The sequence below is a fragment of the Blennius ocellaris genome (assembly GCF_963422515.1).
Source record: "Blennius ocellaris genome assembly, chromosome: 16".
NCBI classification, from domain to species: Eukaryota; Metazoa; Chordata; class Actinopteri; order Blenniiformes; family Blenniidae; genus Blennius; species Blennius ocellaris.
The window spans coordinates 12,114,387-12,183,067 of NC_137665.1; the positions used below are offsets into that span (position 1 = coordinate 12,114,387).

Below are 68,681 nucleotides of genomic sequence, written 5' to 3' on the forward strand. Positions count from 1 at the left end.
ACCAAAGAGGCCATCACAGGTATTTTACAGCTCTCTTTATAGCTCCTTTGTTGTGTGTATTAATTACACTGGATAATTAGAAACTCAGTTGTCATAAACGAAGGAATTACTGGAAGTATGAGTAGGTTGTTTCGTGTGTGTGTGTGTGTGTGTGTGTGTGTGTGTGTGTGTGTGTGAAGGACATTTGGGGCCACCTTTTGTAAAGCCCCTTAATGAAGGGATGGTGTTGATTTCCTTTGCTGCTTATATGGCATGAGCATGTTTCCTTGTCACCGTATATTCCCCTCAGGACAACACAAAAGTGGTGTGAAATCCAAGCAGCCCTTGCATAGGATGAGTGGAGGATGAAGGCGCATCAAAAGCTTAAAGGCAGACCTTGCTCTGGGCCAACATTCCTTACCAAGCTTCAGTTTCTTCCCACATGGTGCAAAGACTGGGTGGGGGGGACGCTTGGCAACCTGCTATTTGTTCCTTGTGACATCCCAAATAGTGCATTACATGGATTCAGAACAGGCCTCCTGTCATTTCTGTATGCTAAGCAAAATTTGATTCCCTGAATAAAGCCTTGTGAGAATATCAGGAGCCTGTTTTCCCATTATGATTTTTGTTTTAAGATTCAGACATATCGGTATATACATTTCCTCTATAATCCTGTCAATGTTTTATGCCATCTTTCTTAAAAAATATGTTGATATTAGGAGGATTGCTCTCACATCATGGTCATAATTCATGTATGACTCAAAGTCATACTTTGAGTCATACATGACTTTGTACTTTGTATCTCTTGCTCAAAACTTGAAACAATGAAACTTTATATTTTTTCTTTGCCATACAAAACTAATTATATCTTTAAACCTATCCATGGATAATATGAATGAAAGACAGATATATCCTTTTTTCCCCCTATAATTTCCAACCATTCTAGAGGGACATTTTCTTAATACTCGATATTGGAACATTGTTCCATGATATAAAACACAGACAAACTGCTCTACTCTGTTGGGGATCCGTTTTTTTTTTTGTCCTGAAAAATAAATATGTAAGCAATAATAAAATAACACAAATCAGAAAAATGATATAAATTATTGACTTTATTGTTTCATGAAAATGCCCACAAACACAAGCTCATATTTTATAAACTCTGTTCAAAGGCTTGAACTGAAAGACGAGTCTTATTCAGCATCAGACTGCAAGAAAGAGGAAGAACTCAATTAGCAATAACAAATAAACAAAACAAACACAACAACATATATATTTTTTCATTAAAGTGTATATTCTGATTACAGTTAGTGATCACAGACTTACTTTTCCAACATCACGGCTCTTGGCTCTCAGCTTGTTGACCTGGGACTCAGCGATGTCAGCACGCTCTTGAGCTTCTTCCAGCTCATGCTGGACTTTTCTGTGCCTGGACAAGTAAGTGTTGGCCTGCTCCTCCTGTATAAGTGACAACAATGTTGGTGACCAAGCCACTGGGCAGTTTGCATAATTCGTTGCATAAAAACTAAGTGATTCATTTAAAAAAAAAAATAAAATGTCACATCAAGAACTTTACTCACAGCGTCCTCAGCCTGTCTCTTGTAGGCCTTGACTTTGAGCTGCAGTTTGTCCACCAGATCCTGAAGTCTGGTCACATTTTTCTTGTCCTCCTCAGTCTACACAGAGGAATTATTACATATTAAGTGAAAAAACAGAAATAAAATGCAACTTGTGTCATCTTTTTTGGGATAAATGTATTACCTGGTAGGTGAGCTCCTTCACTCTCCTCTCATATTTGCGAACTCCTTTAATAGCGTCAGCTCCACGTCTCTGCTCAGTATCAACTTCAGACTCCAGTTCACGAACCTGTGAAAACCAACAGATGTGAAGACTAAACAGTTTCAAAAGATTCACAACATTCATACAATAATTAGATATACGTTCGTACCCTGGACTCCAGTTTCTGGAGCTGCTTCTTGCCACCCTTCATGGCGAGGTTCTCAGCCTCATCCAGACGATGCTGCAGATCTTTGACTGTGACCTCCAGGTTCTTCTTCATCCTCTCCAGATGAGCGCTGGTGTCCTGCTCCTTCTTCAGCTCCTCAGCCATCATGGCAGCCTGAAATGTTCCAGAAGTAATTTACCATTTATTTGGATCCAAAAATCATTCCTTATAAAACAAAACAACAGTGAAAAAGTGGTAATCTCACATCAGTGATAGCCTTTTTAGCTTTCTCTTCAGCGTTTCTTGCTTCCTGAACAGCATCATCCACCTCACCCTGAACCTGGAGAAAGTCTGATTCCAGCTTCTTCTTGGTGTTGATAAGACTGGTGTTCTGGATGTAGAGGAAAAAGTATAAATACAATGCCCAATATACTATTCAAATTCATGTTACTTTACCAGACTATGTCCTAATTTTCATATCAAACCTGAGAGTGCAGCAGTCCCACACGCTCACTGGCATCAATCAACTCCTGCTCAGCCACTTTGCGTCCTCTCTCTGTCTGCTCCAGTGCAACTCTCAGCTCCTCAATCTCAGCCATCATCAGACCATTTCTGCGCTCCACCATTGCGACCTGCTCCTTCATGTCCTCTTGTCCTCTGATAGCATCATCAAGGTGCAGTTGGGCATCCTGATGTAACACGAGAAATTATTAACATTCTGCATCGCTTTTGTTTGTTATTCTAATTGAACTACTGCAGAAAACTCACCTTGAGCTGTCCCTGGACATTCCTGAGTTGTTTCTGAGCCTCAGCAGCCTGCCTGTTGGAATGGCTCAGCTGAATCTCCATCTCATTCAGGTCTCCCTCCATCTTCTTCTTGACTCTCAGGGCATCATTCCTGCTCCTGATCTCAGCATCAAGACTGCTCTGCATGGAGTCGATCACCCTCTGGCTGTTTCTCTTGATCTGCTCCATCTCCTCATCCTTCTCTGCCAGCTTCCTGTCAACCTCACCTTTCACCTGGTTGAGCTCAAGCTGAATACGGAGAATCTTGGCTTCCTCGTGTTCCAGAGTACCCTTTAGAAAATTCCGACAATGATGTTATAATCCAATTAAAAATCCGATGAAAATACTAAACAATAATCTAACAAGAACTTAATAATTTCTTTTGAGCAACAGTAATTTCTAAAATGTTAAAAGACATTACCTCAGCTTCTTCCAGTGCTGCCTGAATTTCAGACTTTTCAGTCTCCACAGTCTTCTTGGCCTTCTCCAACTCATGGATTGTCTTTCCAGTCTCACCAAGCTGTTCAGTCAAGTCGGAGATCTCCTCTATTTAATAAGACCAAAACAACAACAAGGAAAATATACAAAATGTAAACTTCTATATGAACAGCCCTGGACCTACTATTGCTTTTTATGTAAAAACCAAACAAGTTTCCATACGCTGCAGGTTCTTGTTCTCTCTCTTCAAGGTCTCCAGCTGATCCAGAGCCTCCTCATAGGAGTTCTTCATCTTGAAGAGTTCAGTGCTGAGAGAACGAGCCTCCTTTTGGGCTCCTTCCAGCTCTGCTTGTCCCTCCTCATATTTTTGTTTCCATTCGGCCAGGACCTAGATTTATTCAGATGAAGGGAATCATTTGCAACTACTACATGGAGGTATCATTATCTAGTAAAAGTCATTGGGCTTGTTTGACAATTTACCTTGTCAAAGTTCCTCTGTTTCTTGTCAAGGTTGGCAGCCAGACCATTCGCTCTCTCCACATCAATCATGAGGTCCTCCACTTCACCCTGCAGCCTCTGCTTGGTCTTCTCCAAAGAGGCACACTTGGAGTTCACGGCCTCAATGGATTCTTCTGCATCCTGCAGACGCTGGGCCAGCTTTTTCCTGTAAATTAGAGTAATCACTGGAATTAAAGCAAGAAGCTAAAGTGAAAACCATTTCAAACAAAGAAATGACCAATATTTACTTGGCCTCCTCCAGCTCCTCAGTGCGCTGGATGGCATCAGTCTCATATTTGGTTCTCCACTGAGCCACCTCACTGTTGGCCTTGGACATTCCTCTCTGCAGCTCAGCCTTGGCCTCCTGCTCCTCCTCAAACTGCTCTCTGAGCAGATCACAGTCATGACGAGATGACTGAACAGCATGAGCCAGGGCGTTCTTGGCCTGTTCAATACAAAGTCAATGTCAGAATGATATTTTTACTAACCAGAAGAGCAACTGGGGACTATAAGTACTTTTATGTACTCCTTTGTGTACTTAATGATGTAAAAGGAGAGGGAAACTTCATACCTTGACTTCCTCTTCAACGTGCCTCTTGAGCTCCTCAATCTGCTGAGTGAAGGCCTGTTTGCCTCTCGTCAGCTGAGAAACAAGAGCTTCCTTCTCCTCAATCTGGCGAGAATACTCACCTGATAGACATTTTATGAAGTTAGGATACAAGTGTTTGTATTAGTTTTAAATTAATCCTTTTTTTGATTATGTTTTTTACTAATTTACCATTTTCCGTTTGAAGTCGTGCCCTCTGAGCATTGACATCATTCAGCTGGCGGACATTCTCATCATTTTTGGATTTGAGCTCACTCAACTGGTCCTCAAGGGTTCTGCACATTTTCTCCAAGTTGCCCTACAACAGGAAAGCATGGTGTGTCTTCTAAATCTCCAAAGTTAAAGCTACTGGTATAGATTCAGTTAATTTATTTGGACACACGTGAAAACATATAAATTTTTTACCTTCGATTTGGCGACAGCCTCCATATTGCTGGAGAGGTCGTCGATCTCCATCTTGAACTCGCTCTTCTCCTTCTCCAGCTTCTGCTTGACACGCTGGAGGTTGTCGATTTGTTCTCCCAGCTCTGCAACACTGTCAGCCTGCTTCTTGCGGAGAGCTGCTGCAGTAGCTTCATGCTGCAGGGTGGATTCTTCAAGGTCACGACGCATCTTCTGGAACTCAGCCTCACGCTTCTTGTTCATCTCAATCTGAGCTGCTGTTGCTCCACCAGCTTCCTCAAGCCTCTCACTGATCTCCTCGAGCTCCCTGGAGAGATCAGCTCTCTGCTTCTCTACCTTCGCCCGAGCAGCCCTCTCAGCTTCAATCTCCTCCTCCAGCTCCTCAATACGAGCCTAGAGATGATGACAATAACACAAAGAATTCATCACCAATCCATAAGCATCTTGTAATTAGTAACAATTTATGATATATAATGTGAATATTCTTCACACCTGGAGTTCCTTGATCTTCTTCTGAAGCTGAGCACCAAGAGATTGTTCATCCTCAATCTTGCTGAGGAGTTGACTGATCTCAAAGTCCTTCCTGAATATTAGAAAATAAAACAACTTTCAATGGGTGTGGGCCAACTGGATAACTATTGCATCTTCATAGCAAAAGTAAGTCTACAGAAAGAGTTATTCCCCAGTGATTCCATTCAAGTCATCGGCTGACTCCACAGCTGTTTATTTCCCAAAATGCATGCTGTGAATTGATGAAAGCGAAACACAGATTAGCTAAAAAAAAAACTCACAAATTACAGTTACTGTACAGCTGATTGAGACTATTTGGCAGAACTACTCATTGGACTAAAAGTTATGAACTGCATTAGATTCATAAAGTGTTATGAAAATGAACAGTTATATACACAAATATTGCTGATTTTAGAGCCATATCACTGGGATTGAAAAAAAAACCCAAACAAACTGAAAAACTGAAAACATACTTCTTGATTTTCTCATCAGATTGCTGCTTGTCATTCTCCAGATCCATTACAGATTCTTGGGACAGTTTCAGATCTCCTTCAAGCTTCCTCTTGGCTCTCTCAAGGTCCATGCGGAGTTTCTTCTCTTGCTCCAGTGAACCTTCAAGCTAAAACGCACAATTTAATTTTGTTTTTTTTTGTTATACTTGAAAAGGAACAGATTAAAAAAGAATAAAAGGATAAAACACTGGTTTCTTACATCATCCACTTGCTGTTCCAGCTTTGTCTTGGCCTTGGTCAGAGTGTTGACTTTGTCTTCCTCTGCCTGGAGATCATCCAGCGTTTGCTGATGAGCCTCTTGGAGAGCTTTCTTCTCCTTGGTCAATTTAGCAATGGCCTCATCTTGAGATGCCATCTCCTCTGTTAGGTTTTTCACCTGAAATGTTATGTATAGTTGAAAGCCTTGACAGTTGTCATATTAATTATGTCGTGGTATAACAAAGCTAAACAATGCATTTCAGTATTTTTGTAAAATGCTGTCAAATTGAAGTGCACCTTGTTTTCAGTGGCATGTTTCTCTTTCTCCACTTTAGCCAAGGTCAGCTCCAAGTCATCAATGTCCTTCTTCAGCTCAGAGCACTCGTCCTCCAGCTTCCTCTTCTTGGCCGTCAGCTCAGCATTGATTTCTTCTTCATCCTCCAGTCTCTCAGAGGTCTCTTTGAGTTTGGCCTCAAGCTGGATCTTGCTCTTGATCAAACCTTCACACCTTTCCTCAGCATCAGCGACACCCTCAACTTCCTGTAGTGTATTATATTTGATATATATAGATATCTGATTCTCTGCAATCACTGATTTGATGAAATCAAAAAACCAAACTTAATGTTGTTTTCTCCTTACCGCAGCCACTTGAAGTTGCAGGTCATTTTTCTCCTGCAGTATGCCAATCATCTTCTCTTCCAGTTCCTTCTTCTTGGCCAGAGCAGTAGCAAGGTCTGATTTCATCTTATCATAGTTTTCCTTCATCTGCTGCAGCTCCTTCTCAGTCTCAGCACTCTTCAAAAGTGGCTTGATCTTAAAGTAGAGTTTCAGCCATGGCCAGTTTTTCACATTCATGAATGAACGAATGTTGTACTGGATGCTGAAGATAGATTCTCTATAACCCAAAACAAAATATGTCACTTAAGCTGCTATGAAATCCCAGATGTGTACAGGAATACTGCATGTATGCTATGACTTCCTTACCTCCTCTCCATCATCTTGACAAATTCCTTCCTCATAACATATCCTCTGCAGAGAGCCTGAGTCATGGTCACCAGTGCAGCCAGTTTCTCATCTCTCATCTCCTCAAGAGTACCCAGCAGGCCAGCTTTGAAGAACACCTATGTTGGCAAGTCAAGAGAAATATTTTTACAGTTCAAGTATGTATAACAGCCATTTTTTTCCACATTTAAGTTTTATTGATGATATACAGTACCTTAGTGTGCCCAAACTTGTACTGAGTGTGGTCCACGTCAATGGAGCCGAGCAGCTTCTCTGAAGCCTTCTTGTTGTCAATGAACTGTCCCTCAGGGATGACACTGGCATTCAGTACTTTGTATCTGTAGGAAGAAATTGTGAAAATGCCTATCCAGCTGCTCTGACACAATTTTAACTTATTTATATTGAACAGAATTTTCACCTCTGCTTGAAGTCACCATAGAGGATTCTGCTGGGGAAGCCCTTTCTGCAGATTCTGATACCCTCCAGCACACCATTACACCTCAGCTGGTGGATGACCAAGAAGTTCTCCATGAGACCTATACAATGAAAAATGTTCTTTTAATAATCTGTTCCAGCATCAGTTCCAGGGCAAAAAAAATACAAAAACAGGAAGTGTTTTACCTGGGGTCTTTGATTCATTGGGAATCAAGCAGCGCACAAAATGAGGATGAGTGCTCCTCAAGTTGGTCATCAACTTGCCCAAGTTCTCCTGTGGATCAGAATCATTGATAGTGCAATACGATTTCAAAATGTGATTCTGTATTTTATACGAAATTACATTGTACTATACATACCCTGAAAAGGGCAGAGACCGTCTGGAAGGAGCCACCCTTCTTCTTGCCACCCTTCTTGCTGGCAGCCTCTGCCAAACGTTTTCAATAATAATGCAAAATCAGGTAATTTTTCTCTGTGTGCAAGTGCTCCTTCACTGATTTTTCTCCAATATGTGTAAACAGACGGCATAATTCAACTGATCCTTACCCTCAGCTCCTGCGTGGGCTACATACAGGTAGCACAGCAGTTTGTTGGAAGACTTCTGATACAGCTGAACAACTGAGTCATTCAGGGGGTCCTTGTTCTTGTCCAGCCAGCCAGTGATATTGTAGTCCACAGTACCAGCATAGTGAACCAGAGCAAAGTGAGCCTCAGCCTTGCCCTTTCCAGGCTTTGGCTTCTCAAAGGCCTTTGTCTTTCCAAGGTGCTGATCATGCAGCTTGTTCTTGAAGGTAGTGTCAGAGGCCTTGGGGAACATGCACTCCTCTTCAAGGATGGAGAAGATGCCCATTGGCTGAGGAGATTTTAGATTCATTGGTTAAAATCATCACTGACCAGAAGTAACTGTAACCTGTGAGCAATTACACTTTGTGAATACATACCTTCTCAATAAGCTCAATGCAGGCAGCCAAGTCCATACCGAAGTCAATGAATTCCCATTCAATGCCTTCCTTCTTGTACTCCTCTTGCTCCAGGACAAACATGTGGTGGTTGAAGAACTGTTGCAGTTTCTCATTGGTGAAGTTGATGCAGAGTTGCTCCAAGCTGTTGTACTGAAGTCACAGAAAAGTGTTTAATTTTGTTGGTAAAATGAGTGTTCAACCAAAATGCCGAGCAAATAATCAATAAGGTCTCACATCAAAGATCTCAAATCCAGCAATATCCAACACTCCAATGAACTGACTTCTGGCCTGCTTTGTGTCCAACATCTCATTGATGCGAACGACCATCCACAAGAACATTTTCTCATAGACAGACTTGCACAGAGCTGAGACAGAATTGTTGACCTGGAAAAAAAATACCATAGCATTACACTTACTCAAGTGTGTGCAAAAATGTACATTAATCTAATTGTATATATATATATATGTTATCCAAAGCTTTTGTTCATTACCTGTGGGACGGTCTGACCTTTGGTCACCATCTCATTTCCGACCTTGACTCTGGGGTAGCACAGAGCTTTCAGCATATCAGCAGAGTTCAGGCCCAAGAGGTAAGCGATTTTATCAGCCACTGAAGGAGAAACAGACCATATCAAATCAAACTTTATTTGCATAGCACTTTTTATACAATCTGTAGCACAATGTGCTTTACATGATTTAAAAGGCATTAAAAAAACCCACAAAGAAACCTTAAGCAGTTAAGAGTGATATCACAGCACTTATTCATTGACTATCTTTAAGAATTATGCTGTGGATCTTAAAACATACATTTCAGACTTACCCTCATTGCCATCAGGCTCAGCCTGCTCCTCACGCTGCTTCTGCTTGAATTTCATGTTTCCATGATGCATCACAGCACCAGTCAGCTTGTAGATTCCACCTTTTTCCTCAGCAGTGAAGCCCAAGATGTCAATGGCAGTCTGTTTTGTACATAAAAATATATTTTTAACATGATATATTTAACCTAGGTTTGGCATTTTTGGCATTTTAAAAATATGAATTGAATATTTACATCAGTTGCTATGAACTCCTCCACGTCATCAATGCTTTTGACAGTGACTTCACCCTGACTGATCATATGGTAGTCATAGGGGTTGGTGGTGATCAGGAGAGCCTCTGAAAGGAGTAAAAGAACAAATTCTTGAAAATGAAACATTATGTTCAAGACAGAGCAAGAGCAAGAGCAAGAGCAAGAGAGAGAGAGAGAGAGAGAGAGAGAGAGAGAGAGAGAGAGAAAGAGAGAGAGATGTGCATACCTAGGAGCTCGGGCTTGTGGCCAGTCATTAGCTGATAGAAGATATGGTAGCTTCTCTCAGCAGACAGCTGGAAGGTGACACGGGACTTCTCCAGCAGATCTGCATGTGATTGATTGTGGGTTATTACACGTATGACAACAACCAGGGACGGCAAAAGTCTCTAAATGTTTTACAGATTACCATCTTATTCAATACTAAATTACAGGAATGGTGACCAAATAAAAAATATACAATAGATAATAAGAAGATCACTTACATGTTTCAATATCAGCAGAGGCCAGTTTGCCAGTGGCTCCAAAGTGAATTCTGATGAATTTACCCTGAACATAAGTTACATTTCAGTTAGTGAGATACTTATTTAGCAACTCCAGAGCAGTGTGAAGACTCATCTCTTATACATGCTTGGACTTACAAAACGAGAGGAGTTGTCGTTCCTCACAGTCTTGGCATTACCGTAGGCCTCCAGCAGAGGGTTGGCTGCAATGATTTGATCCTCCAGTGAACCCTGTATATAAATAATCATGATTTTTGTTACTATCCATTATCCTGTACAAAGGTAATTTGCATTGCTTTCTCTCACACAGACATAAAGAGAATGTTACCTGAATCTTTCCAGCTGTTGGGGCCTCAGCCTTCTTCGCTCCAGCCACTGCAATTGTTGCGAAGTACTGGATGACACGCTTGGTGTTGACAGTCTTTCCAGCACCAGATTCTCCGCTGGGGTAGAAGAAAGATAACTTGAGTCTATGTTTCTGTTTCATGCCAACATATTTTCCATAAACAAGTTAATGTAATTTTTCACAGCACTCACGTGATGAGGATAGACTGATTCTCACGATCTGAAATTTCAAAAAAATACATGTTGAAGATCCACTAAGTGTCAAACGTCCTTCATGCTTTCACCTTTTCAGGGTTTGTTTGTGTTTTTGTGTGTGTGTGCATGTCTTGAGTCACAACTATTCACATTTATTTATCCTTAAATCATGATAGAAACATCTTACCAGTGAGCATGAACTGATAGGCATTATCAGAGATGGAGAAGATGTGGGGTGGAGCCTCAATCCTCTTCTTGCCTCTGTATCCATTGACAACCTGAGCATCGTACACTGGGAGCCACTTGTAGGGGTTCACCACGACGCAGAAGAGACCGGAGTAGGTCTGCAGAAAAAAAGAGGTAAATGCTTAATGTCACACATATCCACATTTTGGCATGTTTACATTTCGCTTTGCAGTAGACCTGGAGTGAATTTGTTCAATTTGATATGATAGTCACTAAAAACAAACTCACATAGATCATCCATGATGCAAAACGCTCTTTGAGGTTATACAACACACAGGGTTCATTGAGGTGGGTCATCATGGCCATGTCCTCAATCTTGTCGAACTTTGGAGGGTTCATGGGATGGATGTCATCCTCTTTCACGGTGAGACTCTACAAAGGAACCAGTTCAAAAAGTTGAGTTGAACAGGGAAATATGTGACAATACTTTTTAGAATACTCAGACATGTATAGAATGTGTGGCATTGTGTTTCATCATCATTTACAAGAATGATAAATCAGTCATTCACTAACTTTGCCTGTCGTGGTCTCGACAGTGGCTTTGCCACCCTCTTTCTTGACGAGTTTCCCCTTAAGGTACATCTCTTGAGGCTCAGCCACAAAGTAGGCAGTTTTTGCATCAAATGGAGTGTTCTGGGCCTCAATTCTTTCCCTCTCAGGCTTGCGGAGGTAAATGGACGCAGGCCCATACGCCTCCATCTCTGCGTCGGTGCTCATTTTGGCACTGTTGTGATCGCTAAGGGAAAAAAGTTCAAATTATTATTAATTGTTGTATAATTTGAATATGCAGCATTGAAATCATTTGTGAATATGTTAAGGTGGATGGGTCATTGCTGCCACATCTTACCCCGATGTATCCCAACTGAGTGTCCCAGATCGGTGGTGGCTGAAGGTGCTTTTTCAAAAGATTCAGATTATTAGTGAAGTGGACACAAACTTTTAATGAAATAATTTAATTGATCAAAGCCTCTCTCCCAGTCATCAAAAATAATTCAAGACTTTAAAAGAAAATTATTCAGAAATAAATTGTTATATTGGAAGCCTCTCTGGGTAATAATATGATCCAAACACACAAACATAACAACAAAGGCCTATATTTGAAATTAATAATGTTAAGTAAAAGGAAATCAAGTTGGGAAAAAAAACACATGGAGCACTAACCTGTGTGGGATGCCTCTCAGCTGTGTGGGGGAGACTGAAGCTGCTGCTTATATAGAGGTTGGAACTGCCGGCTCAGCAGCACTCCACCACTCGATTTGGTCAAGTATCCCTGACATCTTAAGACCCAACTTGGCACTTAACACATTTGCTCAGCTTTGAGCAAATGTGCAAGATTACGTGATGGAGAGTCGACAAACTAAAAATCTCAAAACACTATTAACCTTTTTTTTTTTTTTTATTAAACTCTGCAAGGTTCAGAATCTTAGCAATTTCAAGTAATATATATATATATATATATATATATATATATATATATATATATATATATATATATATATATATATATATATATATATAAAACAATACAGAAATATTGTATGTCTTCATTTCATGCAATATTGTGCATTTGGTATAGCTTATATTTTAAATGATTAAAAAAAAGATACTTTTGAACTCACTGCGAAACTCGTCATTAAATAATCTTTTAAGAGTGTCCTGTTTTACTTTTTAATACATCAACCCTTTGCCCTTTGTAAAAAACACTCAAATGTCATTGGTATTGAGTGTCAACACTTGTACATATTTAAAATCTTTGGAGTCCACTAAAACTGAGTACGGTAGCCATTTTATCAGTATTTTCATTACTAGTGTAATAATAATAATAAATAATTCCTTCCACAGATGGTTTCATATCAGTGCCATCCCACAACATGTTTTATAGAGCCCCTTTGGACTAAGCTTCATTTTGTCTCATTAAACCTGAGCGTAATGTTAATGTTTAAAGTATGTCCCAAAATAGATGCTATATAAATGCTTAATAGATGCGAAGGAATAATTTGCCCCGATATATAATTCACAGAAATATATTTGGAATTGTTCTTATACGATAGAGAGTTTTTAATTTTGTAAGAACAACTTGCCTGTACTTATCCATGCAATTACACAAGCTGTGAGCCAGGAATGGAAATTAATATTGGAGAAGCCCCCAAGTGCCGCTGGTATATGGTTGCAGAACGCTGGCACCTCTTGTATTCCTCTAATAAAACTGTATGTAAGGCCCTTTCCATAAAGTTCAAGTGGTATTATACCTTGCCTTAAAAGGACAAGAACATTTGCCAAGAAGGCTGAGATAAGACCTATAATAAGGCCCACTCGGATATCAAAGATCTTTATCCCTGTGCCACATTTAATTCTAAGGATGTTGTTGCTGTTATGGAAACCCAGTGTCCTTGAAAAACTATGCGTCTCTGGTTTTGAAACATTGCTGGCATAGGCCCCAAAATAAAGTGACCTACATGATCCGAAAAACAGCTGACAAGAGCTCTAATGCTTCTCAAGAGAATAAACAATTACCTCAACAATAATAGATTCATTGTCGCTGTAGCTTTGTATCCAGCTGTATTATTTTACAGCAAGCTTTCTGGCTATCTGAGGCATCAGATAATGGCCGTATTATTTACTGTACACCTCAAAGTTCTTGGCGGGCAAAACACTTGCCAATGTTCTTTGTAAGCATTTGGTACGTTTCACAAAGTGTTATTGGACGTATTTTTAATGCTGGTATGTAAATTAGATGAATTATGATCCACCCTTGCACATTGTTGAGAGGAACACTGTGCTGAAAGACAGCTTCATCGAGGCCTTTCCTAAAGGACTCAATGACATAATACATTTTGCAGTTTAATTGGTGTGTTCGAGGTTTTACAAGCAAGCATCATTTAAAATGGTGACGAATCAAATGAAAAAACAAAAATCTGCATATGTGTTTTACATTCATATGGGATTATTAAAAAAAATGAATAGAAGGTGGCAATCTGCCATTCCTGTTTTGCATTTACAGTTTGCTGGTTAGTTTTGTGTGTAAATGTTGCAGCCATACTACAATTCACTTGTGCTTTTGAAGGAGTAGCATACAGTTGTGCAATGGACTATTAGATGAGTGTATACTTAAAAGCAATTCTACTTGCCTGATAAATCTTTCAGTCCTGAGGCAAAAGTATTATATTCAGTATTGCAAAAACTCTCGAAAATAGCTGTGTTTTATTGCTTTTCCTGGCAAGTTCAGTTATTACATTTTCTGAATTAAATAGTGTTTAACTAAAGACGATCAAACCAGTAGAAATCTGTCCTTTACTGAATGTATTCAGATAAACTCAAACCCCCTAGCAAGAGATGTAACATTGTCTTTATTTCTGCTTTTTCTCTTTATTTCATCCTTGTACCGCAGTCACTCAAACAGCAGGCCAGACATTTTGATAGAGGGTTTGGATAAAGGTTTCATGGGCACCAACACACATTGGGTTAAAAGGGAATGAGGCAGCAGATAAGGCAGCAATGGAGGCAACAGACAACAGGGCAATTGATATGGCAGTCGACACTAGTAAATCGGAAATCAAACAAAGATTGAGGATTAAGTGGCAAAAGCAATGGGAGGAAGAGAAGCCATGGCAGTGATATTACACAATACAAAGGAAAGTGGGGGAAATGTGAAGCACAGGACGGAACAAAAGAGAAGAAACAATTATATCAAGACTCCGGTTCGGACACACTGCACTGAACTATACCCTAACCAGAAAAAGGAAACATAACACTGGAGAATGTGAGCAGTGTGGGCAACTGGAAACAGTGGGAAAAATGTTATCCATGACATTTTATTGTCAGGGACACGAAACAGCAAGACACAGGTGGATTAGGAAGTTGCGAAATAAGAAGGAACCTCTTGATATCACAAGTATACTACAGCAGCATTTAGGGAGTGAGAGATATCAGTTTATGTTTGAGTTTTTTTGTTTGTTTAAGGGGGAGGGTTAAGTCATTTTGATCCACACTCATTTTGATCTACACAGAAGAAGAAGAAGAAGAAGAAGAAGAAGAAGAAGAAGAAGAAGAAGAAGAAGAAGAAGAAGAAGAAGAAAAAGAAGAAAAAGAAGAAAAAGAAGAAAAAGAAGAAGAAGAAGAAGAAGAAGAAGAAGAAGCATTATTGGAAAAGAAGGGGAGAACGAAAAAGTATGTAATGTTAGGAAGGCATTGTTCAACTTTCTGAGAGAGACACATTTAATAGGCAGACTATAAAGGTGGGCATGTGACGCTACAGTACACACGCATGTACAGTCGGTGGCGGTATGCAATGAAAGGTGTTTGCAACCCGCCGATAAATAAAAGAAGAAGAAGAAGAAGGCGTCTCGCGCTTGCGTTTATGTGACGCAACCCCGTAAACCCGGAAGTCTGACTGCACGCGTTGGCTCCGCGGCGAATAGCTAACTTGCTAATATTAGCATCGCTGATTTTGGACAATCTTTAGACAAAAGATGATTTCGTCAAATAAAAAAGCGGATGTTATGTTTGTGAGTTGCCCCATTCAATACATTGTTGGCATTATGTGTTTGTAGCTAATATGTGTTTTTAACTTTTCTTTATAGTGGCTTGAGCTTGGCTGTGCTAAGTTGAGTTAAGTTTTGGATGCTAAGCTAAAAGGGCTCCAAAACTATATGTAGTACAAACCTAAAATTATTGTGCACTTGAAATAATTACTGTCTATATTCTGTTTGCACTAATTTTAGACGTTTAAAACTCATGCTATACATCCGTTCGCTTTTCTTTTCGGCTTCAACGTTAGCTTGAGACGTCGTAACCCGATTCCTTTGCTGTGTTTGTGATTGTTGTATTAGGAAGAAGATGATCTGCCTTATGAAGAGGAAATCATCAGGAATCCATACTCGGTCAAGTGCTGGATGCGATACATTGAATTCAAACAGAATGGACTCAAGTCAACTCTCAACATGATTTATGAGCGGGCTCTGAAAGAACTGCCTGGCAGGTAAAAGAGGGAAACATTGCAAATACCGCTAAAACTTTTCTGTATTCCGATTTAAAGTACCCTTTTATCCACAATTTAAATCATTACAAGCGTACAACATCAACCTTACATATTTTGTCATGGCTGTGGCTGTTGTGTAGCACAGCTTTTGTCTATAAGTGAAAAGCACCGTTGATGAATTCAGTGTGGACCTAATTATATCTCCATGACATATGGTGTACTGTATTGTGTTGTCTCACTAATAATGGTTCTCCTTGTTTGTTTGGTTTTACAGCTACAAGCTCTGGTACAATTATCTTAGAGAGAGACGGAAACAAGTTAAAGGCAAATGTATCTCTGAACCAGTCTACGAAGACATCAATAACTGCCACGAAAGAGCACTCGTGTTCATGCATAAGGTAATTCTTATTTGCAAAGCTTCTTACCTGATTTTTTTAAATTTATGTATTTAATTCAGAGGGATACTGGTCAATGTTAAACTTAAAGCTAACCTCCCATCTTACTTTCCACTAGATGCCGAGAATATGGGTTGATTACTGCCAATTCCTCGTGTCTCAATGCAAGATCACAAGAAGTCGGCGAACATTTGACCGAGCACTCAGAGCTCTGCCGGTAACTCAGCACCCACGGGTCTGGCCACTGTATCTCCGCTTCGTCCGTAACCTTCCCCTGCCTGAAACAGCCATCCGAGTGTACCGCAGGTACCTAAAGGTAAGAACTATATGAACAATATAAAAAATTTGAATTTAAAATGGAGTCTATATTGAGTTAACTTTCAGTTATTGAGTTATGTTACCCTGTGTTGTAGTGACTGAATTTCAAGTCAACAGCTTGATGAAGTTCTTTTTAATTGTCTCTGTGTTTCAACTATTACCCCAAAAGCTGCAATTTAATCTAGAGCTCTAATATTGAACTGAAATTCAGAGGTTATTTACACATTTTAACTGTCTTTCCCAAACCACAACAATTGATGACATAAAACCAATAATTGAAACACAAGGTCATCAACATGTTGGCTGTTAGACTGTAGACAGTGTATGGTTATCTTATGGAATAATATGTTTGGGTTTTTTTCTTTGTCTTGTAGCTTTCTCCAGAGAATGCAGAGGAGTACATTGACTACTTGCGATCTGTCGGGCGCTTGGATGAAGCAGCCGTGCGACTCGCCGCTGTTGTCAACGATGAAAGCTTTGTTTCCAAAGAGGGCAAGTCAAACTATCAAGTAAGATATTCTCATTCCAAGTAATTTGCATTGTATTTGTCTCTGGGCAAGAGCTTGGAAATGTTTTAATATTTTTTTTCTTAATCCATTTCTTGTACAGCTGTGGCATGAGCTATGCGACCTAATCTCCCAAAATCCAGACAAAGTGACATCTCTGAATGTAGGGGCTATCATCCGAGGAGGCCTCACTCGCTTTACCGACCAACTTGGAAAACTTTGGTGCTCTTTATCGGATTACTACATCAGGAGTGGGCACTTTGAAAAAGTATGTTTCCTCCGAGTATGGTACATGTTTGTGCATAAAATATAATACAGATTGAAAGATTATATTCAAACAAGGGAGAAGAGTCAATGACAAACGTTGCCTTTTTTTTTTTTTTAATTTCTTTTTTTGTATTTTGTTTTTTCTTCCTCAGGCACGTGACGTGTATGAAGAGGCCATCCTTACGGTGGTAACCGTAAGGGATTTCACACAAGTGTTTGATAGTTATGCCCAGTTTGAGGAGAGCATGATCGCTGCCAAGATGGAAACCACAGCTGAGATGGGGCAGGATGAAGAAGGTGTGTAGATTATTCCAGAATATTAGGGATGTGAGGTTCACCACTCTCATTTTTCACTTCATTGCTTTTCTATCTCTCTGTACCCAGATGACGTGGACCTGGAACTGAGACTAGCTCGATTTGAGCAGCTGATAGCTCGGCGCCCTCTCCTGTTGAACAGTGTACTGCTCCGGCAAAATCCACACAATGTCCATGAGTGGCACAAGCGGGTTAAACTGTACGAGGGAAATCCCCGGCAGGTGAGTTTCAGATCATTTCCTGCACGCAGTTTGGATAGGGACACAACACAAGTATGTATAAAATTCTACAAGAACTCAATTACCTTTGATTGAACATGAACAAACCAATGTGCTTTATCTTTCATGCAGATCATCAACACATACACTGAGGCAGTACAGACTGTGGATCCGATGAAAGCCACGGGGAAGCCTCACTCGCTCTGGGTGTCCTTTGCTAAATTCTATGAAGAGAACGAGCAGCTCGAGGATGTAAGTCCCTGAATTCTTTCCACCTAAGTTTCCAGAATCTCAGGCCTTACTTGTTCACTTTTATATTTAATATCTACTGTAACTTAGGCCCGGACCATCTTTGAGAAGGCCACAAAGGTGAACTACAAGCAAGTGGATGACCTTGCAACAGTGTGGTGTGAATATGGCGAGATGGAGCTTCGCCATGAGAATTATGAACAGGCACTGCGCATACTGAGGGTAACGTATTTGTCATTTCAGTTTACCCTAGAGTTATAGGAACATCTAGTGGCAGGATTGAGTGAAGACAAAGGAACTGGGGTCATTTATATTCTTTCTGTTGTCTGTGCATACTCTCATTTGTCCAGGAGGAAATATGATGCAAATATCAGCGTAGAGATTACATTTCATCATAGATATTTGCAACTTAATTATGACAGTGGTAATGAAAAAAGAAAAAAAGTCCTGTTGCATCTTTTTGGCTATATGAAACTTTCTATTCATCTGTTGTGAATATGATGATAAACCACATTTCTTTGGGTGATTGAATATAGAAAGCGACAGCCATCCCATCGAAGAAAGCCGAGTACTTCGACGCATCCGAGCCGGTCCAGAACAGAGTCTACAAGTCCTTGAAGGTCTGGTCGATGCTGGCTGACTTAGAGGAAAGTCTTGGCACTTTCCAGGTACGTTTACTTCATGTCAGATTTGTCCTATTCCATTAGCCAAAGAAAAATGGTGTACAAAATCATAAAGCAAATGAAACGATTTGTCTGACAATAAATTTTTTCCCTCCTCAGTCAACAAAAGCTGTGTATGATCGCATTATTGATCTCCGAATAGCCACACCACAGATTGTCATCAATTATGCCATGTTCCTCGGAGAGCACAACTACTTTGAAGAAAGCTTTAAAGTAAAGACACCACTCATATTCCGACTGACAATTCAATTTTTCGATTCTATACATTCTTGTCCATTGCAGATTGCTTTTGACTGATTATTCGATGTCTTTGCTTCAGGCATATGAGCGTGGCATCGCTCTGTTCAAGTGGCCAAACGTTTATGACATTTGGAACACTTACCTCACCAAATTCATTGATCGTTATGGGGGGAAGAAGCTGGAGCGAGCCAGAGATCTGTTTGAACAAGCCTTGGATGGCTGCCCTGCCAAGTTTGCAAAGAGTAAGTAACTGTTTAATATACGTTGACTCCTTGTCGTGTACTGGGTGGCAGTTTAATATTTGTTTATTCATGGAGTGATTGGAGCGTTTCTTATCTCTCCCTAGCCATTTATTTGTTGTATGCCAAATTGGAGGAAGAGTACGGTTTGGCGCGGCATGCCATGGCCGTCTATGAACGAGCAACACAGGCAGTGGAAACTGAGGAGAGACATCACATGTTCAATATCTACATCAAGAGAGCAGCGGAAATCTATGGCGTTACATACACCCGGGCAATCTACCAGAAGGCTATCGAGGTAAAAAAAAATAAAAAAAAATGAAACATGACAGGATTTGGCAAGACATGGTGAAAGATTTCATTTTGATTTCTGTAAGGCCCTTGCCTTCAAATAAAATGAGTCCAGTTTGCATACTTGATTACTAGTTACCTAAAGTGACTATATACTGTAGTTGTACTTGAACGTAGAACCTATTCACTGTGAATAATATGGCAGCGACCAATTGTGACCTTTGAATTGTCTAAAATCTGAGCCATGCTGCCTCGACTTGTCCAGGTCCTTCCTGATGAACATTCAAGGGACATGTGTCTGCGATTTGCTGACATGGAGAGCAAACTGGGTGAGATTGATCGGGCCAGAGCAATCTACTCCTACTGCTCCCAGATCTGTGACCCCAGGGTGAGACAAACGACATTCTCCTCTACTTTTTACTGCACAGATTGTCACATTTCTATAAAAAGCTGCCGGCAAATTTCAGGTTGATGCATTGTTGCATGTGGATCTTTTAGGTGACTGCTACTTTCTGGCAAACCTGGAAGGAATTTGAAATACGCCATGGAAACGAGGACACCATTAGAGAGATGCTGAGAATCAAACGCAGTGTTCAGGCTACTTACAATACCCAAGTCAACTTCATGTCCTCTCAGATGATGAAGGCAATAACAAGCTCTACGGGCACTGGTGAGAAAATCTAGAGCAACTGAAAGTGTAAAGTGTCTTTGTTTTGGAGGAATGCCTTGAGCTGTCTGCTTTTCAAGATGTTTGACATTATAAACATATGGCAGCTACATCTTTCACTCAGGATCTTCTCAACACTCTCTCAATGTAATGCAATTTGCTGTTCAGTTTTACACATTCTCTTTGTTTTTTTGTGTGTGTGTTTAGTGTCTGATCTTGCTCCAGGCCAAATGGGAATAGATGATATGAAGATGTTGGAGCAGAAAGCACAGCAGCTTGCTGCAGAAGCTGAGCAGGACAAACCTAAACCCAAAGAGAAGATCCTCTTTGTCAGGTTTGTTGTTTGTATTTTTTTTTTCTCCAAAACTGTATGTTAAAAAACGCTTATTTTGCTGGACTTGTCTGCATCTTTCATCCCTCTGTCTTCTATCCCACTTTTCTCCTGTTCAGTGTAAATGCAGTGTTGGCGCTACCCTGCACATAATGTGTCTTTCACTCAAGTATAATTGAGACCCTGGGTCTGTTTTCTCTCTCTACGTGTGCAGGAGTGATACTTCCCGCACTGAGTTGGCTGAGCTCGCCAAACAAGCTAATCCTGATGAAATTAACATTGATGACGAGGATGAAGACGATGACCAAGGGCCAGATGGTGAGTGACAACAAAAAAGAAAAGAACAAAGGATGTTTGAACATTTGTACCAGTAGGTAATGCATGTAAAACTGAATTCTTCTTGTTTTTATGTTTACAGAGGTGCAACTTGAACAGAAGACCATTCCCACTGCTGTCTTCGGAGGACTAAAAGATGATTAAAAGACAACTCAATCTCTCTCATCGTTTAATTTTTTTTTTTTTATGCCAAGATATTTACGTCTTTTTTTGTGATTATTTAGTAGAGTGGTTGTTCAGTTTGTGAAATGTACTACAGTTTTTTTGTTTTTTGTTTTTAGTATCTTGACAGCTGAGGGGTACTTAGTGTCAATGTTTGTGTTCTCTGCTCTTTTCACATTCGTGTCACTTTTGATGCAAAGACTTGTTTTGGCCACATGGTGTCACTCCATGATGCTGAAGACGTTGCTCCTGAGCAGTTATGGCTTATAAATGCTTCTATCTAGCTACCTGTGAACTGTCAAGAAAAAAAATGTGGTTTAAATTTGTAAAGTCATGAATTAGGGGAAAAAAAGCTCTTAAATACTTTGGAATTACAAATTCAGTTCAGCCCTGAAAGGTAGGGGAGGAGTCTTCATTTGAAAGTGGAGCTTAGTATTCAAGCCTTGCATTGTTACCTTGAGGATCACAAGTAGGTGGGTGTCTTACAGAGCTCAAGGCAACTTTTATAGCATGTACAAATGTCAAATTCCTCTTCTAGTTTCACATGTGCAAGTACGATTGTAAAAACTTAATGACAGAAGGGATATAAAACATTTTGATACCATATCACAAAGAGCAGTCCTTTTTGCCCAACCTGTAGTTGGAGGTAGTTTAAAACTCAAATGTCGACTTTCTGCCTGCAATGTGGTGAATCTTTCATTAAAATGTGATTTATTACTATTACTAATAAATGCAATGGTGTTTTGTTTTCACTTTAAAGTGGATTTTTTTTTTTTTTTTTAAACGTATAGAGTTTCAAAGCTGTTGCATATTCTTCAATTATTTGCATGATGTGGGTGAGGTAAACCTGCATAAATGTTTGATGGAAAAATATGCTTTAAATTGTTGCCACTCCTTCGTTACAAGCATGTTTGGCATTCAAATAAGAATAGAAGTAACTTGGATTTTAGTTTCTCTCATAATTAGATCAAAATGGCTGGAAAGTAATCCTCTTACAAAGTTACTGCAGTGGGGCACTTGGAACAACTTGGGACTGAACATCATGTGATGAGGCACCCCGGAGATTTTTCTTTTCCAATGCTCTTATTGCTACGAGAAAAAAACAACCTCAAAGACTGAAAGTAAAAAAAAAAAAAAAACAATTCAGGAGCTCTGACCTCGAGTGTAACTTGTTTTCTCATTTAAATATTTTTTCACAGAATACTCATATCTTTCTTATGGCTGCAGCTTACTTTGAAGTCAGCAAAGCACAGTATATAAAATGACCTTTACTTACTAAATACTAAATGTCTAGCATGCTGCTGATCTTTAACAGACAAAACCCCAACAGTTTGACATGAAACGGGTTTGATTTACATTGCAACCTCACAATCTATCACAGCCACACTTGAAGGTTTCACTAATGAATGGTATCTGTGTGTCATGGTTAATTTATTTTCTAAAAAAAATACACCTTAACCATACTGTGACAATTCTTAAACAATCTAGAAATGTGTGTTAAACTGTCAATATGGGTTCAAAAAGTAATTGTATAAAGATCAGTAGTCGGGGTCACTAAAAGAAAGACAGTTTACCCACCTTGATTTTGTTTTGTGTGCATAGGCATATGTAAAAAAAAAAAACATAAAACAATGGCCAATTACAGGCTATCTGGAAAAACTGGCAAGGTCATCATTGGTACTCAAACTACTTCTTTTCTTTTAACTACTATTTTGATACCTTCACAGTTAGCCTTGTTGTATTGAGAGAAAAAAATCCCATTCCACTAGTACTGTTCTCCAAGGAGCTCATCAAAAATAAATTTACTGCTATAACCTTGCAAACTGTCTATAAGGAGTAAAAATCTCAAGTGAAAACGCAATCTAAAACCCTTGAACATTGAATTTTACAACGTTGTTAAATCAACGAGTATTTCAACCTCGTTGAATGTTTGAAATCCCTGTAATTTTACTGTTAACAAAACATCGGTACACCATTGACGCTCCTTTCTAAAGGGATTTGTGTGAAATGCTCAATGCTTCGTCTTGTCAGTCTCTGCTGAGCTCCGGCGGCCCTCCAGGCGTTTACCTGTGCCAGCAGATGCACCTGTAGCAGGAGCCGCGTCACACCTCTACCTGCTGTCCGCTTCACAGGGAAGTCCCGCCCCCTTCGAGAAGAGCTGCGATCTCATTGGCTGGCGGAGCGAGCGAGCGCAGCCAGTGTGGAGCACCTGGCCGTCAGTCATCGGCGGGTCTGTAGTGGAGCTGCGTACAGTCAACTGACAACACAGCAATGCGGACGAAGAAGGACATAAACGAGGGGAATTGTGCGTTTTTTTGTAACAGCCCGGCGGGTCGGGGCTTCATTTGGTCGTGAAGCCACACGCGACTTGGGATCTTTGTCCACAAAACCGCGCAGAAAAGGACATTTCTCAGGCTTTTGGAAGCGGCTCCGGGGCGGATATTTTCCCGACAAAACCCTGAACCACATCCGTATTCCCAACCTCGTCCGTGACTCACTCAGAGAATGATTCCTTAACTCTCCTTTTTTTTAAATATTATCTTTGATCCCGTTGTTTTTTTTTTGTTTTTGTTTTTGTTTTGTTTTTTCCCATAGCGCCGCTTCTACTTATTAGAGACTCGCTATGGTCGACTCCCCTACGATGAAGAAGACTTTTGTGGTCCCAGACATAAAGCCATTGGATTTGTATGACTGCACTAAATCAAAAATATGCGCAAGTGTCGGATGGCTGCTGGCAAAGTCGTACGGCAGTGCAGGTAGGTGTTAGCAGGCCCGGCGGGGTGCAGTGTTATTCACACAGGACCCATAAAGACCATCATCCTTTTGTTGTTCGCATAATATGGAGCGAGAAGCACATGCACGTAGAACTGCAGTGTGTGTGTGTGTGTGTGTGTGTGTGTGTGTGTGTGTGTGTGTGTGTGTGTGTGTGTGTGTGTGTGTGTGTGTGTGTGTGTGTGTGTGTGTGTGTGTGTGTGTATGAGTGTGTAGTTCAGCGATTTTCACCACAAAGAGCCGCATGTGAAAAGACCACCCGCATTTTTCAGTCTGACACATGTCATTTGTTCTCGCTCAAAAGCTCGTCACATTTCAGAGAGTGTCAGTGAAACGGGCCTGGTCCCGCAGGCCTGATCATGATAACCCAGTTTCTTTTTTTTCTTTTTTTTTTTTTCATATTCAAAGCCACCAGGTTTTGATGGGAAATTGCAGGCTGCTGGGTATGTTTTTAATCCGGTTACACAGACAAGGCACATGGGGCGTAGATGTATTTCAGTCGTCCTCTCCGTCAGGATGGTACCTCCTACGAGCCAAAGTCAAAATGCACTTTGGATTAAATGCTGCAGCTCCGTGGATACACAGCATTGTCATCTATCATGAAAAACTACCTTCAGCACTCCATGCGGTTGTGACAAAACCACCCTGCGAAGCACAGCCACTTCCAAATGTGCACAGTTCCCAGCTTCTGTATTTTGAGACTTTGTTGTGACTTAGGGTTTTTTTTGAGATAGGCCTTCCCACTCTAAGCTTTGACCCTGAGATGATAACACGTCTTCTTGTTTTCCACTACTATCTGGTAGATTTCACATAGGAGGCAAAATAACCCTGTTAAGGAGAAAAAGAGGAATGTCCTCTTTTGTTGTCCCACCTGAAAAATAAGCCTGCAGTGCAATTATTATTCACATTTTCCAAAGAATTTTGGTGTGTATTTACTATAACAAATAAAAACAACTCCTTAAGATTTACGAGATATGCAGAGGTTGAGGGTTTGAAATTCAACCAAGTTGGTCTGAAAACAGTTAAATTGTATTGTACTTCAACAACATGACTTGGGTGTTTGACAGTCCACACACAGTCTGTGTGTACTCTGTTAAGCACGTCAGCCACTCCCTGTGGTCAAAGTCACCTCATGTCAAGTTTGAAGGAATATGTAGATAAATACTGTGATGATGATAACTTTTCCTTAATCAACCTCGTGTCCTTGCTGATAGTTTCCTGCCATCTCAAACTGCCATCATCTTGTCGCTTCCCAGCAACCTGAATGGGCAGATTGAATTCAGAGACAGGCAGACAGGGTCATCTGCTGCTCTCTCCGTTGAGTTTATTTTTTTAATACATTTTTATTTTATGTCCTCGCAGGACAGAATGAAGCTCCACTTGGACTTTATCAAATTCAAATCTGTTGGTTGTTATAGGATTAGAGTACCATTGGGTTTGATAGTAACTGATAGAAGTCTTGTCATTTTACACCTTCAAAAAAACCCATCTAATTTTAATTCCATATTCAGTTGTGAGTTGTTTAGAGTGAAAAATGATCACGTTGGTGTGAATGAAAACACGTCGAGGTTGTGAAGAAGAAAATAACGCGTTAAAATGGAATATGGCAATGAAAATGGAATACATTTACCTCCAAGTCCCGACCACAAACAGACCTGTGCTCTGGTACTGGCAAACATGATGTTTGGCATGTGATATTTCTTACTTCTATCAGTAGTGTTTTATGTATAAGATATTCAGGGGAAAGGTTTTTCATCTGCCAGTGAAATTGTTTTAGCAGATGACGTGATAGGTAATTTTTCTGGATGACTCAAGCGAGTGTGTGCACCTTTTAGATTGGAATGAAATCACTCTTGATTGACCTGTTTTGCTTTTGGGAAAGGCTTCCTCTTCAGCTTGGCAGTTTGCTTGTGGTTGGGATTTGAACCCGTCCTTCAGAAATCAGACTTCTAACACTTGTCCGTTATCTATCTATGAATTTAACGGCCATTTCCCAAAGGTATCCCATAATTAAGAAAAGGAAATGCACCCATTTAATCCTCAGTCAGCATTTTGTAGGCATTGCATGAAAACTCTCATTTGAATTGTATCATTGTTAAAATACTATAAGCCTGTTTGAACACCACCTCGGCTTAATGTTTCGGTTGGGTCACACTGACGTCCCATTGGAGTGATTACTCATCCTCTTCCAATCATTGTTGCAGCCATGGTGAGTCAACAAGGGACAAGGACTTGAGGAGGATGTTGGCTTGTGTTATTGTGTACTTAATAGGCAGAAAATGCTTTTGGTTACTATGTAAAACTCTTAAAGGCGAATTCACACACATAATTATTTCGGAAATATCGTGTGTATGAACTTAATTTCTGACTTGACTTGAAGAAAGTTTCATTGCAAAGCGACCCGACGGTGACAGAGTTGAAGAGCATTGCTTCCAGATCTGACTGTGATGTTGTTATTATGTCCACACGAAAGAGGCGTCTGGAGGAGAATACTATCACCCGGTGTTCTAGTTGATGTCTTGTCAACCTCTAAAGCAGCCATAATGTAATCATACCCCGTCTATATGATGTATTTTTGTATACACTGGCCCTTTAATGCAATTTAAGGCTGCTGTGCAGTAGCAGATCTCTGCCTGTGTTGATGTGTCACAGGATAAACGTGGTTCCTAGAAGAGACACGTTAATGTTAAGTGGACATGTGAATGTATATGAAGATGAGTTGCACTTCACATGTTCTGTTTGAAGTGTGTTTCTTCTTTTGAGCGGATGGTGCCAGACGCTGGCTTCAGTACACGAGTGTTGTGCGTACATACATGCATGCATATTTATCTGGATCAGCTATTGACTGGATGAATGGAGATAAATCATTTTGTGCAGATGCAGTTTATTCATGATGTGAGCTATTTGTTGATAGTTATTACCTGTTCTACAAACGGCACAAGATATTAGATAACTGCATTATTGTGGGGGGGGGTGGGGGGGGGTTTCTCTCTCAAAATATGTAGTTTAGCTAAATATAAAGCAATCACTTCCCATTTTGTGTGATTATATCTAAGGTGTTTTTGTATTTGCTGTGAACTCGGAACCAGCGGTCACGTGTCAGGTCGGCTTTTACCACAGAAGCTCTCACCACTGCTGGGTTTTGGGGCAACAGTACCTGCTTTGTTCTAAATATGCCTCTCTTTTTGATCCTTTTCACCACATGATGAGGACGTTTACTGCACAATTATCTAAGGACATTTTAAAAGCTATAGCCAATAGTTCTCTCAAATCACATGTGCTCCCAAGGCCCTTGTGTGTTTTCCAAAATGTTGTAATTTAAATTGATTAATCAGCATGTATGTATTGATGCCTAAACAGGACATAGACATGGAAACCTTTTGGTCTAGATACTTCTGCATGTCTGAGCTGTAATGCATAATTTAGTGTTCCAGGGATTATTGAACATTCCAGTAATAGCCTGACAATGTGGATGGTCAAATCAGTTTTGTTTTTGCAAATTGTTAGCGTATATATCTTATTTTGGAGTTTAATCATCCTTTGCTTAAGTTTCTGTTGTTTTTCTTGTGTCGAGTCACTTCTCTTGTGCACAAATGGTAATGTCTGTGACATGACCAGCACGCTCGCTCAATCAGTCAATGAAGCAGACGAACACATGCTTCTTCTTATCAGCAGGCTGTCCAAGTATGCAGATCAGTACAGTAATGCAGATAGAAGTTAACGGCACGGAGCTGCTTGTGCTTATGGCGACTTTGTTTTTGCTTGGTCAGTATTATGAGTACATTTCTTGATTGCTCACACATCACACTGATAATCTTTTACCGTTTGCCAGCTGTTAACTTCTTTATCTACTTGGCGAGGTAAAAGGTCAGTGACAACTCCAACACTTGCTCCCTTTAGGTACATTAGATTAAGTCTCTTAGTTAAGCTCTCCTGAGTAAATGGTTAGGTATTTGGACTTCTCTCCATAAAGAGTGATTCTCCAGCGAACATTATGTTAATGTGCTAATAAACTTTGCACACCTCTGACTTTTGCCTTCTTACTCAAAACCAGGAGATAAGCACTGACCTTATGATCTTTGAAAATGACAGAGAGGCTGTTGCTCCAGTTCATTCAAACTCACATGCTTGTTGTATTCAGTCTTCATGTTTTCCTCGAGCTGCAGCCACGTAAACATTATTGTAGCCTCACATTTGTTTTTGCTTGAGAGGAATGACTTATTAAATGATTAACTGAAAAACGAACTAGTATTGCAGTTAATGAATCAATTGATCCTTTATTGATTGGTTTATAGTATTTGATGTGTTTTGTCAAACTCTACTTTTTGCCTTTTTTGATTTGCATTAACAGCATCGATTTTGTACCAAATAAAATAAATACACACTAAACTGTCATACATGATCCGGGTGTCTCAAAGGGAAATCCTACTCGTGTCAATAACTCTCAACTCTATGAGTATTTGCATCTTGCTTTTCCTTCAGGAGAATGTCTCTTCTTCTTTTTTTTAAAACATATAATTGTGAAGCCTCTTCTGCATATGCTGTGCCACTAAGTGGATGCGGGGCGGTGTTACATAATTGTAGTTTCAGCACACATCAGAAGATTTCTCACAAAGCGAACCATGTGGCGTGACTGACGATATTGTCTATCAGCTTCGGTCAAATTAAAGTAAAGGACTTGGGGCTTTGTCTGAGGCAAGCCTTCTGTTGTCTGGTGTCAATGGATCCATTTACCTGCCTACATGATGATACAACACTGTAGTGACACCTCCCTTACATTACTTTAAGAATTCTACTTTCTCTTGTCTGTTGCATTTCAGCCTGGGCCCTTTAAAGCACCAACACACTAACTGGAGGAGTATGTTTGCGTACAGACAGGGGCTATTAAGTTTGCTGCTGGTTAGTTCAGTTTTGAAGAGGGTGTGGCCGCTGTGTGTGTGTTCTTAGGATAATCTTTGCTGTGCCTGTCGTCTTCACAGAAAAATCCTCAGCCTGAACAGATTATTTGATAATCATCAGCATTACTAGAATCATTGAACTTGTCGACTGAAATCGGCGTGTGCACGATGTCTGACGATCTTTGCACCCAAGATCATGTGGTCTGAAAAGAGAGAGACGAACAAGTGGTAAAGCACCTTGTAATCTGCAGACGCCAATATTTGAGCTTGCCATGCCCCACTAACCTTGATGCTTGCCCTGCTCTCCTCACATATGATTATAGCTCAATTGTATACGCCAGCTGTCTTAATCTGCAGAGTGATCCTGACAGAAGGCAAGGTTTGCTGCCAACGTTGACGGAACTGACGTTTTACGTAAAAATATAACAGGTTTAACAGTAATGACACGCATTTGATTCCTATGCATTGTTTTTAGTATTGGAGTAACCCGTCTAACCAAGTCTGTTTCTTTCTTTCTGTTTTATTCCTCCCGGTAGAAAATGTCCCTGCTGAGCTGCGTGACCCATTCTACTGTGACCAGTATGAGCAGGAGCACCTTAAACCTCCAGTCACACGCCTCCTTCAGTCCTCGGAGCTCTACTGTCGCACCTACAGCCTCTTACTGGGCAGTGCCGGACCGGAAGCGCAGCCCAAAGACAATGTCGCCCTGTTGCAGCTTCTCACTCAGAGAGGGACAGTTGCCAAAGACAAGGACTCAGCAGTGACTGATGCAGACCTCCGACATAAACCCATCAAAATGGTAACATCATTAATGTTTGATAGAGTTTCTCCATTATTTGTTTCCACCCTGTGCAGTGAATGCCTCCTCTTGTGAAACCGGGTTTTCTGCTATCCAGGAATGTGTGGAGAAGCAGAAGGGGTCAAGTTCACTTGGTTGCTGATATACGGGCATGTTTATGCTTTGATTCTTGGGATTAAAGGACATCAAAAAGACCCCCATTTATTCAGCCCTACCCCCAACAACCCCCTCCATGCTGCCCCCAGCTGATCCCAGAGGATAAGTGGATCCAGCTGCTTGGGCTAGGCCAGTCACAAGGGATGACTGCTTTACTTTCAGGGCGTGAGTGGGAGAGAGTCTAGATACAATAGGCAGTCTAGAGCAGGACAATGGGGAAACAGTTCTGTTGAAACTCTAGATGCCGTGTATTGGGAAAGTACTCTGGAGTGGCTCAGCAAGTTAAATCTAGAGGAACAGGTTTTGCTTCTTTGGCCTTTCAGCCAGTGGCAGTAGCTTTCTTTCTTTCATTCTTTTTTTTTTTTTTCTCCAAAGCTTTTTCCTGCTTTTCTATAATTGAACTTTATAATTGTTTATCACACAGTGTTTCTGCTACAGTTTCGTATATGTGTTCCGCTCAGTTCCTCTTTCAGATTATTATCCTCCTCACAAAATGACAGTTTTGCATGCCTCAGCCATCTCGGTTCATACACAGACAGGCTGTTTTGGAAAGCTTAGTAGCATCTCTCTGGGGAATTGAAGCGAGAATTGCGTTGGGTAAATGTTGTTTGCTGTTTCCAGCCTGCTTTATCATCGCAATACTGTGGTGAAAGTGCTGTGATGATGTGTTTGCTTGGGAAATGTATAGTAAACAGCATGCAGGGATGGGGTTTGAGTGCAAGCTACTGTGTGATCCCTTTTTTAAATTTAATTATTAATTTTTTTGTTTGTTTTATCCATTATCACTTGATAATTGCCGGCTTTTATTTTGTTTGAAATTTCACTGGTCAGTCTATTGTTCTATTTGAGATCTGTGCAGGTCTTTAGCCCATTATTACCTGCACAGTCACACCATCCATTGCAAAGTAATGCTTCAAAAAGCATTCACTGGATAAAATGTTCAGATCTGCAGCTGCAGCACCAGGGAAAATGACCCAATGACCCAAGTCATTTCCGGGCAGGATGCTGCTGTACGGTCTGATTTAATTCCTCTGCTTGCATGCATGTGTCTTCGCACCAAATTGTGTTTTCAGGTCAGACCACGGTTCATCTCTGCTGTAAATCCTAATCGTTAAACTCCTATTTTGGCTGTGACGGCCAATGCAGTATTTGGCGTTTGCTGTTTTGGTGTACGAGCCTTCCAGTCACTGCTTGGCTGCTCTTTGAGCTTGTCTGCCACAAACTGGCACTGCAGCTACAGTGTAGCAAGCAAGGAAAGTGGGTCATGCTGCAGCATTAGAAGGATGGAGCATCAATGTGGGTCTTGGCCAGTAAACGGCTTTGCAGCATCAATCTGGTGCAGAATGGCTGTATATTAAAGCTTCACATATCTGTGTCAGACCAGAGAGGGTAGCATTAGAGCATGCCTGTGAAAGCATGTCTCGTCATGATGCTCAGTGACAGGCGACAACAGTCATGCTCTGTTTGACTTTGATGTGCAACACATATTGACTCGATGTGTCTGCGTGATTTGGGAATCAGGTGGAAATTTTCATCGTGACCCATAAAGATCCTGATCCTAGTGTCGCATGAGGCATGTCATGTGCTAGTGAGGTGCAAGTTGTTAACAAAAAAGTACAAATAGTATTCCAATCACTGCTAATCTCATCAATGTACAACCGATGGTCTGAAATTTGTCAAAGGCTTTGGAAATTGAGATTATATTTAGCATGTTACAATGAAGTTGATTCGTTTCTTGACTAAGGCACAATTGATGTAAAGGTCTGACTTTTTAATGTTTGGGAATATTTTGGTTACTGAAAGTCTGAAATCACAAGAAAATGTCTTAGTTTGAAGTCAATGTACTATTAACTTTCATTGTTTTCGCTCTTGTTTTGGGATGCAGAGAGGTTGCCCAGCATGTGTAGGAAGGCAATACCACTTTTCATCACTTTAGATGAGCAGTTATGTCTGTGCAGGCCAGGGTCATCCTAAAAGAAACATTCTCTGGGTGACACATTTGTAGCTCCAATCCTCCAGCGTTCTCCACCAATTACATTTTATATTGATGTGTGCTTTCTTCTGGGAACTGTCCTTCTTGTCCCTTCAGTAGCTGCCCAGCCCCCCATCACTCCTCAGATGTAGGATAAAGATCTTTGAAGATTAGAGATAATCTGCCATGCAGACTGAACGTCATCATTCGTGATTGGATGACACACCAGAGATGACCACTGGCTCATTATGAGTGTTTCACAGCATCAAACTAATTGTTTACGTTCATTGTTGTTTAGAATATTTTGCATGCATTGTAGATGCTCTCATATCTATAACTACACAAGTGCTCGGGTCCAATTTTGGTTCCCACCATGTCAAAGGAAGTCATGTAGCTATAATTCAGATAACCCTCTTCCTGGTCCCCTGTTGGTTTTGGATGGGCGATGACACTTTGTCTTAAATCATCACACTGCTGTGTTGGCAGGTTTCTGGTCAAGTGAGCATCATTCAGGAGCTTAGCAGAAAATAATAGTGGCAGACGATCAGAAACACTAACCATCATCACAGATCATTTTTTTTAACTACTTTGGTGCCATGCTTCATTGAACACTAAAGTGATTTAACTTTCCCACTGTACACTGAATAAGTAAAGCTGTAGTACACTATCTTTTCCTAATCAAGCATACGCTTTATTTACATATCACTGTTCCCATAACCTCCTTTCCAAAATACCCAGCTGGGCCCCAGACTTGCATGATCCGGTTTGTCTCCCCGTCAGTTGGCACCGGGCGTCGGACAGGGGGGGAGGGTTAAGTCATATTTCAGACATAATCAGATTTTACCTTCTATCATAATCTCACTTAATGATCAACAAGATGCCTTTGCACTCTTTGTTTAGTACAGATGTTGACATGTTTACTCAAGCCGATTTACCGAATAAGACCACGGAGGCTTTGTTATGTTAATTGATTTGGGCTATTATATATGTTTTTATATATTTCCTGTTCTTCACATCATTTTTAGTAATGGTGGATGTTTCGGCGCAAGGGCGCAGAGTGCAGAGCAGTGCAGCAGTCAGGCATGTACTGAGATGCATTGTGGGTCAGCTGGTTGGTTGTTATGGTGATCTGGCAGGCTCTGTTCGGTTGCTCCTCTCTCTCCTCTCATTAGGGTTGCTTGTGATTTAGCTTAGCGAGCTCTCCTGGGGCTGTGCTGGGAAATCCACTAGCAATGCCCCCCCCCCCCCCCCTCCTCCTTTCATTCTACTCTTTTTACTCACTTCTTACTCTTTTCTGTCTTTCTTGTCTTAATAATTATCATGAAGTTTGACCACAAGGTTAGCTATTTTCAGAAACTTTGTCATTCATTTGTTGTTTTTCTTGTGGCTGTCCAGTCACTCTTAAGGAAATTATAGCTTCAGCCTGTGATGTTGGTAAATGCACAAATGTCTCACCATCTTAAAAGTTTTTACTGAAGAGCAAATCTACTGAAAAGATTTTGCTGCTTTTTTGTAGTAACTAAAATACTGGAGAGCAGAATTCTATAAGTGGAAAATGTGCTTAGTGATCATTTTCTCCACTCCATTAATTTGTTGTATTACTCATGATTGCCCTTTTGAAATATGTAGTGATAACAGCGGTATTAAGTAATGTTTACTTTTGTTTGATGCTATCAAGTGGACATGAATCTTTCTATGCATTTCATAGAATTAAAGGGGTAATGTGTTGCTGTGTTGAACTGCACCATTTTTTTTGTATGGTGTCTAATCTTCTCTTGGCCCCATTTACAGCCATGTGACGACGGCAAAAGAAACAAAATTAGTAACATAGCTCAGAACGGTTTGGAGTCATGGTACCGCGTCACATTGACTGCACTGATGAACACAGTTAAAATCTTACATATGATATGAGGCAATGTTGCTGCACTGCACACGAAACATTACAGAACTCTTTCATGTCAAACAAAGCAATAGTTTTGTTTTCCTGTTGTAGTGTCACGGTTTACATGTACAGTATATGATTTATTTTATGTAGAACCTTCTGTTTTCTCAGGTATCCGTGCTAAATAACTGCTCTGAATCAGTCAGGTGGTGGTTAGCTCTTACAATATTGCTTTCTTGAAGTTCAATGCTCTCTTTCTCACTCTCTTATAATTGCCAAAGAAAAGAAAAAAAAGCGTGTCTCTCGCAGGCATAAACAGCTGGCTTCGTGTTGACAACAGTATTTTGAGGGCAGTGCGGGGAAGTCGGAGCCACACAGAACATCCACAGAGTTTGGCCCAACACTATCTGACAAGCCTTTCCTGGCATACCCTGCTGTGCCTGCCCCAGCTCCAGGCCTGCCCAGGTCAGCACTTTACATCAAGGTTGAGTAGGCAGACATGCAGCCAGGGCTCATGCATGCGGCATGAGTGCTACCAGCCCTCATCTGGGGCTGCATAAGAGGTTGGAAAAAGAATGTTTGTCCTCCATGGTGGAATTTGCAAGTAGGAAAACGGGGAAGGCGCTGGTTTGCACAGATTAGACTCCGAATTTTGACTTGAGTTTGAAGGAATGGCACCCGTGACAGGAATGTGTTGTTTGTGACTGGCCTGCACTCACTGTTGGCCCAAATTCATTCTTATAACACGTTTCTGTTGCACCTAGCCAGGAGTAATCACAATGGGGCCTCTATGCCGATGTTGCATGGAGCGTCAACAGTTTCTACAAGTCCTGTATTACATGTATAATTCTGGAAATTGTTAACAGCGATGGTGTCCAAAGTTTTGTCACTCGGAGCCATGTACAGGAAATCACATGAAGGACCAGGAAATTCTTAAGAAGCGAAATCAATTTTACCTCACCTCTTTTCCATATAATGCATTTCCTCATTCTTTTTTTTACTGATCTTATTGAGAATGTACAATCAAGATTATGAAATTTGGAATAACCATCTTTTATTTGCTGATACTGCTCATGTGATCAGACTTTACACTTGATTTGGCTTTTGTTTGTAAATGAAGCGACTTTAAAGTGATTAACATATTTGAAATGTTTTAGGTTGAGCATAAAGCACTGTTTGTTACAGGGCCATTGCACAAACGGAGCTCAACATCTAATAAGCTAACAGGTTTATAGAGTTAAGGCGCTCACACCGACTGAGCTGATAATGTTGGTGGTTCGTTTTAATGGGCTCTCGCTATTACAAACAGCTCTGTAATGGTTTTCCCGAGGATGCGGAAATGTATTTTTGTATGTTTGTTTGTGGCTTGATAGTTGTATTTGTGCAGAAAAGACTATCTGAAGATTTTGTATCTGTTGTGTTGTTCTTATGGAGGATCAATTTCTATAATCCTGGTGAATTAGCTACATAGGTTCCTGTCATTCTGCAGTCTTCTACGTGAGTCACACAGAAATTTTCAATGCACATCGGGGAAGGGAAGTACAATGAACAGAACGCAAATAAATGGAAAGCAGCTGAGGAATGAAAGTGCTGTGACACATGTGTTATCATATTACTGGGCCATTGCCTATTTAATAAGTGGACAAACATGGGTCTAAAGTACAAGCATGTTGACTAATGTTTTCTGGCTGAAAGCTCTTGTCGGAGTATCTGCTGACTCACAGTTGGGTTGGGGTGACCTCTAGAGGATGCAGATGGTAAATAATGCGAGTGATGCAGCTGGTTACTGTAGTGTAATATGCTAGAGCAGTACAAATGCATGTGTCTAACATTATTATGTTAAATATGATTGATTATTGCTGTTGGGGAAACTCTGGTCTTTATTTCGTCTCCGGTCTCCCATGTGATTGGTGCAGAGTGCTCACCTGGCAGTGATGGATGCCTTGATGGCCATGGGAGCCATGGAAACGCTGACTGTGGTGAAGACGTGCGACTCTGCTGTGCAACTGGGTGGAGCGTCCAGCTGGGAGGATGCACTGCTTTATTGGGTTAATGAGGTAAGAGGCAGGCCAAACAATCTCACCTCTTGTCTGCATTCTGCTCAGTATTACTGAGGCTTCAGACTTGTTCTGAAACCTGCCATGTAGATATCGGAGTGTATTTTTATTTTTGGAAAACATGCCGCCCTAATTATCTGATGCATTCCTGCTCAATCTTGGAATGTGTATAAACAGTTTTCTTTTGTTGTTGTGCTTTCAGTTAAACCAGAAGTTGAGAGAACGCACTGACGCAACCCAGAATGAGTCTTCTCAGGCCATCACGGAGCCCCAACCTGTTCAGCCCTCTGTAAGTTTTACTTGGTATTTAGACCTATAATGCATTTAAACTTGGAAATCCTCCCTTTTGTTTGGAAAAAAAAGATGAAGGTCCACGTCCACTAAGAGAATTTGAAAATCACTCTTCATGTATTCTGTCTGAAATGCAGTCTCTTATCCACTGAGACAAGTTTCAAAAGGCTTATGTGAACAGTTATGAAATATTGGTGCCTGGAGTGAAAGATTTAACAGCCAGTTGAACGAAATTATCCACAATATAACAGGGAAGCAAAAATGCATATAAGCAAAAATGCATATAATAACCATTGATTTGTATCTGTTCTTAAAAACAAGCTATTGTGAATATGAAAAGTGTCTGTATTCTTTAATTTGCCATTTTTAGATTTTGTCATTGTGGGCACAAACAGAATCCTGCTCCTCAAGCCTTTGTTCCCCAGCAGCAGCTTGAGGTTTAATAAAGGGTCAAGCCAAGTCTAGCAGCGTTTGGTTGACATATTAGAACCAAGGCCAATACAACTGTTTTGTCAACAAGGTTGTCTTTGTCATTTTAAGACAGTATTGTCATCCAACCCTTTCTCGTGTGTCTAGTTCTTCCACTGCAGGCTTAATAGCTCTCCTTGTGCTTCTGTTTTCCATTCCCTTGCTTGTCTATATTTCCTGTCCCTTCTTCTCTGACAGTGTCCCACTCGCTGGTACTGGAAACTTGTTCCTGTAAGTTCCTTCCTTTCCTCTGCCTCCTTCCCCTGTCCTTCCATCCATCCAGTGCCTTCATCAAATGTATCACCAAATATCTGATAGTCAGGTTTGTTTTGTTTTATACACTTTTGGAGGCGTGAGATTGCACTGTGCATCACAGACGTTGGGTTTTTAATGCATTTAATGGCATGAATGTGTGGAGTGGGGCAGTGTGTCGCTGTGGACAACAAGTGGTGCATGAATCATGGACTGTATCATCCAGACCTTGTGAAGCTGCCATGTGCAACCGGTTTGTCTGGTGTTTGACAGAGGTGTGTGTTTGTGTGGCAATGGTTACAGGGTTAACCCACACAGGCTTCGAGTCAGCTGTTCCCTGCTGACAGTGGGCTGTTTGTTTGCATACTGTTGTTGTACCTGAAACATGTTCGTTCTTTCTCTTTGTTCCTCCTCTGACCTTCACTTGAACCTGTTTCTTCAGCCAAAATCTTCCTTCATATTGCCTGATTAGCTTGCAACCTTTTACATCTTCGGTTCTCACTTGCTTGTCCTGTACTCTCTACCTCTGAGCCAACCTTACCATAACATTTGTTTGTTGTGTTCTTGCTTTTGTTCCTTTTTAACATTTTGTGTTTTGTGCCATTTTTTTTCCACAATCTTACCCACCAGGTTTTCAGAATTGAATTGGACCATGCTTGATGCTGCTGACAAATATGCATCGTATAAACATACCACTATGGTTTACAGGAAGTTGTTGTTTCTTTTTCTCGTAGCTCCGTTACAGGAAGGATAAAATTGAGTCCAAAATAAAGCCCACCTTTCCAGTCGTAAATGAAGTTAAAGACCTCTACAGTGGTTGTGCTGTTGCTGCTGTCATCCATTACTATTGCCCTGCATTACTCCGACTTGAAGGTATCAGAAAATATTGTCAACCTCCATGTTATCGATAGTATTTCAATACTTGATTTTAAGTCAACCTAACTCCAATGTCCTTTCTCTTTAAGATGTTTGTATGAAGGAAACCATGTCTGCTGCAGACAGTCTGTACAATTTGCAGATCATACATGAATTTTGTGACAGCTGTCTGAAGAACTGCTGCCACTTGGCACTCGAGGATATGCTATACACACCTCAGGAACTTCAGGTAATACTGAACCTCCCGATCATCAGATTAATAAACAGGACAGTAACGGGAGTGCTGTGCAGTCTTGTTCAAGTCTGACTTATTGTGTGTGTTTTGTTTAAGATTAATTTGCTGAGCTTCCTATCAGAACTGCTTTCCTGGTTTGAAGTGCAAAAGCCAGAATTTGTTCATCCAATTGACTCATTAGGTAAGAGTGAGACCTTTGTTTTCACTTTATTTTTGACATTATTGTTGAGATCACAACATTTAAATTGTCTGGGGTTTTTTTCTCCTTTGTCAGATCCATCTACACCAGTAACACCAAGTAGCTTGAGTGGAAACAGGTACAGAAGTTTCTGATGATAACTTTGCTTTTATTGTAGTTTATCATATTGCTTAATTAAAAAAACTAAACTATTTCCTTACTTCACAGTTCATCTCCCTCAATTTTCAAGAAGCCTTTCCTTCCGATTTCATCCCCAGCATCAGGTAAGTTTCAGACCACACTTGGTCATCATCCCGTTGAATCCACTGAATCATTCCATATTGTGGTTCATCATTCCATATTGTGGTTCACTTATTTTCCTCAATCCTTGTTTGTCTTTTAGTTATGTTTTGTGATGTACCCTTTTTCATTTTATGGAATTCATAACTTGTTTTTGCTCTTTGTGTACATTCCCTTTAATTGGTGTTTTGTTTGGTTTATTTGTCCATCCCTGTGTGGTTTGCATGCCTTTACATGTTTGTGTGTGTCCCATTGTGCTCAGGATCTTTGACTCAGTCTACCTCAATGTCTCATATAGAAGGAGTTGGAAAGACATGGAGCAAGAAACCTCTCAGGTGTGACCCATATGCTGAGTTACATCTAAACCTTGTCATTTTTTTTTTTCATTTTATGTATTGATCTTTTTTCTTCCTCATCTCCTCCATAGCCGACCCTTGTCAGCAGTGTCCTTCAGCATTCCTTTTGGCCTGGACAGTGATGTGGACATTGTGATGGGCAATCCTGTGATAACTCGCTCTGTGAGTTCAGATCAGCTCAATCCAGCTGGCCAAAATATGACCCGTGTGCCCTTCACCCCACCTGAGGACCTCAGCCATTTGCTTACGAAACCTGGACCCAACGGTCCACAGAGAGCATCGTGGTCCACCCAGACTCCCAGTGTTGCGAGACTGCCAGAGGAGAATGGTCTTGGACCCAGTGAAACGGGAGAGCTGCCTACCATCGAAGAGGCCCTCCAAATTATTCACAATGAGAGCAAAATGGAGCCTCGGTTACACCCTGATGGTGCCCCAGATGGCTTCTACCTCCACTCACCCGATGACCCTGCTAGCTCCAGATATAACAGCAGCATGGCACCCATCAGCAGCTCTGCTCCAACACGCTCAGGAATGATGTACCGACCCGCTGGAGACCCGAGAGGTCCCGCTCGAACTAGGAATGCTTCTGAATGTTCACGAGATGATGACTCAGTCCTGAGAGACGGCAGTGTGGATTCAGATGCATCAGAAGATCTGCCTAAGGCTCAGTCCACTCCAGCCACACCGGCCACTGGTGCCCATTCAGCTCGAGACCGCAGTAAAGAGGGGCTTGATAGCGGAGTGAAGATGACCAGCTTTGCCGAACGCAAAAAGAAGCAGGTTACTGATTCTCCGAAAGCAAGTGACTCATCATCTACATGGGCACAGAAATCTGAAGAAAGCCCCCAGCCCCAGAGTCCACAGCTGGGCAATGAGATGACTGAGCTGGGCGTTCGTCTTGAAGAAAAAAGGAAAGCTATTGAAGCCCAGAAGAAACGAATTGAGGCAATTTTTGCAAAGCATCGGCAACGACTAGGAAAGAGTGCCTTTCTGCAGTTAAAAAAGGAGCAGCATGAGGATGAAGGTGAGGTGAAAGGAGGAAATGGTCAAATCAGTACGTCGTCCACAGAGGAAGAGCTCTCTCGCTTGACACTAGAAGAAAAGCTCGCTCGAATAGAAGCAGAGGAACAGCAAGAACAAGATGAACGGCGCCCCTCAGTGGAGGATAACACTAATGTGAAAAAAGCCAGTCAGGCCAGTAAACCTCAAGAAAAGCCTGGCACACCAGGAGAAATGGGTCCTGGAGCACCTGGTGAGAAAATGGTAGCTCCTTTAGGTGACTATAACAATGCTGTGTCCAAGCTAACTGCAGCTCTTAGCTCTCTACAAAGTGACATGCAGCGGCTTACTGAGCAGCAAAATCAGCTCATCCAAAAGAAAGCTGCACCTTCGACCAACAAGACCTGGGTAATTCCGGCCAGTCCGAAAACCTCCACCCCAAATGTTCCTCCTGCACGCCTGTCACGAGAGTCGACCAGGGATTTAAATTCAGCCTCCTCTTCTCCGTCTCCATCTCGCAGAATCACAAATCACACCACTCCTCCTAAATCGCCTCGTGTTCACCGACGAGCCCAGTCTGTACCTCCTAAAAGTCCGAAACACAGTCGTCCCGTGGACGTTAAAGTTCCAACCCTGTCGAGGGTTCTCAATCCCCCTCAGAATGTGGACCGCATTCCTCATCTTCGCCGAGTGAATCCCTGGCAATCACAAGTCCAGACCTCATCTTCATTCTCCATAGGTGACGCTGAAAGCTTTGATGAGCTGCGCTCATCTGGACCAAGCCCTGTCCACACGCCCACACTGACTCCCATTCCCACCCCGACTCCATACCATGTTGCAGATGACACCCTGTCAGAAGTGGGCTCCACCGATGGACAAAGTATATTCAGCTTGGACCTGGAAGCTGCTTCCTCACATAGTACTTTGGTTAGGAAGGATGGGCTCACAGGGGCAGGCTGCAGCTCTGGTGCCCCATCAGAGTGCTCTTTTGAGAGTGATGCTCCGTCTGCGATGGCTAACGGCAAACGTGGCAGCCTGATCGAGATCTCACTCTCTGCTCTGCGAGGAGATGGGGAGGAGGAAGACCAATTGCCAGACGCTTTCTCTGACTCGAGCGATCGGGCAGAGCCAGATTCAAAAACGGGAGTTGGTTTCTTTTTCAAGGTAGGTTGCTGATTCTTCCTTAATACGTTTTTATCTTTTTATTAAAAAAAAAAAAAAAAAAAAAGCTTTGTAATGGGAGTGCTTTATTGTTGTCTTTTTTGCTAGGATGAGAAAGATCGACCAGAAGATGAGATGGCTCAGCGAAGAGCAGCTTTGCTAGAGAAACAACAGAAGAGAGCCGAAGAGATGAAACGGCGCAAACTGGAGCAGGAAAAGGAAAAAGAATCAAAGTGAGAATAGTTTTGCTCAGATATCTGCATTAAAACGGCAGTTATACAAAGTCTCTATTTAATTCTGTCACGTTTGTAAAGATGGAACACTACTGCCGTCACTCTCGTAAGATTTTTGGAACATATAGTAGGTGATTATTATTGTTAGGATTAAGGTGAAGTGAATCATCATTTACTGTCCATTGTTCAGCTCACTAGAAAACGCCGTTGCCCTTACACATCTGATGCATACGCTTTATTGCGTTTTTGCCAGCTATTGAGCATTTCTTCCCTTACTTTTAGCAAGCCCCAGTGGATGATCATTGAAGGCTGGGCAAATAAGAGTGAGGACAGACCCCAGACCCCAGTCACCCCTCCTGCATCCCACACCCCACCATCAGAGGGGACCCCTCAACGCAGAGGAGACTTTACTCGACAGGAATATGAGAGGAGGCATCAGCTTAAAATAATGGAAGACCTGGACAAGGTGCTGAGGCAGAAGCCAACCACAGTTCGCGGAGTGAAAAAGCAGAGACCCAAGACTGTGTTCAGAGACGACTCTGTCCTCAGCCCCGCTAAAGGCTTCATTGGTAAATGCTTTTTTTGAATTTACCACTGAGATTCATGGCCACTATGCCGTCACCCTTCTCCTACGTTGTGTGTTTGTTTCTCAGTCTTTCTTTTTTTTCTTCCTTGTAGGCACTAAGCTGAACAAGGTGTACTCTCACTCGAGCATGAACCTGTCCTCCATGGCTCACGACTCTGGAAATCTGACTATCAGGAAGTCTCCCAGGTAATGACTTGAATTAGTCTCTGATGACGATTGTAAAGTGGAAGTTGCAGAATCCAAAATACAACTGTACCGACACTATAGAGATTTCATTGTAAGATATTTTGTGTAAGTGAAATGTACACAATTCAAGCCAATTAATTCTCATTCCTTATATTTTCAGAGATTAAACACAAACGGGTTATTCAGAATACAGAGACCGAAAATGATTAGAATTGATTTCAATGTAGTCAATATGCAAATGTATTTAAGTGTGCTGAATACAGACGCTATGGTAGCTGTTATCAGTGTTATCGGGGACAAAGGTACATGTGACTTACAACATGTACACACAGCTACAAGGTCTGAAACTGACTTCCTCTCACTTAACTTTATATTCTCTCTAGCCGATCACACTCTCCCTCACGATCCCGGATGATGTCACCAGGACGGAGGAGTCCCCACAACGGAGAGAAGGACTGGGAGAATGGCTCCACCATTTCGTCTCCGGCCTCAATCCCAGAATACACAGGTCAGTGATGCCTTACAAGCTATAATAAGAATTAACTGCTCTTTGCCGTTGCTTTGTTTGGTGCCTGATGCCTTAAATGGCTGTTTTGCAGGACCAAAACTGTACAAGGAGCCGAGCTTTAAGTCCAACAAGTTCATCATTCATAATGCTATCACTCGCTGCTGCCTGGCTGGCAAGGTCAATGAACCACAGAAAAACAAGATTGTAGAGGTAAGCCAGGCTCTTGTGTCAGAGTCCAGGTTCATCCCAACTGGGTTACAAGTGACATACTTAACTTTTTTTTTTTTTTCTTGTGTCTGTATTCCCATCATTAGGAAATGGAGAAAAGTTCAGCCAATCATTTTCTCATCCTTTTTCGGGATGCCAGCTGCCAATTCCGAGCGGTTTATACCATGAACCCTGAAACTGAGGAGATGGTGCGGCTAACTGGTATTGGTCCCCGCTTCATCGCACCCGAAATGGTAGAGTCAATTTACAAGTACAGCTCTGACCGCAAACAGTTTACTGTCATCCCGTCCAAAACCATGTCCATGAGCGTTGATGCCTTCACCATCCCTGGCCACTTTTGGCAGAAGCGCCCAGGAACTCCTAAAAAGCTGGGAACCCCCAAATAAATGACTCCTCTTAGTTTGGTAGGGATGTTACTATTCAGGGATTTTGCTCCCAATTTGACTTTGATTTTTCCTACTCTGGCCAGTGTGACACTTGAGATTGTTTATTATCCGATTGGAAAAGCAGCGAACACTAACACTGATTTTAGTTTTCGGTCAGCCATAAACCTGGATCAATCAAATAAACTCCACATGCCATCAGAGCAGGCCAATCACTCAATCGGCTAATGTATCTACAGTTCTTTCATCTCCTGAGAACTTCGGACCGGCGCTACCTGGATTGTAAAACGCAATGCGACTGATTTTGTCAGGATGAAGTTTCTTCCTCCCCTCGCCTCATCATGCCTTGCCTTACCCTGCCATGCCCGAGTTCCTTTTTGTGACTCTTAGGTAAGAAAAAGAGAGGACAACCACACTGCCTTTGCCCACACAACAGTATTTTTTGGGGGCACAAGTAGTTCTCACCCCTCTCAGTTCTGCTCGCTTTTCCTTTTGCTGCCTTTTCTTCTTCCAGGGCTCACTTTCTCTCTGCTGCGAGACAAGTGACTCAGCTCTCTGTTCTGATGGTAGTTCTCCCCTGAAAAGTAATTGCAGGTAACACTGCTCTCTTATGAATGTAGGGCACACACTAAACACTCATTCCATCCGGAGGTGTTTTTACAGTTCGATCGGGAAAAGAAAATACGACAGTGGGTGGTCCCTCTGTGGGGAGCACTGGTAGTAGCTGTTGTGGTCGTCTCTGGACTTGCACACCTAGAAACTGCCTGTGCCCCACAGTCTGTGCACTCCATCAATCTCTCAGCTGTAGACATTTGGATGTTTTTTTTATACTATTTTGACTTTTTTTTTTTTGCTGGATAACTTGATTCAGCCTTTGAGAGTAAAAGGAGAATAAAAATCATGTTTTGTTTTTGGGTTGTTGTTTGTTTTTTGTTTTTTTTCCAACTTTGGGCGATTTGAAATGTTACCTGAGCTTATCTGAGAAAAAAAAATCTGGAAACATGAAGGAGGGCTTTATCATGTTGAAAACAGCTTTGTGTGAGAATGATAATCAATGCTGATTTAATATATACTGAATGCTGAACTTTTGATTTTTGTTTTCTTCCACAATAATTTGTAAAAAGTTGACCTTTGTAAGCTACGAATAAGCTAGCCTGCTGCTTAAACATAAGTGAGATGTTTGTTTGAGATGAGACGGAGTGAATGAGAATAAATAGAAATTGTCAATCAGCTGAAATTGCTCAACTGGTTTGTCTAGGGATTAATAAACCTTTTAGGTCACTAGGTGTCTGTTTCCGAATATGTTATTCCCTGTTTGTGTGTCTTGGCATATAAACAGTAGGTTTCTTGATGAAGGATCATACTGGACTGTAACAGCCCTCATCTACCCCACAGTCTCTAGAGACTCCTTCATTTACAACTGGGGGAATGTAAAATGCCAAACTGCTCCTTTTTGCCAGTGTCCATTAAGAAAAAAACTAAGGCTGCGGTTGAAACCACTACAACATCTGTCAGGAGTGAGCCCTCCTCTTCCTTCAAAGTACTTCACACTACAACAGCTGCTGATTTACAGCCGTCTTTCTTTGTTTTTCTTTCTTTGAAATCACTTATTGCCTCCAAGAAATGTGTTTGAATGAGATTCCAGTACAGATGTGAATTAAAAGAAAAGTAGCAACTCGACACATGGCACAGTGATGGCTTGTATGGGGTAGTGCTTATGGATTTAGTTGATGGTCGTATTTATGTGTCGATAAAACTAGTATGTGCTAGCAAACACCTTATGATTTTTGTGCAATTCTCCTCATGAAATCCCCATACCCGCGACCCAGAGGTGTATTTATTTGCTTCAATTTAGTTTGTGTATTTGATGTTTACTTTCAGAATTCCTTTTTTTTTTTTCTGGGTTGAGGTTATGAGTCAAATACTCATTTCGTTTAATTTGTCATACCTATTATGTTTTGTTTCTCTTCTGTTATCATATCTGCCAGCACATTATAAATGTTAATTTCATAAACTGACTATCCTTGGCAACTGGACCACACAATAAAATCCTTTTTAAATCATCTGTGTTTTTTTTTTTTTTCATTTCATGTTAATTTAGTTTTTCCATATTCATTGTTTGTGTTCATAACATTTTAAATGGAATTGATAGAAGCTGATATCAGTCGGTACAACTTCCATCGGTTGGAAAACCTTTGCTCCAGAAAAATCCACTGAAAAACTTGACTTGGCAAAATGAGAAACATCTGTAGATCAACATCATTGTTCCCTGTCTTCCCACAAACATGCCAAAACCACATTATATTGCTTTTTTATTTAATTTTTTTCAACTTGTCTGACCAATCAGATGCTGTCTGATCACAAATGACATTGTGGAAGTGCTTTGGTCGTGAATCTCCTGACAATTCCATCTAAATAATGCTTTTTTACTTTGGCTTTGGTAACGACTGGTAATAGAAACTCAGCCACTCAGCATGACGCAGTTAGTAAATATTGCCTTTTAATGATGATCATGGTTCACATACCTTCCTTCCTTCGCTGCATTGCAACTGTATTGATTGCTATTTCCAACACTCATCTGAATGATATGGGGCAGTGTGAAGTGAAAGACAAAAAGAAGATACACATATTGACATCATCAAACTGCCACTGCGGATGATGGCACTGGGTGTTAAAGATGTGGCAACTTCCTGCTAGTTGTGTTTGGTGTGCAGCATCTCCGAAAGTAAAGAATTGCAGGGCAAATCTCCCAGAAGATGTCGCTGGTACAAATACTCCTCGACCTGCAAGCTAATGCTGCGTACTTCAGGGAGCCGGAGAAGCAGCTGACCAAATTTGTCCGATTGTCCTGAATGACATTGTTGAGTGTGCTCCATGAGGGCCCTGTTGACCTTCTCCTGAGTCTGCTCCACCTGCCTGCGGCTCTGCACCGACTTCACATCTGGAGCAGAAAAAACAGATGTAACTGCATGTACATCAAACACATCGAACCGAAACAGAAAAGTCCAAGAAAGAGCTCATCAATTCTTTTAAAAGATCTATTAGCACAACAAAATGCTCACCAGGGTTAAACAACACCAAGTATTTGAGACACACAAATTCCTGTCTGTCCAGATGGAGTGCCTTCAATTTTGACACCAAGTCCTGGGTCCTTGAGACCAGGCTGCTTAGTGTGGCCCCTGCTTGGGAAATGATGGTTGACACCTCAATCTGCATTACAAGACAAGGATGTAGTGTAACATGAGTACAACAAAGATGACTCCAAAGTACATTTTTGAACGGCATCAACATGCCGTGTATTGTCCGCACCTGTTGCCCCGTGACCAGGTATATGGAGCTTTCTTTGCCATATGTCACTTGTCTGCAAAGGTGATCGAGAACCAGCAGCTCACTCCAACAACTCTGCAGCAGCACCATCTGGTCCTCCACCTGTGGGATACATCCAAAATTTATGCGATATGCAAAATGGCTATGACTGTTGACACCCAGTAAGGACTCAATACCTGGCAAATTGTTAATGTCATTGCTCAGCAAAAATGATTTATGTAACATTGTCTCCCATAACTGCAAGATTTGTCACCTTGATTTCTTTAAAGAGTGAGCTATTTCTTGCCCACTCCACGAGCCCAAACAGAGTTTGGTCAGCCATTTTGCACATGATGCTGAATGTATTGAGACGGTCATGCTTGCCCCGATTGGCCTGTTCCCTCTGCAGACTGGCCAGGACTTTGGCACACAGCTGGCTCTCATCTTGCTCCCCCTCCAGGAGTTGGCCCAGGAAGTTGGGTGTAAAAGTAGCCAATGGAGAGGCATTTGGGACTTGGGAGGAAGCCTGACAGAACGAGGTGGATGAGCTTGAAGTCGAACAGGTACATGATGTTGGTGTGCTTCTTGGTGTGAATGGATGATTTGGGGCTGAATGAGCAACGTAGCTTGCAGGAGCTGAACTGCAGCTGGAATGAATTCCTCCTTTCTCCTGGAAGTATCCAGGCAAAGTACAGTGGTACAATGCAGGGTAGGGCAAGGGTGGAGGTGTGAGCGCTCTGTGTGTGTTCGTACTACAGTCCAGAGGAATAGATTCACCCGAGTGGCCCGTGTCAGAGGGATACATGTGGCAATGATGAGAAGCCACAGACGACGGTGGAATACTTGTTTGATTGCCTATTCCGTGAAAGTCATTTGGGGCATGAGGGCAATGTGTTTGTGCAGTTTCCGTTTTAATCCTGTTGGGTGCAGTTTGTTCCTGGTTATACACCCTCTGCTGTTTCATCTGCCTGTCCCGCCGGTACAAAGGGCCAAATTTGTTCCTGCCACCTCTCATTCGATCTGCTCTCACAGCTGAGGACAAAACAAAAAGAAATTGCTATAGTTTTATGTACTGGACATTCATAACAATAATTATTTGCTATATATTCCAAAGTCATCCCATGTAATCTGGGTCATTAAAACACAGGCTTATGAATAATCTGTATGGGAGAAAACAGCATACATGTCAGTGTTGTGAAAAGTTTGTGAAATTGCAACAGAAAAAGGACCGAGTCGTATTTCTGAAAGGAGGTGGCAGCATTTTTACCTTCTCTCTTCATGCCCACCGCCAAACACTTCTGAAAGCGACAGGAAGGACAACGTTTCCTCTGGGAAAGGTTCATAGGGCAGCTCTGTTGGTCTGCACAAGTGTAATGCTTGTTATTCTGCACTGAGCGTTTAAAGAAGCCCTGCAGAGAGAGCGAAACAGGCTGTTGCTTTATTTTCTGCATGCGTCACAGAAGTTCTGGGTAAAATTAATATATTACAGTTGTATGTGTACAGTATACTTTGTTGCATCATCCTTTACCTTGCAACTTTCACAAGTTAGCAGTCCATAGTGGTATCCTGACACTCTGTCTCCACAGATAGGGCAGTTGTCCTCGGACCCTGGTCTACTGTCCTTTTCTGTCTTTAGGTTCTGAGCTAGAGAACAGCACCCAAAAGAATTCATGACTACTCTATATATGACAAATTGATGTTATAACACAAATGTCAACAACTAAAGGTTACTAATAGTGGTGACTCATTGTTACTGCTGAAACCTGTCAGATGTCCAGTATGAAACACTGTCACATACTCCATATTTGTGCCATTATGTAATATTTTATGTCAACCACAAATACCACAATAACCAACAGTCAGACAAAAGTGAAAATTCTGTCAAAGCTGAAAAAAAAGAAAGAAAAGAAGTCAATGAAGCTGGTATGACGTGTCAATGTGTCTTCTAATGAGTTTCATTACTCAGCTGTTGGGAGATCAGAAAGCAGATCGTCCTCCTGATCCAGATACTACCTTATCAGATACTACCTTATCAGATACTACCTGATCCAGATACTACCTTTGAAATGATCCTGAACGAGGAAACAATTCCCAGCCCCATTCAGACCTCTACCTTCAGAAATAAGGTCTTTGAAATCAAAGTTATTGTATATCACATATCACTATATCGTCAGAGAAAATGCTATATTTACATCTGGGGACACTGTTTACACCTTTAAAACCAAGACAACTCTTTAACAACTTTATACGGTTTTAATAAGTCACAACACTGCACTTAGTTGTTGGTACTCACGTGTCGTTGATCTCTCCAAAGTTAACAGCTCCTCTGGACAGTTACCGGGATGGTGGACATGAGGCTGGGGCTGCTGTCGCTGATAACCAGGTAAGTCCATTCTTGCCACTGAGACATGGAGCTACATTGTCATGGAGATCAGGACATCAGGCAGATGTTGCGGCAGAGTCAGAGAGAGGCCGGCAGGCAGGCCGAACAGCTCCAGTGGACTGATGGTTGTTTGAGGCCCACAAGTGGACTTCAACCCGCGGAGAGCGTCATAAAACCTCTCCTGACTGGCACTCCTACCCAGTGAGTCTGTCAGCAAGGAAACCATCCAACCAGCCTCTCAATGGGAGATAGTGAGATAGCCACCTGCTGGAATCTTATTGTAGTGAAATCACTTCAGCCTCACATATTTGAGCTCAGCTGATAAGATAACAAACCTCTGGGTAGTTAACATAATTACTGTCAAAACATATAGACACTCAGATTTAATAAGCCAATTCCTGTATTATTACTATGTATATAACCTTGTTACAAATGCAGCAGTGAATGGTATCTTCTGTTATGCATATCAACAACCCAGGTGCAAAACCCAATTAAAAGTACAGATATTCACCTTCGCCCATGACCCAATAAACCAGGATTATATAAGTATTATCAGAAAATGTCATCAAAATCTGTTATATGTTTCACCCTTGTAACAATGAACAATGTTTTGTCAGTGATAAATCTGTAAAAGGCTCAAAACATCCCAAATGCAGAAAGTAAGAAAAAAGTGTCAACCTGAATAGTTATCAATCTTAAAATTCACAAAACAAACCAATAAATTGTGAAAATTGGAAAGATTTTTTTTTTTTTTAAAGAAATGTTTCCCACCACAAATGTGATATCACACATCTATTTGAAGAATGGCTTTACACAAAACAATATTTGAGGAGTTGGTTTATTTTCTTTATTAATTTAATGCATTTTCTCAACTGATCAAAGTACTCTACATTAAATGATGCCGGGTAATGTTCCACTGTCATAGCCGACAAAAAGAGTGCAACAGGATAACGCAGGACAGTGTTTTAAAAACTACACTTCATTTTATGAAGTCCAAAGCGGAAAACTGATAAAGTTCAAATAATTCATCTCCTTTCAAATCTGATTCATTCCGTTTAACACACAGCTCTCCAATCAGAAGCCCCAGACTTTAGTTATATCATCATACACTTCCAGCCAGTGTTTGAGGTGATAAGGTGTCTCCAACCTGCTTTGCTGAAGCTCACTGTGACGCAGAAGCCAAAGGGTTCAAGGGTGAATGGTTATGACCCTTGCATATTAGCTTGTAAATGGATAACATTCACGAGAAATACAGTTTGCAAGTTCTTTTCTTTTAACAAGCACATTACCTTGAGACTTCTGACAACGTACCTCTTTATACTGAGATACAACGTTGAGGAAATCCAAAGCAATTATCAAGTTAAAAGAGCAGACTTGAGGCATCCAGAGCGCATTGCTGAGGTGGATTTTAGTGGTGCCATCTAGTGGCAATGGATGGAGCTCAAGTCTGGGTGTCAGACGTGGTGAAAATAGTTGCCACATGCAGGTTGAAGAAAGGGATGAAGAGAAAACACAATCATTACAGCTTAATGTAACTTTATTGATTATAGAAGAAATCCAAACCAGTACAATCCATCATCTCACAAAGTGTTAGTGTTGAGTGTTTTCTTTCTTAAAAAAATACAAAAAAAAACCCACACTGTTTTCACTTGTCATGCTATTTTCAAATACTCATGACTTGAAGTACTATTCTGCAGCTATTATACTATTCTCTTTGTCGACACACATATTTGCTCCACGCAGGCCCCTCAGTGTTTGGGTGACAGTAGACTAGTCTGATTCCTCACTGCTGCTGGAACAAACTGGGTCATCCTCTGCAACGAACCACACTTCATTGTGCCTGTTAAAAAATGTCATTGGACTGCACACACACACACACACACACACACACACACACACACACACACACACACACACACACACACACACACACACACACACACACACACACACACACACACACACACACACACATCAGGAAATAGTCATGTTTTTGTGACATTATCCCCCAAAGTGTAATAATCTCACCTGTTATATCCAACAGCGTAGTGGACTCGTTTGTTGAATTCGGCACCTGCTGCATCCAGGTCTTGGGAAAGAGTATAAGCCTGTGTCCTGTCAGAAAAAGTTGTTGTCCACCCTCCGTAGCTTCGCACATACATTTTCACATCAGGAGTCTCATGGAGGTAGACCTGCAAATTTGTATTATATACACAAAGTTGTATTATCGGACAAAGCTCTCAGTGGATCTCCATGGAGTCCTGACATTGTTTTCAGAAAGCTTACTTTGGGATTGGTTGGTTGAGGAGGATTCTTCTGATACTCAGCTGGCAACAAGAAACTGAGTGTGAAAATACCGGTTTGCCAAAAGTACTTTTCCTTCACTTTCGTAATGACGGGGGTCGTCATGTCAATCTTAGATCCTGAGAGAAACATAGAATCAACAAACATGTTAAAAATGTTGCAAACTGAAAATATACACATCAGTTGTAAATGAAAAGCAAAATATGATGAGAAAATAGATGTTTTTGCTTCTAACAATTGTAATGAAACTTTAAAATGACATGTCCTGGCCATTAACCTTGTAAAACCTTTTGTTGTTGTTGTGGGAACAAATGTTGTCAATTTGTCTGTGTTTATCTTATTTATTTATCTGTCGCATCAATTTTCATTTCATACACAAAATGTTAGGCACTGGATACATGAGAACACACACACACACACACACACACACACACACACACACACACACACACACACACACACACACACACACACACACACACACACACACACCGTCCTCGTTCTCCTCAGTGATGTACTTGAAAAGACGTTTGAAGGCTCTTGTCGTTGCCACTTCCATGAAATAAGATTCCTCATCAGTTGAAACCCATTTCACTGAGTCGTAGTGGCGCACCTGAGAGACAGGCACAAACATGTGGGTTTTATTCTTTCTTGTGACGTCGTTGTGTTCACCTCGTTAATTTGTTGTATTTGTTGCTCTTACCTCATAGTTGTTAGTCTCACAAATCAAATCAAACAGCAAACACTCCTTTGTCTCAGTGCAGAACGGTGACTCTGCCGAGTTTCTGTGAAATTACAGATAAAATGTTCCTTTATGTTACTGTAACAACTATCTATTGCAAGCCCTGAATGACACGTTTGTTCAGGTTTAGATTTCTTACCCAATCCTGGCTTCTGCTGTGAGCACAAACAGAACGCCAACAAGGCCTGGAAGCAAAACCCTGGGACACATTTAGTTATATAGCTATTTCCACGTACAAGCTACTGCAGAAATATTTAAGTTCACACAATGAATCTGTAAAATAAATTTGTACTTACATCCTGGCTGTTGGGCTCTCAGCATTCAGAAATGGGATCTTTGCAGTTTGAACCAGAGGAACTATTTATCCCATCTCTGGTTATAAAAGTCAAGCTGGACACTCCCTCAACTCAAAATAGAAACCACATTTTGATGTGTTTGGGCCAAAATGGACAAAAAACAAAACCAGAAAGAATGTAACCAAAACGTCTTTTGTAATGTTCACGTGGTCAAGTTAGATGTGCCAACCACCAAGAAAATGTCATATATCTTTTTAAATAGCGTTTAAATGTGACACTTTTTCTCCATCGTCAGACCTACTATTGATTATCACTGAGATACAAAACTGTTACAGGTTGTACTAGTTGTCTGTGATTTAAACTTACATTATATTTACACACTTTCTTTGATCCCTTTGAGGGAAAATGTTCTCTCCTTTTTCTACCTCTGATTTTTAGTCTACAACATTTGTAAAATATTTGTCAGGAGGTAGGCTGGGATCTCCCTTAAGAGTGGGCGGGCCACAGGTCTGGGCGGTCCCGTTCCACACCCGGGGCCAATTCCAGTCATTACCCTGCCAGCAATATATGTCCAGTCTGTGTGTTTGTTCAGTGTTGGGTTGTTAGTCATCCATGTCTCGTCCCTCCTGTCCAGTGATTGGGAGTCAAGTCTGCTGCACTCCTCAGGTCGAGGAGCAACATGCTTTCCGTCGGTCTGTGCTGTCCGTGTGAATAAAAGACTTGATTGAATTCAGCCTGCCTCCAGAGTCCTGCACTTGAGTCCTGTCTGCTATCCGTGACAATTTCACAGTGTCTGTAAATGGTGTGACACATGAAATGGTGTTCAGTGGATACGACAAACTGTTACTTGTTAAAGCCAGCTCTCACCACAATCCTGTAAGTAAAATACTATGGTAGTTCTTCTTTTACTAGTTTATTAATGCAATGTCTCTAGATATTTTTCCCCCAGTCATTTATTATATTATATAATATAACACTTTTAGATGCTTGTGTCATTTGTAATTACCACCAGAAATGTGATTTTGATCATTTGATTTCAACCCAATCCATTTTTATCTTAATTTGATCAACTCTATTGCTACCATCCATCGCTCTTCTTTATCTAACTAAATGTCAGAGGTTTGCAATATGGAAAATACCTTGAACAGTCTAAACATATGATATTGTTGAAGATTGTGATGAATATTAGTTTCATGCTTGGAAGTGTCCCCCGGTTTGAGCCCAGGTTGGGCTTGAGGGCCTTCCTGTGAGGCATTTGCATGATCTCACTTTGTCTGAATAGTCCAGTTTTCCTCCCACAGTATAAAAACACACATTTGAGGTAATTGCTGATTGGTGGTCCGAAATTCCCCCAAAATGTTAACGTTAATGTATGTTTCTTTGTGTTTCCCCTGTGTGACATTTGACTTGAGGTTCCAGCAGCCTCGCAACCCCAAGTTGAATAAAGCAGTAGAATAGATGGATGTATTTCATTTAATTTCCTGCATGATCGGCTTCAAGCAACTGACCAGCTTCTCTTTTTCCTGGGCTTAGTCGTGATGAAAACCAAAATATCTCTCAGAAGAAAAGCTTGACGTCCAAGGCATGATGACGAATCCTGGAAACATTAGTCTTATGGACTATAGTGCCATCTGGTGGCACTGAGTAAAGATGCTGCTAAAGTGAAGCGATATTGGATCGAATTAATTATTCATGAACAAAACAATGATGCCAACATTTTTTTTATTGAATTAAAAAACAACAACTGTAGACAAATGAGTCCATCCTCCCAAGGTAAAGTTTCACCAACAGTCATTGTGAAAGCTTTGTTTAACTACAACATTTCTCCAGATATACTGCCTACTCAAGCTGCCACGGGACGGGAAGCTTCCAACGCAGGTCACTAGGATTCCCCATTGGGAGGACACACTGGGTCACCCTGAACAGCAAACCACACCTCATTGTGCCGATTGAACATTGTCATGGGACTGAGGAGAGAGAGAGAGAGAGAGAGGTCGATCATGTTGTCATGAAGATCTTCTGTAGGACTTTTCTTTAAATCGTGGTGTTGACTTTACCTGTTGTATCCGGCAGCAAAGTGGTACTCCTTCTCATATTTGGCACCGATTGAGTCGAGAGTGCCACACAGAGCTTTGCTTTGTTTTTGTTCTTCAAAGGCTGTCATCCACCCTCCAAAACTCTTCACATACACATTAATGTCTGGAGTTTCATGAATGTACACCTGCAAAACAGCAGTGCAGTTGTTCAGCTCACCTCAAAGTTAATCAATTTGATGATCGTGCCAACAAATAGTGGATATATTCGTTAGGCTGCTGGCTTTACTTTGCTGTCTGTGGGTTGAGGAGGATTCTTCTGAAACTCAGCTGGGAGCAAGAAACTCATTGTGTATGTGCACGATTCCCAGAACCTCTTCTTTTTCTCAAATTTCACAACAACAGGCGCAGTCATTTCAATTTTATTCCCTGGGGGTAAGCGTATGGTCAAATAAGAGAAAATACACAGCAAACATGGACTGCACATAAGAAAATGAATGAAATATGTCAGATCTGTTTCTACACTCTCTGATCAAGACTACATGATCTTCCTTCTTCCTTCTTCTATGCATCCTGCCTGTATGTTCTAATACTCACAGTTATCTCAAAAAGAGCTTTCTATCAATAATATCTGCATCGATAGGCAAGTGGTTGCACATGCTCACCATTCTTGTTTCCACTGCTGATGTAATTAAACAGTCTTCTGAAGGCTCTAATTGCTGCTATTTCCATGAAAAAGCTTTTCTCATCAGTTGAAACCCATTTCACTGAGTCATAGTGGCGCACCTGAGAGACAGGAATTAACACATTAGTTGAGAATTTTGGAGTTTTATTGACCACATGTGTGCGGGGGAAAGAAAGCAACTCTCACCTGATAGTCGTCAGTCTCACAAATCAGATCGAACAGCAGGCATTGTTCTGCCTCGAAACAGAACTCTGCCTCAGAGGCATTGCTGTGATATGAGAGAAGAAATGACAAAGCTGTATATACACAAAAGGGTGCAAACATTGTGATATCTGTAGCATGGACTAAATAAGTGTAATCTTTGAAAATATTCTGTTAAAGATTCTTACCCAACTCTGGCCTCAGCTGTGACCATCAGCAGGCATCCCACAAGAACTGTAAGAAAAACCCTGGGACACACACACAATAGGACCCACGTGTTATAATCAGTCTTAACATATTTTTTTAAATAATGCAAAAATAATAAATAAGATTCATAAACCACAACATTTCTACTGTAATATTTGGAAAGTCAAAATGTACCTACATTGTCGATGTTGCTCTCAATGATTCTGATTCTGTAAGTTGGACCAAAGCAAGATTTATATCATGTCTGGTTATGAAAGGTTGGCCACTCCCTGAACCCACCAAGACACATCCCCACCAATAGGAAGCCAAAGCAGAACTCAGATGGTTGTGTTTCAGTCACATGTTTTCCAATCTTTTCCAATCTTCCAATTTCATACACAAAATGTTAGGCACTGGATACATGAGAACACACACACACACACACACACACACACACACACACACACACACACACACACACACACACACACACACACACACACACACACACACACACACACACACACACACACACACACACACACACACACACACACACACACTACCATGGTGAAACGTGAGGAAATGGTAAGTCACGTTTTTGAAACACTATGTTCCCGTGCAATATTACCTATGGACATCGTAAATGCCCCCCATATGATGGACTTAGTGTGTTAGCATTCACGTCTCAGGAGAATTACCTGCCTCCCACCTTTTGTTTGACATAAAGCACCTGATACCTGCTTTGTTGTCTGAAAGCAGAAACTTTTCAGGTTGGTCCTGTTTCCACAAATTCCTTCAAGTGCAAGACAAAAGATTCAATCAGAACAATGGGTGTAATAGAAAAGAACTTTCGGTGTCAAAATACACAAAAACCACTTTAATTATTTTGAATTATATAATAGTTTACTAACCTAATTGCATTATGGAAGTGATGAAGACTGATTATAAAGTTTATATTGTAAAGTTATCTTAATTGTTTTTGCTATTAAATTGGCATTTTTTTTAAACACTTTCAGAAACCTGAAACAAAGATGCATAAGAAGTTGCCTAATCATTTTTTTCAGATCAGATCATTGCAAGTCAGAAATGATTGCTTGTGCACTTTGTGTCTGTTGGACCTCTCCAGAACTGCAGCCAAGATTTTGTATGGAAACATCGAGATTTAACTGCCAACTGGTGATGGTTTGGATGTCATGAAAGGAAGAAGTTGTAACTATTAACACATTAGCATGTAAAAAAACAAAGTGTGGTTATTCCTTTACTCTAATCATTAGTTATTAAATTTGTAGTAGTTGATGGACAGTAGCTTTTAGTTTTCATGCACACCTTTAAAAACTGTTTTATTAGAATGGAATATCTGAGCCTTTTGAAAATGAGAATTGGATTGAAAATGTTTCTTAAATGCAATGAAGTTGTATTCAAATTGGCTTCTATGAGCAGGTGAATCAAATGTACTTTACATCTTTCAAAAGTTGATAACCACAACAATCAGTGCTTTGTAAATAAATACCGGGAAGGAGGTAATGTAACCTGAGTATAACAGCAGCTTAGGGTTAAAAGATTATTCTTTTGTCAGCACAGACAAAGACTGAGATAAAATCCTACCTCAGGCTTTAGTTTGACTCCCCCACTGTGACATCATATTCACACAGCCGCTCTTTTTCTCATGCTGACAGATTATTGAACTCTTTATATTGAATAATGACAATTATGTCACATGTGATCATATTGTTATGGCAAACGCTGCAAGATTAGATTTAAAGTATATACATTATTGTCAAAAGGCACGAGTTAGATATGTCAAGCATTGAGAAGGCCCTTTAAATTTGGATGCTTCTTTTGTAGTTTAATGGAAACTCCTAAATGTTTTAAACTCTTTAGTCATTACAAAATCTGTGAAATGAGTCTGAAGGAACCTCAAATAGGGGTGTCAACATAAAACATGTGGGCCAAAATCTGGAAGAAGTTTCAATCTGGCCCGCCAAACTGGGCAAAATGTAATGATTTCAAGGACAACCTCGATTTGTTTTTCTTTTTTAAACAATCTTTTTCGACCTGAGCTGAGATATTGGTGATGCTGCCATGAAAGATCACTAGCATGAGTCTCAAGGCCATGTTGTGTGTAAAAACACGCATAATGTAATAGCTTAAGTTTTTTTTTTTTTTTTTTTTTACATTTTATTGTATTTTGCATGAGAAGGAATAAGTAAAATTGGCTATATGTTGATACTCTAGTCATTTTCAGTAGTATTTATTTGATTTTGTGAAAATATAGACCACGACATCACATATACGCTGCGCCACAACAAGGAAAACGTTCAAAGTTTAATTTGGAAATTTATTGTGGCATAATGTAACAGGTAATCTTACTGCATGTGACGCCTGACCTAAAATATGATTTCACACCACTGACCAGTAAGGCTCTTCAAGCCACATAAAGCCTTTTATAAAAATGACCTCCAGTGTGCCCTCTGATGACCATAAGGAAGAATTGCAACACTGCTTTGGTTGTGGAGTATTTTCCTCTGGTTGGCAAAAGACTCACAGGGCGAAGTTTGATCATTTCATTTGGAATATAAAAATGGTAATATGCACATTTTTTTTTTTTAAACTCCCTCATGTGGTGAGCGGCACATTTTGAATTTCACCAAAAACAAATGGGAAACAACCAGAAAAACAACAATACTGGAGTAAAGAACTACAACTCCCAGACACTATGGGGGGCCGTGACCCATTTAGGTAATCTCCTGGTTTATGTGGCCACATGTCCCGATCGGTTAGTGTTCCCTGAAGGCAACGGCGAGCTTTTATTATCGATCAGCTGGTGTTTCATTATTTCTCTCCCCCCTCTCCGCCTCCTGGAGGACCGCACAGCTCGCTCCAGAAGGTCGGTGTATCTCAACGGCACCTCACAAACTCCAGGTCTCTGCGGTCCTGGGGGGGGGGGGGGGGGGGGATTTACTCTGTCTGATCCAGTACTACTGTAATGTTGAGTATTGATTGGAATATAATTATTGCGCTGAACAGTTTTGAACCTGTTGACTTTTACTTTATGATAGATACATTTTCTATTTATCATCAGCGTCACTTAATATTACTTGCAATGTATACAAAGTTATAAAATATAATTTTGAAATATTCTTAATCTCACAAGCAACCCAAGTTGTGAAATATATCTGCTTGTTTTCATTTGATGATGCAATATTTTGTATTGACTTTAGATTAAATTGTATCACTTAGCATCTTTTGATAAATGAGATCTAACTTTCGATTTTATTGAAGCATAAACTGCAACATATGAGGGTGTTTCTCGGCTTGGAGAGTAGTATTTTTTTAGCCCTCTTACTACTTGCAAAGTTGTTGTTTTAAAATGCTGGAAGATAATTTTGACAGTTGTAACAAACTTTTTCATGTGCTAAACTGATAACCACTCATGTTCTTATAAATAAACTCTATTCTCTCCACTAAATCAACATTCATTTACAACCCACCCAGAATTTAGTGTGATTAGATTTTATGATCATGTATTATAATAGAGTAATTCCTTCTTATAAATGAAACACTTGATTCTCTCTTTGGCTCTGGATATACTTGAAGATTGAATAAAGTGTCTTTTGTATGCTGATAAGCCCTCCAGCTCTAAACCAGATTACAGCCAATATAATGTTTCAACAAATACAAACCTTGCTGTGGCCTCTTTAATACACCACAGGGAAAATAATCAGGAGGTACAATGTCACCACAGAGTGACTTTATTATATATCATAATAACAAATCAACCTTATTCTTTTTGATCAAGATGAAAACATAATCTCAAGGGGAAGGCTCATTTAATTAGTTTTTTTTTGCGGTCAGAGATTATGGGGACCAAGCGGGTGTTGGTGACCGGGTGCTCCTCTGGCATTGGCCTGGCTGTGGCTGCACGGCTCGCTAAGGACAAGCTTCGACGGTTTGAAGGTTGTTTTTTTAACTCTCCTTGACTTAAAAACCAACATAGTAGATGATAGAAATGATGGATTTACTAATAGCGGGTGTGTTCGTTGTTTTAGTGGTTGCCACCATGAGGGATCTGAGAAAACAGGGACCCCTGGAGGAAGCAGCAGGGGAAATGTTGAACAAAACCCTGGAAATTAAAGAGTTGGATGCCTGTTCTGAAGCCTCCATCAAGGATTGTGTGCGCAGTCTGCCAGACAGACGAGTGGATGTTCTCGGTCTGCGTCGTTTCATTCTCAGAGACACGTCAATTCCCAATTGATGGATAAATATACAATATAATAACAAGATGTTGTGTTGTTACAGTGAACAATGCTGGTGTTGGCATGATCGGCCCACTGGAGTGCCAAAGTATGGCTTCTATAAAGGAGCTCTTTGATACAAACTTCTTTGGCCTGGTGCGGCTGGTGAAAGAGGTGCTGCCCGACATGAAGCAGCGGCAGAGTGGCCATATCGTGGTGATGAGCAGCGTTATGGGACTACAGGGTGCGTATCTTTGTCGATGTTAAACTCCACAAGACGAGCATTACGTTGAAGGAAAATTGAAATGTTCCTAATATTTACACGCAGGACTTCTGTTCAATGACGTGTACTCTGCCTCCAAATTTGCCGTGGAAGGATTTTGCGAGAGTCTTGCCGTACAAGCAATGAAGTTCAACATCAAGTGAACACACATCCAGAAAAAATACTTGAGCTTTCAACAATGCACACCCGAGTGACTGCAGCTGATGTATTTCTCTGTCTCTGTAACAAGGACAACTCTTGTCGAACCCGGTCCAGTGGTGACAGAGTTCGAAAGGAAGGTTTATGAACTTGCTGAGACGATGGATTTATCGGGGACAGATGAAGAGACGGCCAAGATCTTCCGCGAACTCTACCTGCCGTACTCCAAAAAGGTTTTCAACTCATTAGGCCAGACGCCAGAGGAAGTGGCTGAGGCAAGTTAAGATAGTGCTTGAATTTCTCCCAGTTGTTGCTTTCCGTTACAAACGTATAACAAGTAAATCAAATGCAGTGTTAACCTTTTTTTTTTTTTTTTTTCTTAATGATTCAGCAAACAGTCAATGTGATCATGGCCAAAGATCCTCCTCTGCGCCACCAGACCAACCGCCTGTATATGCCGATGACGGCCCTGAAGCATGCGGACCCCACCGGCCGCCTGCCTCTGGACACTTTCTATAAGATGATCTTTAAGCACCACAGTGTGTTCAATGCTTCGCTCGGGGTTCTGCGTCTGCTGCAGAGGAGGGCAGGAAAGAAATGATGACCCGGCTGTTGGCCGCTGGACGAAACATTCAACTGTAAGGTGACCAACGTTTTCCTCAAAGCTGACATTTGCCATTTTAGCTGTATATTAATAATTGTAAAGCAATTATTTTTTACTGACAATATTGTAATAATATGTATAGATTTGATGGCTTTCTATGTTAGAATTATTTATTGAGTGAAAGACAAATTAGAGTTTTAGTTAATCTAAAGATGAGCGAGAGGAAATCAATTTTAGTATGTAAATTTAATTTTATTAACAAGTTAATTATTGTTGAAAATATTTCATATTTGTAGTCTATTACACTGACAAACACATAGTCAAGTATTGTAACTCATCACAGAATATCTGTATTTAATGCAACTAAAAAGTTACTGTTTATTCTTTATATTTACTGTTGATTTTCGTCATTGCAGTGCTTCTCAAAGAATCTTCTTGTCCTTTACGGACACCCAGATATTTCCAGCCTGATAGATAAAGAGAGCTTGTAACACCCTCCTCTCAGGTATGTCCCTGCATTGTCTGAAAAATACCCTCAACTGCCAGGTTCAAGACAGACTTTCCTGTAGAGAACAAAAAAAACCTTCAGAAACAGTCTTGGCAATGTGATCTGTTGAATTTCACCAACAGGAAATCGAAGCAGCTCATTCATGGTCTCCTAACCAACACATTGCAGACTTCAGTTATAATAATCTGAAAAACAATAAAATCACAAGCAAACCACTGAATCCCTTCTGAGCAATTACAACGGCTTTACAAGCACAACAGCAATGGAAAACTGACCAAGGAAAGTTGAAACGCAAGATTCTTGCAGGCAGTGTTGCGCAGCCTCTTGTAACACTGAGCCACATCTTGACTGGATGCTCAAAGGCGCTGGCAGAGGGGCAAAGCATCTCTGATCTTCACGTCATGAAGAGGTGTCGCTTCATACACGGTGGTCGTCGTTCGCTCTCTCGCCTCTGGGTATGTGTCTGTTTCGTCAACCTTCAGGGTGAACGTTTCGCCATCTGCTTATTTATTGTTACTATCGTTTCTTCTCAGGAATAAAAGTAAAAACAAAGCACAACGAATTCTTGATTTAATGTTTTTGTTTTCAGGCAGGGTATGCCCTCAGAGGATAAAGTTGTATAGACAATAGGTGGAGAAACTTGATTGCAATTTGTAAGCGACTTAGCATGATAACTGCCTGACTCTGTTGCGTGATGTATCCAGAGATCAACTATAAATCTGACGAAAATGTGTCCTTGATGTAAGGGTGCAGTGTTGAAAACTGCTGATCACAGATAAGTATAAGAAAAGAAATCAGAATCGATCCCTTTTTAAAAAGGAATCATATTTCAGTGACAACTGTAATTTAATAGTTTTCTTCTCTTTTTAAGTCTTAAATCATCAACAACAGACACAAAAAGTAGTTCCCTACAGTTTTATTATAGGTAACTTATTTGACAAATTTGGACTGTAGAAATATGTTATGTACAACATTTTTGAACTACTTTTAAACAAGTATAGAAATTAACATTGATAGAAAAATATCTATGACTCTAATAACAAAAGACCAATGAAAGCCTCAGCTTCAAATAATGCTAAATGAAGTACTTTTTTATTTTTGTCCTTTTTAGTACATAACAATCATTTTAGAAACATAAGACTTCTGAAGCAATGATCTACCCAGAACAAACATATTTACAAACAAAAATCGGGAGCCTGAAATGTACAAAACACTTAGTGCGACCTGGTAAGGAAATTGTAAGACCAGTTATGTATATATATAAAAAAAATAAAATAAAATAAACAAAACAACTTTTCTGGTAAGTAACATATGAACAGGAGTGAACAACAACATGTTTTCCCAGATCAGATAAGAACAGTATCTGATTCTATCATGAACAGGATATAACAATGAATTACAGATAAACTCAGTCTATGGCACATCTAGGGGCAGTGTTTAAGTCACCACAAACGTAGTAGCTAGAAATGGTGGCCTAATCATCTCTGTCAATGTCGTCAAAAGATGAAAATGAAAGGATTACTTTCTCAAATTTCTACTATCGCCAACTGACTTTATGTCAAAAGGTTCACAAAATAGGGATAAAGAGAGGGCGACGCCGGGCCTCCCCTCTCGGGCCTTGTGGAAATGAAAGAGTTGGTCAGACAGTAAACAAAGTGTTAGCTGAGTGACTGGGAGTCTAATCTTTAATTTTTGTAAAAAGTGAGAGGGTGAAGCACTACACAGTAGCATTTTTTTTTTCCTTCCGCCTCTTTTAACAATCATCTCAAGATGCAACTCCAAAGCCCCTGGACTGGAAGCTACTGTAGATGCAGGGGAACGGCCCCACTGCATGCCATAAAACACCTCCCTCAGGAGTGACAGGGCATAAGCAGTCACAGCCCAGCAGCCACACCGTCACCATGACCACGCCTTCACCACAGAGACAAGTGGAGAGCAGGATAGAGCACTACTGATGTCTCACAACAGGTAACAATATGGACCTGACAAATCCGATTACACCGTGTCGCATGCTGCTGAAGGCACAGTGTCCAGACTCAACGATACAGGCAAAATAAAAGGAATGTTTGCAGGGAATGATGATATAAAATAGCAGCTGATACAAGCATAGCTTAGTACATCTGGAGTGATTCATTGTTTTCCACAAATATACAGAGTATAAAAACAGACAAAAATAATAAAAGAAAACAAACATCAGGGCAGTGAACGGCTGATTTTACAGGCAAACTGGTTTTGTTTGAAATGCTTTTTTAAAGTGAACAAAAACATTCTTAAACTGAGGGTAACCAGGGTTGACAATAAATTGGCAGGGAGAGTGCTTTAATGTCAGTGGCAAGCTACAAATAAAAAAGCAATTAATCTAAAACCTTACTCTGCCATTTCACTTTTAATTGTTATAAAGGAAATTGGCTTGGATTAAATGCCCTCATATAATATAAATATCCCTTGTAGTTAAATGATGTATTGACCCACACTTGACCCACCCACGAGGCTGGTTACTTGAAGTGCTTCAGAGACACCCGTCTACATTCTTATTTATAATACTCATATGGAAAATATTCATACAATTTAATCAAACGTATCACTACTGCAGCAACTCTTGAAATGTATTTGCTAGAACCAGTTTATCGGTTTGGGTAGCACTTTATGTGAGAAGCTAAGACAGAAAGAAAAACACCTACAAAAGCAGTTCAGATAGATAAAAACAATAAATAAAAATAAATGAATTCCCTTCAACATTTCACTTTCTCTCTTCTCTACTTTTAAAATGTTTGTTAGTTTTCAGGAGAGCATCCCAAAGTCTTTGAAATGAAAGACTTGGTTTTCTTCATATACTTCTTTTATAATAAAAAACAAGTCCATCTGTGACAGAATTACTTCATTAAATTGTCTGCTGTTTCTTCAGACAACACACATTTCCCTTTACTTTTTTTTTTCTCTGCAAAAGAATCACCAGCAGACGGTGCTCGTGATAAACGTAGTCAATCCAAATCCAATGAAAATCTTGGAAACAGGCTGACATATAAAAATACAGACAGGCCCAAGAGCCAGTCCACAAATTCTGATCCCTCCCCCAGTCCTTTTCCAAGCAGAGGTCACGGGATCTTCACGCAAACACCTGCATCTTGCCATTGGCCTCTGGAATTTGAGTAATTTGGGTTTGGGCCGCGACAGCAACTGCCGGACTCGGCGTGGAATCTGACCAATCTGAGACGCAGTGCGGAGAGGGACTAGACCAGTGCTCGGGAGACTCCGGAGAGGGGGTCAGGTAGGGGTGCTCGCTTGGCAAATGAAGGTAATGCTTGGGCGTGGCATCTAGTGCGGAAGAGTAGCTGTGCTGGGAGGGAGGCGTCGGGTAATCCTCCTTTACCACAGTGCTGCCACTCGGCTGGGAGGGCAGAGCCTGAGGGGGCTGAGCTGCTGGTGTGGGTGTTTGTGTGGGCTGAGCAGGAGGCTGAGGCTGAGCAGGTTGCTGAGACATCTGCTGCTGCTGCGGCTGGAAGAAGGTTGGTGGGGGCTGTGATGTTTGGGGTGTGGGTGGGGTGGCGGTGCCCATGCGAGCCATGTTTTGCTGGTTGGTGATGCTGTGATTAATCAGCTGCTGCTGCTGTTCAGCAATAGAAGGCAACTTTACTGGGCTGATGGTGGGTGTGGAGGTAACAGGAGTGGGCTGCAGCATTGGATTACGGTAGAGCTGCTGGTGCATCAGCATACTCTGCTGCTGCATGGCTGGACTCTGGGGGTGCATGCCTGCCTGGCTATTATGCACAATATTCACTACTTGCTGACCACACTGGGAGGAGGGGGGCATTCGGTTGTGCCAGTCAAAGGGGACACTAACAGGACTGACCATGCCCATGTTAAGCCCCATTTGACCTGAACTCAGCACATAGCTGTGGGTGACATCTGAAGCCATGGGGCCACGCCCCTGTAAAGACATTCCTCCAGCCCCTAGGTCATTGAGTTGAGCTAGAGACACAGCAAAGGGCCCACCCCCCTCCAACATGCTGGTGTGCACCATTGGGGTATTTGGGACAGACATGGAGGAGTGGAAAAGCCCTGGTGACTGCATGGCGACTGGAGACGTAGGGTTGGTGATGTAGCCAGCATTGCTAGCTCCCCCGTGGGGTGAGTCCAGTGAGTCGACTGGGGACAGAGTAACTGAACTCTCCAGTAAGGCACTCTGCATGTCCAGGGTCAGCTTCTTATTTCGGGCCTTGACCGACTCTTTCAGGCTCGTCACATGTTGTCCACCAAGGCCAGACCCCTTGGCACCGGGTCGACGGTTCTTCTTGCCCTGTGGAGTGTTCTTCAAGCTTGGAAGGAAGGCACTAGGAGGGCACATGAGGGGAGACAAAGTGTGTCCCCCGGTGAGGTGGTGTCCAGGCCCATGACCCTGGGGACTCCGTACTGTGTTGTACTCGTCAAGAAGCTGCACGATGTCGTGATGCATACGTTCCTGAGCAATGTCTCTTGGCAACCTGTCCATGTGGTCTGTGATTTCTCTGTTTGCAAAATGAGCCAGCAGTACCTTGACCGCCTCACAGCTGCCCTCACGCGCTGCAAGGTAGAGAGGGGTTTCCTCCTGGAAAAAGTGGCAGAAAGGTACTGTTAGATGCAACCAAAATTTACTTCTATTAAAGCAATTGTGATGCAAAAGTGTTCAAACACAATAATTGGAGGTCTACCTTAAGATCTTGCATGTCTTTGTTTGCTCCGTTCTTCAGCAAAGCAATAGTGGCATCAACATTGTTGACAGCAGCAGCCCAGTGCAAGGCAGATTTACCTAAAAGAAGCAAGAAGCAATGAGCACACCGAATATGTCTGTACAAGATGCTCATAATAGTGGCCGGTTAATCACGCTTACCCAGCTCATCAACTGAATTGACATCAGCATGACAAGTGATGAGCTCCTCCACCATTCCCTCCGCTGGCAGCCGTGCAGCAAGGATCAGGGCAGTGGAGCCATCGCACATACGAGAGTCAAGATCTGTTGCTCGATTCCGAATCAAAATCTAAAAGGGTGGAAAAGATTGAATTCAATATAAGGATTTTTTTTTCTACACTGAAACTGATCATTATGTACCTAATGTTGTCGATAAAAACTGTTTGTATTGATGTTTGGTTACCTGGAAAACGCCCTGTGCGTCAGCAGCCACTGCAGCATGCAGAGGGGTGCGCCCTGTGTTGTCCTGCGCATTGGCATCTGCCCCAGCGTCCAGCAGCCTCTTCGCAGCATCTGCGCGAGCATAGCGAGCAGCCAGGTGGAGTGCCGTCTCACCAGTGCGGTCTGTTTGGGCAGCAAGGGATGCACCCTGATAGATCAGGTCAGAGATGATGTTGGCAGAGCACTCCTCGCTCTCCTCCTCCTCCGTTACTTCGGGCTCTAAGCCGCCTCCACAGAATGATGCCAGCATCAACGGAGTAAAACCATCTAGTAGAAGATGAAAACAGACATGAGTAAGTTGGATAAATGAAGTAAAACTAAAAAGAGGCACACATGAATCACAATCAAGACCATTTTATTGAAGGGCTTTCTGTTACCAACCTGGGCCTCGAACGTTAACATCCATACAATCGCTTTCAAACTCCCCTTGAGGAGGAGTGAGGGCCATGGTTGGTGGAACACGAATATCTGCTGCTGCAAGATGGTGCTGTGTCCACTGTCTGCAGTCCACCGCGTCTTCACTGTCTGAGAGCATACTGGGCTCTTCAACCTGAAATTTACAGGAGAAATCCAGTTTACATTTAAATAGACAATGGAAAAGCTATGTGCACATAGTCCTTTGTGCTTGTATTTCAGACGTTTTCAAACTGACCTTGAGTCTTTTTGCTTCTGGGCAGTCTGAGTCCATCCACTGCTCGCTGTGATCTCCAAGGAGAGATTCCTCCACAGTCTTTGGCATATGTCTGTTTAGAGATAAATGTTTGTAAGTCCAAAGTCCAACTCCAAACTGCACTGCAAGGATCACTTAGTCCTAACAATATCATTGAGTGTTACCATTCACATAAACATAACTTACTTCATGCCCAAAGCGTCCTGGCCCACTGGCTCTCTGCGGTTTTTGTTGCTGCTGGGCTCCTTCTTGAGGAAAAAGCCCTCAGGGAACCAAAGGGTGCTGTGTTCTCTCTTTCTACGTGCAATTAACATCCCGATCACAAGTATGACCATGAGGAAAAGTAAAGCAATCACCACCATCATCGTCTTGCCCCATGGAGGTATTTGCATCTCCTCAGGTGGTATTCTTTCACCTGTGATAGGAGACGAGAGCATGATCACACATGTGCACTTTGTGAGTGTCAACAGCCTTTGTTTGTTTGAAGTATCCCTCACCGCGGACTTCTTTGAGGGGGTAAGGGAAGCGGAGTATTTCCACTGCCGACAACGCTCCCAGGTAGTCTGCGGCACTAAAAGCTGAAGGGAAACAATCTTCTGAGCCCTGAGAGCACAAACGGTTGTCTATTTCCAGGTAAACGATGGAGCTGCAGGAAAAGTAGAGACGCAAGGGTTTAGTGTTGTGTACAATTCACAGGAAGGGCTTTGACTGATTTTAACCGTATGCCTGACGAACCCAATGATCTCCTGTTGGTGTTGCAACTCGCGCTTGTGGCGTGCCTCTCTGCGTCTGTAAGGGCGGATCATCGCCTCTCCATTGCGGTCCTGCCTGAAGCGCAGTGAAGTGTGTAGGATAGCGCTTAATTTGTGCAGAAATGCTGTACTGGTGCGAAGAAGCTCCTCTGGAGGCAGCAGGACGACCAGAACCAAAACGCCATCAGCAATGTCCTCTGGGACTTTCTCTGCGCAGTCCAAGCCATCCCAGCCACACTCTTCTGTGTTGCAGCCCTGGTCACACAGTCCATCGGCGTAGTGGTCGGTGCAGTAGGTTTCATATATAGGACTGTAAATCACAGGAAACAGAATGATGAGTTAACATTTTCTAAGGCCAGTGAAACTGAAAGGGAATACACTTAACAGTGAAATCAAACTCACTTGCAAACTTTCTCCTTGGCTCTGCAGTCAAAGTTATCATACAGGCAGAAAGCATTGTTACAGGACTCATCACACTGGCTATTGTTAAAAGCACGCCAGCAGCGAGGGTCTGCACAGTTAGCCCACGGATTCACTGCCAGAGAGCAGTCACCGCCGTCCCACTGGCAAGCAAATGTGTTGCATTCCTTGTCACAAACACTGTCATTGACTTTGCCACGGCAGTCTGCCAATGGGCATGAAGGTGTTTGGGGCTCCACGATGCTCTGCTCACACCGTTTGCCTGTCCAGCCGCTAGGACACTGGCAGTGAAAGAATGGGAAGCTGGTCTCTTCTGTACACAGTCCTCCATTCCAGCATGGCTTAGAGGAGCAGCCTTCATTGCTGCGGTGCTGACACTGGGGTCCACCATAACCTGGCAGGCACGTGCAACGTGCCCCTCTTGTAGTAAGAGCACAGCTCCCTCCATTATAGCAGGACAGCTCACGGCAGGACATGCTTCTTTCACAGTTCGGCCCAGTATAACCCTAAAAAAAAAAAAAAAAAAGTTTGTCATTTATGAGCTTGAACTTTGAAAGCACAGTGAAGGAATCTAAGCTGGTAAATTAAAAATACACTTACAAGCTGACATGTGCAGGTGTACCCCATGCCAGAGCTGCTGGTCAGGGAACAAGCTCCTCCATTCTGACATGGCTGAGACTCACAAACACTGAATCTGCTCTGACACCTCCGGCCTGCAAAAAAAAAAAAAAGCAACAGTGAATATCTACAATTGGAGAAGGGTATTTTACTCAAAAAGGATGAACAGTAAGACATCAAGGAGAGTGCGGTCGATATTTAGGTGTCTCACCTGTAAAGCCTGGCTTGCAAACGCATTGGTAGTCATTGGGCAACTGGATGCAGTCGAGACTATTGGAGGGACTGCAGGGGTTAGAGAGACACTCATTTATGTCCCCCTCACATCTTTCTCCCGTGAAACCAGGAGGGCAATTGCAACGATATCCTCCGACTCTGTCCACACAAGTGCCATTATTCAGGCACTTAGGAGTAGCACTGCGCAGCCTCATGGGTGGAGCGCAGTCATCTTCATTGATCTCACAGAGAACTCCTTTAAAAGGGAAAAAGATCATATTGAGAGGATTCATGATATTATGTACTGTTTATAGAGAGCTGCATGTCTTTAGCA

General features: G+C 41.4%; 8 protein-coding genes across 10 annotated transcripts in view; 3 read left to right on the top strand and 5 right to left on the bottom strand.

The window, feature by feature from the left end:
- Positions 1-1,071: 1,071 nt before the first annotated feature.
- LOC308141020 (myosin heavy chain, fast skeletal muscle) lies at positions 1,072-11,880 on the bottom strand. Its single transcript, XM_080511022.1, has 41 exons — positions 11,791-11,880; positions 11,477-11,524; positions 11,143-11,365; positions 10,858-11,001; positions 10,571-10,727; positions 10,381-10,408; positions 10,172-10,286; positions 9,982-10,074; positions 9,826-9,889; positions 9,570-9,668; positions 9,326-9,429; positions 9,095-9,233; positions 8,766-8,884; positions 8,509-8,658; positions 8,254-8,424; positions 7,859-8,165; positions 7,672-7,739; positions 7,499-7,586; positions 7,296-7,413; positions 7,092-7,215; positions 6,860-6,996; positions 6,515-6,770; positions 6,173-6,415; positions 5,877-6,053; positions 5,639-5,784; positions 5,148-5,238; positions 4,659-5,048; positions 4,425-4,551; positions 4,218-4,336; positions 3,895-4,091; positions 3,629-3,812; positions 3,371-3,536; positions 3,132-3,256; positions 2,693-3,001; positions 2,410-2,613; positions 2,190-2,315; positions 1,928-2,098; positions 1,741-1,845; positions 1,560-1,655; positions 1,306-1,437; positions 1,072-1,187 (listed from the first exon to the last, which is right to left on the bottom strand). Exons 3-41 carry the CDS (start codon positions 11,344-11,346, stop codon positions 1,173-1,175), a joined length of 5,808 nt encoding a protein of 1,935 aa, XP_080367148.1. The 5' UTR covers positions 11,347-11,365; positions 11,477-11,524; positions 11,791-11,880; the 3' UTR covers positions 1,072-1,172.
- A 3,130-nt stretch (positions 11,881-15,010) lies between these two features.
- On the top strand, positions 15,011-21,542 carry xab2 (XPA binding protein 2). Its single transcript, XM_080511419.1, has 19 exons — positions 15,011-15,134; positions 15,459-15,607; positions 15,882-16,005; positions 16,121-16,318; positions 16,695-16,829; positions 16,930-17,094; positions 17,246-17,390; positions 17,478-17,629; positions 17,759-17,878; positions 17,966-18,097; positions 18,412-18,543; positions 18,658-18,771; positions 18,878-19,040; positions 19,145-19,335; positions 19,594-19,716; positions 19,827-19,998; positions 20,203-20,329; positions 20,541-20,644; positions 20,745-21,542. Exons 1-19 carry the CDS (start codon positions 15,099-15,101, stop codon positions 20,804-20,806), a joined length of 2,544 nt encoding a protein of 847 aa, XP_080367545.1. The 5' UTR covers positions 15,011-15,098; the 3' UTR covers positions 20,807-21,542.
- Positions 21,543-23,329: 1,787 nt separating this feature from the next.
- Positions 23,330-44,611, top strand: camsap3 (calmodulin regulated spectrin-associated protein family, member 3). 3 transcript variants are annotated; one of them, XM_080511749.1, is made up of 18 exons: positions 23,330-23,580; positions 29,031-29,293; positions 35,220-35,360; positions 35,563-35,649; positions 36,318-36,350; positions 37,106-37,244; positions 37,337-37,476; positions 37,579-37,663; positions 37,757-37,799; positions 37,889-37,944; positions 38,223-38,295; positions 38,388-40,479; positions 40,585-40,709; positions 40,992-41,278; positions 41,388-41,481; positions 41,865-41,989; positions 42,081-42,199; positions 42,304-44,611. In XM_080511749.1, the coding sequence occupies exons 1-18, from the start codon at positions 23,448-23,450 to the stop codon at positions 42,601-42,603; spliced, it is 4,335 nt and encodes a 1,444-aa protein (XP_080367875.1). In that variant the 5' UTR covers positions 23,330-23,447; the 3' UTR covers positions 42,604-44,611. The 3 variants fall into 3 exon arrangements, with proteins under 3 accessions (XP_080367875.1, XP_080367873.1, XP_080367874.1); XM_080511747.1 differs by lacking the exons at positions 23,330-23,580; positions 29,031-29,293; positions 36,318-36,350 and having other exon boundaries at positions 35,264-35,360; XM_080511748.1 differs by lacking the exons at positions 23,330-23,580; positions 29,031-29,293; positions 36,318-36,350 and having other exon boundaries at positions 35,264-35,360; positions 38,259-38,295.
- Positions 44,612-45,293: 682 nt separating this feature from the next.
- On the bottom strand, positions 45,294-48,299 carry nr5a5 (nuclear receptor subfamily 5, group A, member 5; the record flags this gene model as incomplete). Its single annotated transcript, XM_080511726.1, has 7 exons — positions 45,294-45,541; positions 45,663-45,810; positions 45,910-46,029; positions 46,181-46,938; positions 47,174-47,315; positions 47,435-47,550; positions 48,200-48,299. The coding sequence occupies 7 exons, from the start codon at positions 48,297-48,299 to the stop codon at positions 45,294-45,296; spliced, it is 1,632 nt and encodes a 543-aa protein (XP_080367852.1).
- A 1,509-nt stretch (positions 48,300-49,808) lies between these two features.
- Positions 49,809-51,694, bottom strand: LOC308141438 (heme-binding protein 2-like). The gene is made up of 7 exons (XM_080511603.1): positions 51,632-51,694; positions 51,475-51,534; positions 51,297-51,378; positions 51,086-51,206; positions 50,576-50,712; positions 50,318-50,481; positions 49,809-50,150 (listed from the first exon to the last, which is right to left on the bottom strand). Coding segments are annotated over exons 1-7 (657 nt in total). The 5' UTR covers positions 51,634-51,694; the 3' UTR covers positions 49,809-50,059.
- Positions 51,695-53,513: 1,819 nt separating this feature from the next.
- LOC308141750 (heme-binding protein 2-like) lies at positions 53,514-54,764 on the bottom strand (the record flags this gene model as incomplete). The annotated part of the gene is made up of 6 exons (XM_080511963.1): positions 53,514-53,598; positions 53,689-53,852; positions 53,954-54,093; positions 54,330-54,450; positions 54,536-54,617; positions 54,739-54,764. 6 exons carry the CDS (start codon positions 54,762-54,764, stop codon positions 53,514-53,516), a joined length of 618 nt encoding a protein of 205 aa, XP_080368089.1.
- A 2,756-nt stretch (positions 54,765-57,520) lies between these two features.
- LOC308140837 (retinol dehydrogenase 8) lies at positions 57,521-59,996 on the top strand (the record flags this gene model as incomplete). Its single annotated transcript, XM_080510779.1, has 7 exons — positions 57,521-57,626; positions 58,595-58,696; positions 58,789-58,950; positions 59,039-59,218; positions 59,303-59,396; positions 59,487-59,670; positions 59,787-59,996. Exons 2-7 carry the CDS (start codon positions 58,600-58,602, stop codon positions 59,994-59,996), a joined length of 927 nt encoding a protein of 308 aa, XP_080366905.1. The 5' UTR covers positions 57,521-57,626; positions 58,595-58,599.
- Positions 59,997-61,577: 1,581 nt separating this feature from the next.
- notch3 (notch receptor 3) overlaps positions 61,578-68,681 on the bottom strand; it is a 27,595-nt gene continuing 20,491 nt past the window's right edge. The window contains exons 22-33 of the mRNA XM_080510990.1: positions 68,346-68,603; positions 68,117-68,229; positions 67,499-68,022; positions 67,080-67,406; positions 66,842-66,990; positions 66,531-66,759; positions 66,327-66,417; positions 66,056-66,224; positions 65,637-65,941; positions 65,375-65,522; positions 65,196-65,293; positions 61,578-65,092 (exon numbers count right to left, since the gene is read on the bottom strand). Coding sequence (XP_080367116.1) covers positions 63,614-65,092; positions 65,196-65,293; positions 65,375-65,522; positions 65,637-65,941; positions 66,056-66,224; positions 66,327-66,417; positions 66,531-66,759; positions 66,842-66,990; positions 67,080-67,406; positions 67,499-68,022; positions 68,117-68,229; positions 68,346-68,603 — 3,890 coding nt within the window. The 3' untranslated portion in view covers positions 61,578-63,613. The remainder of the gene's footprint in view (positions 65,093-65,195; positions 65,294-65,374; positions 65,523-65,636; positions 65,942-66,055; positions 66,225-66,326; positions 66,418-66,530; positions 66,760-66,841; positions 66,991-67,079; positions 67,407-67,498; positions 68,023-68,116; positions 68,230-68,345; positions 68,604-68,681) is intronic.

Excerpts from the sequence above, each read along its gene's own strand:
- camsap3 (XM_080511749.1), top strand. The coding sequence starts at position 23,448 with ATGGTCGACTCCCCTACGATGAAGAAGACTTTTGTGGTCCCAGACATA. Across the intron at positions 35,361-35,562 it reads TGCTTTATTGGGTTAATGAG|TTAAACCAGAAGTTGAGAGA; the intron begins GTAAGAGGCAGG and ends TTGTGCTTTCAG. Across the intron at positions 36,351-37,105 it reads GGTACTGGAAACTTGTTCCT|CTCCGTTACAGGAAGGATAA; the intron begins GTAAGTTCCTTC and ends TTTTTCTCGTAG.
- LOC308141020 (XM_080511022.1), bottom strand. The coding sequence starts at position 11,346 with ATGAGCACCGACGCAGAGATGGAGGCGTATGGGCCTGCGTCCATTTAC. Across the intron at positions 9,669-9,825 it reads CTCTGCTGATATTGAAACAT|ATCTGCTGGAGAAGTCCCGT; the intron begins GTAAGTGATCTT and ends AATCACATGCAG. Across the intron at positions 3,537-3,628 it reads AACAGAGGAACTTTGACAAG|GTCCTGGCCGAATGGAAACA; the intron begins GTAAATTGTCAA and ends GAATAAATCTAG.
- xab2 (XM_080511419.1), top strand. The coding sequence starts at position 15,099 with ATGATTTCGTCAAATAAAAAAGCGGATGTTATGTTT. Across the intron at positions 16,830-16,929 it reads AGGGCAAGTCAAACTATCAA|CTGTGGCATGAGCTATGCGA; the intron begins GTAAGATATTCT and ends TTTCTTGTACAG. Across the intron at positions 19,041-19,144 it reads CCCTGCCAAGTTTGCAAAGA|CCATTTATTTGTTGTATGCC; the intron begins GTAAGTAACTGT and ends ATCTCTCCCTAG.
- LOC308141438 (XM_080511603.1), bottom strand. Across the intron at positions 50,713-51,085 it reads CACTGAGGAGAACGAGGACG|GATCTAAGATTGACATGACG; the intron begins GTGTGTGTGTGT and ends TGTTTCTCTCAG. Across the intron at positions 50,482-50,575 it reads CTCAACCAACCAATCCCAAA|GTCTACCTCCATGAGACTCC; the intron begins GTAAGCTTTCTG and ends ACAAATTTGCAG.